At 37.6% G+C, this 63,398-nt stretch overlaps 3 protein-coding genes across 4 annotated transcripts; 1 reads left to right on the top strand and 2 right to left on the bottom strand.

The window, feature by feature from the left end:
* Positions 1-3,183: 3,183 nt before the first annotated feature.
* Positions 3,184-23,049, top strand: LOC127977232 (lon protease homolog 2, peroxisomal). The gene is made up of 15 exons (XM_052581968.1): positions 3,184-3,529; positions 4,515-4,749; positions 5,843-5,974; positions 6,049-6,171; positions 6,259-6,422; positions 6,682-6,776; positions 9,481-9,739; positions 11,943-12,084; positions 14,381-14,531; positions 14,731-14,857; positions 15,520-15,647; positions 20,211-20,329; positions 20,741-20,948; positions 21,119-21,303; positions 21,391-23,049. The coding sequence occupies exons 1-15, from the start codon at positions 3,297-3,299 to the stop codon at positions 21,610-21,612; spliced, it is 2,523 nt and encodes an 840-aa protein (XP_052437928.1). The 5' UTR covers positions 3,184-3,296; the 3' UTR covers positions 21,613-23,049.
* LOC127977233 (E3 ubiquitin-protein ligase Siah1-like) lies at positions 22,904-37,743 on the bottom strand. Of its 2 annotated transcripts, none has more exons than XM_052581970.1 (3): positions 37,567-37,743; positions 30,029-30,085; positions 22,904-25,015 (listed from the first exon to the last, which is right to left on the bottom strand). In XM_052581970.1, exons 2-3 carry the CDS (start codon positions 30,036-30,038, stop codon positions 24,165-24,167), a joined length of 861 nt encoding a protein of 286 aa, XP_052437930.1. In that variant the 5' UTR covers positions 30,039-30,085; positions 37,567-37,743; the 3' UTR covers positions 22,904-24,164. The 2 variants fall into 2 exon arrangements, with proteins under 2 accessions (XP_052437930.1, XP_052437929.1); XM_052581969.1 differs by lacking the exon at positions 37,567-37,743 and adding an exon at positions 31,185-32,062.
* Positions 37,744-42,230: 4,487 nt separating this feature from the next.
* On the bottom strand, positions 42,231-52,873 carry LOC127977617 (NEDD4-binding protein 1-like). Its single transcript, XM_052582592.1, has 7 exons — positions 52,346-52,873; positions 48,732-50,254; positions 45,257-45,387; positions 45,085-45,181; positions 44,462-44,569; positions 43,724-43,825; positions 42,231-43,596 (listed from the first exon to the last, which is right to left on the bottom strand). The coding sequence occupies exons 1-7, from the start codon at positions 52,652-52,654 to the stop codon at positions 43,290-43,292; spliced, it is 2,577 nt and encodes an 858-aa protein (XP_052438552.1). The 5' UTR covers positions 52,655-52,873; the 3' UTR covers positions 42,231-43,289.
* Between the last annotated feature and the right edge of the window lie 10,525 nt (positions 52,874-63,398).

Below are 63,398 nucleotides of genomic sequence, written 5' to 3'. Positions count from 1 at the left end.
TTTCCTAATTAAAATGTATACTTTTACTTCGATACATTTCCCCTAAGTATATCCGTTACTTACTACAAAATAGTCAGAAGAACACAGACTTAAGGAAAGCAGGTTTGACGAATCAGTGGTCTGGCGTTTGCAAGTTAGACTGACTCATAAAAACATCTTTACTTCTCAGGAGCAAACAAATGCGCGCTGCGCACAACCGCGAATGATTTCATTTCACACTCAAGCCGAGTCAGGGCCAGGGCCCAGGGGTGTGCGTTTCAGCATCGTCTGTGATATTATGGTAAGTGTTGTTGTAATGATGTGCCACCAACTATCACCAGCCACACAGAGTGCATGCACATTGATTTATTTGTCTATTAAAACTCAAAATTCTAGGAATTCTAAATTGTAGACTGCAAAAATCCTTCTGTATGCTTTTTACATTTATATAATTTCACGTAGGCTTAGTTAACTTGATCTATATCACACAAAGAGTACCGTTTTACTGCAGATGCATGAACACATTAAATAATAATTTTATGGAAGTTCAGTAAAGCAATAAATGACTTACATTTTATGCATACTATTGCTTGTTTTTGCTCAATTTTGCCAATGAAGATGGTTCCAAACAGATTACAGGACTGTTTTGCGTCTCTTAGCAATTAATGGAGTTTACTTATTGAATGAATCAGATTTTGAACGAATCGGTTGAATAAATGATTCACTCATTAACACATGGTGTTTCTCAATGTCAAGGAAGGATCCTCGGAAGCCAGTACTTCGAGGATGCTACATCATCGACATCCGTCGAAGGACTGTTCCAATGTCGACGATCCTCGGAATTTCAACCAAGGACTGAGTCCTTCGTTCGAAGAATATCCCAAACACAGGAAAGAATGCATATGTGTATCCTTCGCGCTCTTCGCGCTCTCAAATCACCCACAATCCTATGCGCGCAGCTTTGCTATCTAACGTTGGTTCAAAAATTAAAAAATGTCGAACGTTAACGTAGTCGGAGCATTAACGGTTTTTATTTACGTTACAAAACATTTGTTATAACTGTAGTAAATATAAGTAAAGTTTGACGTTTAAATGCCAGTACAAATTACTACTGTATTGATATTGTAAATTATACAAATACAAATGGTTAACTGAACCGGACCTGTCATTTAACAATTGGTTGCGTCATCGGCATTTCTTTTCTAAATAACTAGTTAAGTTGTCCAAAGTAATTTAATGATACCATTCACAGCGTTATTCACAACGGACCTTTACACTGATGTAATGATGCAATTACGTGCACTTGCTAGCCTGTTCCATTTACGTGTTCTCCGTATGCTAAAGAGGAGTCTCATCTAGCCTCTGAAGGAAGTGACTTGGAAGGATCAGTATCCTACCAAGGAAGTATCCTTGACATTGAGAAACGCCTACAGTCAAATTCTTTGTTTCTGAATGAATCAGCCATTTGAATGAATCAGTTGAATCTCAACGACTCTCTCATTAACATTCACTGTCACCTACTGGCGGTTTTAATTTCACATTTCGACCTTTTTTTTCATGTTTTAAATTATTTAAAATATAAATTTTCAAGGTTTTATGTTAATAACAAAACATGAGGCATATTTATAGATCTGTATCTGCAGTTTAAATGAATCCATGTGCCGTTTTTTGATACATAAACTTTGTAAATACATGCTATTTCAGATGCAGATTACATAAAAAAAAATTGTATACTGGAATGAAAGAAATTAAGTAATGGAAGAAGTTACCCAATAAAATTTGAAATGGAAGAAAAAATTAAAACTGAACACAATCTTATTTTGCTACTCAAGCTGTGTATGAACGCTCGCGGTGTGTGTGTGTGTGTATATATATGCTTCTTTTCCATTTTGCATTTACTTGTACTTTGAATACTTAAGTACATTTGAGACTTAAAAAATACTTTTTGTACTTAAATACAATAAATATCACATACTTTAAGTCTTTTACTCAATATATTAATAGTAATATTCCAAACAATGACTTCAACTTCCACCAAGGTCATTTTCTGGTAAGATATCTGTAATTTTACTTGAGTATGATTTTCTCGTACTTTATACACCAGTGAGTATGTTGCTATGTTTCAAAAACTATCAAAAGAAAAAACTAGTTAATTGAAATAAAGCTAAAATCAAATCTAATTAATAGGTGAAAAACTTTACAAATTTAAACCAAGGATAAGAGTGGCCTTGGCAATTAACTAAAATAAAGGACTAAATCAGACTAAATCAGAAATTAAAAGTTAAATAAAAATATTCTAAATAATAATAATAATACAGTGGAATTAACTAAATACAAAAGCACATACTAAATACAAAAGTAAAATTAAAATGAAAAGTGAAAATCTACCATATTATAATAGTATATAAATAATACTAAATTAACACTGGTCCTGGGCCCTGTGATAAGCAGGACCATTAAGGTCCTCTAAGGCAGTGGTTCTCAACATTTTTGAAGCCAAGAAGGTGACATCCCTATATTGTTCAAGTCTCAATATATCCCTTGGAGTTTAAGTGATTTCCTCTGGTACGAAAGTAGAACAAAAAAGCAGGACTGTCAATAGAATAGAATAGAATAGAAAAGTAGCTCTGTGAGTTTATAATTTTTTACTAATCAATTAAAAAAAAGATTTGTGTGGACAAATTCAAATATGAAATATTTTTACTTATTGTACATTTTGATTTATAGCGTTTTCAGGCACTTCTCTTAGATTGTTTTAGTATATTTAAATAATTTGAAGTTTACATTTACATTTTACATTTATCCAAAGCGACTTACAAATGAGGACAATGGAAGCAATCAAAATCAACAAAAGAGCAATGATATACAGAAATAGAATATAGCAAGCTACTGTTAGAGGTCTTTTTTGCTTTTGTTAATTGCATAATAATTCAAAAGAAAAACAAAAGATTAAATATTTTGTAGAATACAAAAAGGTTCAAAAGCTAGTTTAATAGCAATATCAATAAAGATTCTGTCCCGACCGCCTCAAATTTTACCCGTTCTTTCCAGATTTTGCAAATGCGTCTCCAAAGCATATTTAAGTAAACACTCTACAAAGAAAGATAACGCAGTGTAGATTTGACTGCACTCTGCGTGGTTACACAAAAACTAGGCGTTTCCGTTTGCACACCAAGATTGTCCTACTGCACCTTTCGTAGTTCCAGCTTCCTGTTTTCATTTGTCCTAGTTTGTCATACGATGAAGGCGTTCCATGCGCCTTAGTTCACTGCGATTAGTAGTTTTAAACTATAAAGGTCTAACAAAAACCCTGCAAAATGTCATCCAACAGTGGTATTCAAATCCCCAGCCGGCTGCCTTTGCTGTGCACTCACGATGGAGTGCTGTTACCGGGCTCGACCATGAGAATCAGCGTCGACACGGCGAGAAACATGCAGTTAGTCAAGAGCAGACTGCTGAAGGGCACCTCGCTAAAAAGCACCATCATCGGGGTTATTCCTAACACCAGAGACCCCGAGCATGACAGCGAAGAGCTCCCGTCTTTACACAGGTCAGAGACGCTGCACAACTGTCATTGAGTTTGCTTATGAAACCGTTTGAAGGAGGTCCCATAACGTTAGTCATTTGTTATGATTTTATGATACCAACAATGGGTAAAATTTAGTTTATAATGTGTCACTTTTGCATATTCACAGATTTCACTTTTTTCACTTTTTTTCCCCCATGGTAACGTTAACGTTTGTGATGACTGACATATATGGCAGATACAATGTTATGTTCACTGAACTTTGCCCTGAGAACCTGTAGTTGAATAATATTCAAAAGTAAACATTAAACTACATTTTTATTTATTTATTTCCTTGTTACATGTTACATACTACTAGCAGCAGTGTTTGTTTACTAGAATATTCGTTTGAGCAGAAGTTGGACTTTAACCTTGCTAGTCTCTGCTCTTTCAGCAATCAATGGCTGCCTCAAAGTAAAAAAGAAAAAAGAGAGAGAGAGAAAATTTAAGAATATAAAAAGCCAGAGCTTGTAAATGTAATGTAATTATATAAATATAAAATGTTAACAGTCATAGAAATGTTACAGTAAATGTGAACTTATCTGGCTATGCTCTACATGCTGGTTTAGAAAGCTATTTATCCTCCATACAAAATGGAGATCCTCCCCAGCAATCAAAAAATCTTAAAATGCTTATCCAATAATCATGAAAGCATTTCCAAGCAAGATTGTGATGCTGTCTATGTTGGCAACTCACTTGGTTTTAACTCACGACCAGCATTTCCAATATACAGTACTTAATATATGTACATTAACTCAGTCACATTTTAGCTTTTGTAATACACAATTTCAATGTCTAGAAGAATTGTAAACAGAAACATTGTTTTTATTTATAATCGTTATTCAGTATGTTCTGTGCTTCTGTTAGATGGCAGGGTTGGCATAAAACAAACCTTGGATTTCATAAATTAGATTTGAAAGGAAACAAACCCCAGGGCTCATTACTTTAATCTGTACTTCTGTCTTCTCAGTATTGGCACGGCAGGACTGGCAGTTCAGGTTGTGGGCAGCAACTGGCCAAAACCGCACTACACTTTGCTCATTACGGGGTTGTGTCGCTTTCGTGTGACCCAGCTGCTGAGAGAGAGACCCTTCCCCGTGGCCGAGGTGGAACAGCTTGACAAACTGGAGCAGTACACAGAGGGAGATCAGGCTGATGGAGAGCTGGGGGAGCTGTCACAGAGGTTCTACCAGGCAGCTGTACAGGTCAGGAGTAAAGGAACCTGCGTTTTTGTTTGTGTTATGATTCTGTTAATAGTTTAGAAAAATACCAGGCTATTGCCACAGCGTCCTGAAATCACAGATATTATTGTAATATATAATATAATATGTTCAAACTTTTTTTATATTTTTTAAGGATGTCTTATACGGTCACCGGTGATATATTCCTGTGATGGCTAAGCTAAATTTCTAAGCTACATTTCTATTTATATTTCGAATTACATTCTTCATTCTCACATGATCCTTCAGAAATCATTCTAATATGCTATTACATTTTTTTTCAGAGTTCTTTGATAAATAGAAAGTTCAAAAGTAACTGAAGTCTCTTGTAACATAAATGTCTAAATAAATAATAAATTAGTGCTGTCAAATGATTAATCGCGATTAATCACATCCAAAATAAGTTTATTTATGTTTACTGTGTGTGTGTGTGTGTATATATATATATATATATATATATATATATATATATATATATATATATATATATATAAATATATATATATATATATAAACACCCACATGCATGTGTATATTTCAGAAGAAAAATTTTATATATTAAATATACTTATTTATCATATAAATTATATTTAATATAAGTATAGACATGTAAATACATGTAAATATTTTTATAATATATACTATATGAGTGTGTATTTATATATACAAAATAAATATACACAGAACACACACACATATATTATGGATGTGATTAATCAAGATTAATCTTTTGACAGCACTAAATTAAATACATGCATAAATAATAAATCAGTCAATAATCTTGTCTCTTTCTCAAGACAAGACTTAAATGGCATCCAAAGTTTAAAAAAAGATATTGATAAGAGATATGAACAATAGTAATAATCAAGGCCATAATTTTGTCATGACTGAAGAAAAGATGAATGTGATTGTGAGTTTTTTTTCCCATTTGGCACCAGTCATCTATATAGTGAGTCATCATTTAAACACTGAATGAATATAAAGGCTTCATTCTTTGCCAAATGCTACAGCATGATTCATTGCATGTAGGCTTTTGATTCAGTGTATTGACAGTGTTATCTGTTCTCTCTTTGTCAAGCTGGTTGGGATGTTGGACATGTCAGTGCCTGTGGTGGCTAAACTCAGGCGGCTGTTGGAAAGTCTGCCCAGAGAAACCCTACCAGATGTCCTGGCCGCCATGATCCGCACTTCCAACAAAGAGAAACTGCAGGTGCAAATGATTTGCCTAGTGTGATCATACAACTAAATATGCCAGCATTTTGATGTATTTTTGTTTGTTGGCAGGTGCTGGATGCAGTAGACTTGGAAGAACGGTTTAAGAAGGCTCTTCCGCTGCTCACCAGACAAATTGAGGGGCTCAAGTTGCTGCAAAAGACCCGCAAACTCAGACCTGACGATGACAAGAGAGTAGGCCAACATCTGTTTCTCCTCTGCCTCATAAACACCCTCCTCCACACGTCCTGTTCTATCCTGTTCTGTCCTCCTTTCCCCTAGGTGTTGGCCATCCGTAAAGGTGGTGTGTTTCCAGGCCGTCAGTTCTCGCTGGATGAGGAGGAAGAGGATGAAGATGGGGATGACATGGCTATGCTGGAGAAGAAGGTGAAGGCAGCAGCTATGCCGGAAGCAGCACTGCGTGTGTGTGTCAAGGAGCTAAAACGGTACGTTCTGCTATTTTTTTTTTTAAGAGGAAACCACATGGTTATCTACGTGCTAGATGGCAAGGGACTTTTTCCTGACCAGTGACCCGCATCTGTTCTGTTTTTCTTAAATGTACTACAAAGAAGTCATTATCTTTACAGTTTAATTAATAAAACATTAGTGGCTCCCCCTGACAAAATGGTTCTTTCCAGGATTTCTTCCTCATCTACCTTCCGCATCTATCTCAGGGAATGTTTCTTCTTCTTCTTTTTTACACAGATTAAAAAAGATGCCACAGTCCATGCCAGAGTATGCTCTCACCCGCAACTATCTGGAGATGATGGTAGAGCTTCCCTGGAGCAAGAGCACTACAGGTTAGAAAGGAAAATCAAATAAAATACAATTAAAAACTAAACTAAAACAAAATATTTTTTTCCCATTTACATCCATCGTTGTTTTTTGAATGAAGTTTACTAATAGAATTGCTCACTTATGATTAATTATTAAACATATTTATGTCTAACCTTTAAGTAGTATATTATACTACATTTTATAGTTAATATAATGCTAAATATAATTAAATACATAGTATTTAATATGGCAATAAGGAATTTAGTTATTCCATCCATGCGTAATCCATCTTAAGATATTTAAACTAGTAAAAGTTTGGGTATTTAAAAAGTGTATATATATATGATATTATTTTATTATTATTATTTTTTTCTTGTAGATATTTTTTTACATCATGCATTAAATTGGTCAAAAGAGCAATAAAGACTTTTACACTGTTACAGTGTTCTGTTTCAAATAAATGTTGTTCTATTGCTCAGATAATCCTGGAAAAACTTATTGCTTAAAAAAATATTAGGCAGCACAACTGATTTAGCTTGTTTCTTGTTGCAGTCCACTCTTTGTAAATTTCCCCCACATTTTTGAATGTGTTTTGTTTCACAAACCTCTGCAGGATGCAGTTATCCCTATTGCTTGTACACTTTTTTCTACCACATCTTTTCCTTCCCTCCGCCTCTTTATTAATGTGCTTGGACACAGAGCTCTGTGAACAGCCAGCCTCTTTTGCAATGACCTTTTGTGTCTTGCCCTCCTTGTCCAAAGTATCAATGGCAGTCTTTTGGACAACGATCAAGTCAGCAGTCTTCCCCATGATTGTGTGGCCTACAGAACTAGACTGAGAGACCATTTAAAGGCCTTTGCAGGTGTTTTGAGTTAATCAGTTGATTAGAATGTGGCACCAGGTGTCTTCAATATTGAACCTTTTCACAATATTCTAATTTTCTGAGATACTGAATTTGGGATTTTCCTTAGTTCTTAGTTATAATCATCAAAATTAAAAGAAATAAACATTTGAAAAATATCAGTCTGTGTGTAATGAATGAATATAATAGACAAGTTTCACTTTTTGAACGGAATTAGTGAAATCAACTTTTTGATCATATTCTAATTATATGACCAGCACCTGTGTGTGTGTGTGTAAATATATATATATTTCTAAATGGCCTGTGTAATTGTTACCATAATATGTATAATAAACAAGTTGAATGTTTAAAAAAAGGTTTAATAGAATGTTAAATGGTGTATTTAAATAATTTGCTTTGAGTTGATTTAACTAAATATTTAAATAAAATAACAAATTTAATCTAACAGTTTGAAGGAGCCACCAGTAGAGGGAGACTTTTACCGCATTTTGTGAAACGAGTAGCTCTCAGAAAAAGATGTGGAGAGAGATTTGAACTGTTAACATGTGTGGCCACATGGAGGACGCTGAGAACTCAAGTAAAGCTAGAATGTTGGCCATATGTTGAGAAGCATTAAACATACATTTATATTCTTTAATGTTTTTTGTTTTGTAATTGTTCCATGTGCTGGATTGCAGCTAATTTTTAACTACTTACTTGCAAACTCATGTACAAAAATGTATGCATTACTTACTATACTAAGGTCATAGCAAGCCTTGAAATAAGATCTCTGACTATCCATGAGGGGCTCAAACAAACATGCACATGTGATTAAATGTGCACACACACACACACACACACTTCTGAATTTCCCTTGCTAGATGTGTAACTGGCCTTGGGGCTGGAATTCTGTTGGGAAAGTCTCATGTACATGAAGTCCATTTCACAGTGTTTTAAGCTCAGTGCTCGAGGGTGGGACTGCATTAGAAGAAAACTGATTTAGTGGTTTAGATCGGCGCTTGAAAGCTGGGAATAGAGAGGTCTGGCCTTACAGGAATGTTCTGCTGTAAATGCAGAATAGACAATCCATGATTTGTGAGAACCATAAAAAAATTCTGTGCCCAGTTTAGGTTTACTTTGAGACAGCCCCATGTATGTCTGTATCTTATTACATAAGGCAGTGGCAATGTATATGTCTTTGATAAAATACTCACATTCCTTTCAAAATGTTTACAGCATGCGTGCAATCAAGGGTGAAGCAATTGTGCATAGATATATATAGTAATTTACTATAAATTAATGACAAGAAAAGTAAATAAAGAAATTGTTTATGTATTTCAAGTTGTTGCGATTTCAAGCAATAATATGCATTATTTTGTTATTATTATTATTATTATTATAAATTACAGTTCAAATAGGGTCTGTAAAATTTTTTTTTATGTTTTTGGTCACCAAAAAAATAAAAAAAAATAAAAAAACAATATTCCTTTAACTGTTTTCTATTTGAATATATTTTAAAATATAATTTATTCCTGTGATGGCAAAGCTGAATTTTCAGCAGCCAACACTCCAGTCTTCTGTGACACATGATTCTTTAGAAATCTTTATAATATGCTGATTAGAGCTCAAGAACATTTATTATTATTATTAAAGCAAAAAAGTCAATATATTTGGTTCATTGATTAATATAAACAGAACAGCATTTATTTTAAATCGAAATAACTGTGTAACATTAAAAAATGTTTTTAGTTCTAAATTTAATGCATCCATGCTAAACAAAAGTATAAATATCTTTAAAAAGAAATCTTACTGAGCCCAAGCTATTGAACGGTTGTGTATATCTGCATTATTTGAACTCTCATCTCTGTTATTGTTGTCTAAACAGATTGCCTGGACATCCGTGCGGCACGGGTGCTCTTGGATAATGATCACTATGCCATGGAGAAGCTGAAGAGAAGGGTGCTGGAGTATCTGGCAGTGCGGCAGCTCAAGAGCACTCTTAAGGGTCCGATACTGTGTTTTGTAGGACCACCTGGTGTGGGAAAGACCAGCGTCGGGCGTTCCATTGCTCGCACTTTGGGTCGAGAGTTCCATCGCATTGCCTTAGGAGGAGTCTGTGATCAGTCTGACATCCGTGGCCACAGGTGAGAGGTCGTTATAAAGGTGTCACACTCTGATCTTCAAACACGTATGCTATATGATACATATAGTCTCAGTGTCAGACTGCTTAGAAGAAGAAACATTTTATATGCAAGTCAGACAGATAATTCTATTTTATGTAGGCTTTTCTTGGACAGCATAAAGTGTGTGGGAAGACTTCAGACTGATAATCAAAAGTCTGACTGCACATAAATATACACTATGGTTAAAAATTTGGGGTTTGGTAAGATTTTTAAAAAGTGTTTTTAAAAAGAAGAATCTTATGCATACCAAGGCTGCATTTGTTTGATCAAAACGTTATTTTGTGAAATATTTGTACAATTTAAAACAACAGTTTTCTTTTTTAATATATTTTAAAATGTCATTTATTCCTGTGATGGCAAATTTTCAGCAGCCTTTTCTACAGAGTTAGTGTCACATGATCGAGTCATTAAAATACGCTGATTTGGTGCTCAAGAATTTTTTTTATTATGATCATTTTTAAAACATGCTTAATATTCTTGTGTAAACTGATAGATTTTTCAGGATTCTTTAATGAATAAAAGAACAATATTTCTTAATATTTTTGTACTGATGTAAAATACTTTTCTCTCACTTTTGATCATATTATTGCTTCCTTGCATAATACAAGTATTGATTTCTTTCCAAAACAACAATACTAACCCCAAACCTTTGATAGTGTGTTAGTTTTGGACAATATGTTTAACCGTCAAACCGTCAAATCTTTAGCCTCCAAGATCACCGATAGTTTCATTGCTAGAAAGTGAACCAACTCCAGTGAATGGCTAAAAGCAACCTAATGTTTTAAATATGACTGAATTTGTTTTTAACATGATAACAATTTAATAGAAACATTGTAAGTTATTAATTATAATATAAAATTCCCTCAGTTATTCAAACAGTAGTTACAGAAAACGAGTAAAGAACATGAATCACCATCACCAATTTAAATCCTGCTCGAGTTTCTGCACTTTTAAAAAAACACTTCCGTTATAATCAGTGACGATGTCTAAACTGTATCATGAATAAATCTCTTATATTTACATCACACATACATCTGCACTTTGCTTTTTATGATTAGAGAATATGCAGGATCGATACATGATACTATCATCTATTGGCACAATCCTATAGTGTGTACTATATAAAAATTAACCATCTGTTAAGATTACTTCTAAAAAAGGCCATATTTCCAGTGCATTGCTAAATCTTGGGACCCAACCCTGATGTTACTGTGATTAACCCTGGTGTTACATTACTAATCCGAGATCCTTTAGACACTGAAACTCAATATAGCTATTCAGGCGTTGTTTTGCCATTAAATGGTGAGTCACCACCAACATGTGAAGCATGCGGCGATGCAAATGTGTGCAGATGCGTCAGATTGAGGTAACAGACTGTGATGAACCCAACAAAGAGACGTTACGTAGTGCCTCTTCTATAACGAGAGAAACCTTAAACCATGCCCTGCACTAATGATTTCTTTGATGTTCCCTCTGATCTCTTGACACTTTAGAACCTAGAAGGTGATAACAATCATGACACCCTGCAGGCCAGGACGAGCCTTTGTGTTCTCTGATTGGTTAACGTCAGACCTCACACTCACATACGGAAAATGTGTCCTTAGGACAAACCGCTCTTATGAGACTTTTCTCACACACTCTGCATTAGTTTACTACAGTATAGTGCATAAAGTTTAATGACAGTCTTGCAGCACCTAATGACTGTAATTAGGGCACAATTCCATCCTGTCTGTCTTTGCATCCTGTCTTTTGTCAGTTCAGTAGGATGAAATACTAGTTTTAGTGTTTTCAACCACATCAGATGCATCCGTGCCTCATCCAGTAACATTATCAAGAAGTTATTCATTATATTTATTCATTTTAAAATTGCATTTGTGATTCATGCTGTAACCTGTTACGCAGCACATCAATTATGTTCCATCAGCAGTGACCCCTACAGACAGCCAACAGCGACCTGAATGGGACTGCGTCAAAACAGTTGCACTTCAGGTCGCTATGTAGGATGATTGTGATCTTTTCTTTTGTTTGCCCACCGGAGCACTGATACAGATCTTTTTTTTCTTTCTGTTTTTTCACTCCTTTCATTTTCTACTTCATCGTTTATCTCTTTATCTTGATACTTTCTTCCCACTCCCACTTTATCTCCATGTGTCTCGGTCCTCAGGCGGACATATGTAGGTAGCATGCCTGGTCGCATTATAAATGGACTGAAGACTGTTGGGGTAAACAATCCTGTCTTTTTATTGGACGAGGTGGACAAACTGGGGAAGAGCCTGCAGGGAGATCCTGCTGCCGCCCTGCTGGAGGTGAGAGGCGCTACATCTATGTTACAACTGCTACTTGCCTTGACCAGTCTCAGACTACAATGCTATTTTGTTTACAAGCTGTTTTAGTGACGTCTTTCCATGGTTGAAACACAGATTGGGCGATTATGGTGCATGAGGTGTTCATTCATGTTTATTTCAACTTAAAACTAGAGGTAAAGGGATAGTCACAGAGTACTGAGGTGTTTATATCGCGATCTGCTGCGCCACAGCAAAGAGCATCAAAATAGCAGTAATTGTTTGAATTTCCGGGAAAAGGGCATAATTTGACAGGTGAGACTTTGTTTCTTATCAAAAGTAACAATATATTTTAAAAGTAACAATATATAAACTGGACGTTTCCAGTGAATTGAATGAATTCATTTTCAGTATGGTAAAATTGACCTTATAAAAGTGGATGGAATGTGATATGCTGGAGATGGAATAGTGCAAAACTGACCAGTGTGATATTACCCCAGACACGATATTACTGCATGACATTATATGCCACAACAGTTTTTTTGCAATTGTTTGTGTGTGGTCTAAAAGATCAGTTTGCATGCAAGGTAAGTGCATGCATACTACAGGAGGCAGGTAATAGGTTTAAAAAATATTTAAGACAAAAACTTCGACACATAAGCCAGTCTGTTTTTACTGAGATAAATATTCAAATATCTCCTGTGATGCAGCTGTTCCTAAACATCTTTATAGCTGTGATTGTAATCCTCTTATCTCCTGGCATGATGCGTTTTTACTACAATCCAGCAGAGGAAGAGAAATGCATCTTACACTTTTACCAGAGATGAGCAGTCTGTATCCTGTAATCAGAAGATCGCCACTCAAAAACCATCTGGGGAGTGACGCTCATCTCGTACTGTAAAACATGTGACCCTTTTCATCGTACTCCAGATGAAGAGAGATATAGGGAAGTTCAGCACAGGGCGGACGTGACCTGGCAAGCTCAGAAGAAAACCCTGTGTTTGTTTTGTCAGAAGCTAAGAGCAAGCATGCTTTATTTAGAGGAAGCATTTCAAAACAAATTGTTTGGAGGTGGTTGTTGCTAGCTATAGTGGTGGTGTTTTAAACCTTTAACCCAGAGTATTAAATTTTAGCATGTAACTCATCTTGCACTGTTTGTGCTACAGATGTGCGTAACACCTCAGATGGTCATCTTGTGAGCTTGGTGTAATTTAGTTACTTTCACATTTTCAAATTAGCACAGTTCAGAAGTTAAAGCGACAGATTCTCTTCCAGCTTAACCCAGTCACGAGTCATTTGAACAAGAATCCATTTTATTGGGAATTTCACTTTTTCGCAAATCTATATTGACGAATCTTTTGACCATCAAGTGAAATTCCCAATAAAATGGATTCTTGGTAAAATGACTGTTATGACTCCAAACATTTGCCAAACAATGGTAAATGTGACTGCACCTTTATGGTATTTTCTTCATGCAACAACAAAAACCTTGATGTCTGATTGACAAACATGAGTATTACAAACTGGTTCTTTTCAATGAGTCATTCATAAAGATTCGTGGAACTGTCTCAAACTTGCTCAAGAGCTTTATGGGTAAAAAGTGACAGTAACACTTTAGTATAGGGACCAATTATCACTATTAAGTAGTTGCATAATTAGCATGCATCATATTAACATGTTGGCTGTTTCTAAGTACTTATAAAGCACATTCTAATATTCTTCATAACTGTATTCTACATACCTAATCTTACCTAATACCTTAATTTAACATTTACCTAAAACTAACTACTACTAAAAGAAGCAAATCAGAAGTTTATTGAGGCAAAAGTCGTAGTTAATTGTTTGAGAATTGGAATAAAAATAAAGTGACCAAAGTGACAGTGCTGTTTTACCCAAATTTAACCATTTTTCAACAACCCAAGCACAGAGCTCGGCACCTATTTTTGAAAATACAAAGTGCTCCAATTACAAACAATAGCAAAAAATAGTCTGGCTTTTGTGAGCCTTATTATTATATAATTATATAGTATACTTCAGATTCATGAGGCCACAGTTAATTTACTGATTGTTTGATATGGCAACATGTCTTAAGTTAATTAATATTGTACAAAAATATTATTGGGATTGATACATATATGTATCTAGGAACTGTATGATGATATATGAATCCTTAATAAAATAATAAATGTTGACAGTGTTAGTTTTGGTAATGTACTATCTAGTGCTGAGTCTGACAGAAGTGTATTTTAAAGAAGTCCCCCATAAACTGTACCTTATAGACCCACTGAATTATGTGCAATTAAACTGTGACCTTTATTAGGTTCTGGACCCGGAGCAGAACCACAGCTTCACCGACCATTACCTCAACGTGCCGTTTGACCTCTCACAAGTCCTCTTCATCGCCACAGCAAACAGCACGGCCACCATCCCCCCTGCCTTACTGGACAGAATGGAGGTCCTCCAGGTGCCAGGTCAGAGTTCAGTTTCGGACAAAAAAAAAAAAAAAAAAGACAGCAGGATGTGGAATTGACGATGTGACATTCTATGTGATTAATTCCTGCCTATTTGAACTCGAACACAATTAACTCTATCCTACAACCGAGCAGATGGTTCTGTAGTTAAATACTTGATTAGTTTATTGTAATTTGTGTTCTGAATGTGTCTCATTAGGATACACCCAGGAGGAGAAGGTAGAAATCGCCCATCGGCACCTGATCCCTCATCAGCTGGAGCAGCACGGACTGACCCCACAACAGCTCCAGATCCCCCAGGACACCACAAAGGAAATCATCAGCAAGTATGCACATAAACACACACACACTCAGGGTTTGTATTTTAAAGAGGTTCAGGCTGATAACGGCACTTGATAACTCGCATGGAGGACAGAAGGCCCAGATTGAAGTGTCCAAACAGGAGCAGTCATTGTCAAATAATATATAAATATATATGTATGTAAGTATGTATATAGCAAATATATACATCTATATAATATAGAAAACATATATATATATATATATTTATAACTGTGTAAATAAAAATACTGACATTAAAAAAAAAAAAATTATATTTATGTATATATATATTTATGTATACCATATGTGTATATTTACATTGTGTGTATATATATATATATATTGTGTAGAAAATAATTTTTATATATAGATATGTATGTGTCTATATATATATATATATATATATATATATATATATATATATATATATATATATATATATATTTATGAAAGATGTATTTATGAAATTTGATTCACAGAACTTCTCTTCTAAATGTCTGTAGTCCATTAGGGATTGTCAATTGGAGATGTTTGCAGAACAAACTAATTAATTACCTCAGAGGTTGCTAATTTTGGGATAATTATCTGCTAAAAAGGTATTAATACATGGCCCTGGATCAGCAGTGGCGGCAGTAATGACAGTGATTTGGTGTGAACGTGTTTGTAGGTACACACGGGAGGCAGGCGTGCGCTCTTTGGAGAGGAAGATCGGGGCCATCTGTCGAGCGGTGGCTGTGAAGGTCGCTGAAGGTCATAGGGTCTCTAGAGCAGAGTCCCCCACTGAACAACATGCAGGTAAAACTGGGACTTTTTCATCTCACACATCATTGTTGTTTACAGCTGGAATCACACCAGGTCCCCCGGCTCTGCTTCAGTCGTAGACTCAGGATTGATGCTCATAGCCTTTGGGCAAAGATAAAACAGTCTGTTCCAGTGTGCTCTGGTCTTTGTTGCGTCCAGATGGCAATCACTGCCCACACTGAAATATCATTGGATGGAAAACGTTTACACAAAGCTATATATTAAATCTAAAGTAGGTTCTGATTGGTTGGGATGATACTGTGTGCAGTATTCTGCTTTCATTGAGAATAGGAAAATGTATATGTTGCTGAAAACACATTGCACAACTTGGACACACTGTAATTATGAGGCAGAATTCTCTTTCAATGCCAAGCCTGATTCAGCTACTTGAATAAAAACTCTATTCAAAAACATTATTTCAATTAAATTTAATTATAATAAGTTAATATAATACATTAAATATATAATATTATAAATGCAATAATTGTTATTGTATCATAAAAAATTTATTTAATGAAATGAAAAATGAAATTATAATAAATTGAATTAGAATATTTTTCATATAAAAAAGTTAAATCAAATGGTTATCATTTGTTATAATTAAATTCTTATATAATATATTGAATATATAACATACAAATATTAAAATAAATAGTTATTTTATTGTCAGTGCAAAATTATTTATAAAAAATCCCCAATTAAATTATAATAAATTAAATTAACTATAATATAAAATACTAAATATATAAAAATGTTAAAATAAATAAATTTTCTTTTCTTTTCTTTTCTTTTCTTTTTTTTTTTATTTTAAAAAGGAAAGAATTTCATTTTATTTCATAAAATAACAATTGCATTAAATTATATATAATTATATAATTTTATTTTATTAAAACTATTTTTTAAACAATAGTTAATTATGTCTAAAATATGAAATATATAATTTGTTTTAAATAAATGACATATTTTACTATCACTGGAGTTTTATTCATTTATTTATTTATTTTTATTCACCCTCTCTTTAAATAATGGCTTCAGTCTTGTCCTTAAAGATCCCCATAATCATGGACCACTAGTCTTGCATCTGGTAGGATGTGATCTGGTTGAGGAATGCTTCTGTATGTCTATCGGGTGTGCAGTATGTCTACAGCAGTGGCTCAGAAAGGGTTTAGCATTCCATGCTGACTTCAGCACAATCCATAACATATACTTACCCTCGCTGTGCCACACAGATGGAACAAGTACACACTTACTCTAGAAGTGTAGGAAACCCACGCTGAGAAATTATGAAACGTACAGTCAGAAAAACTAGTCTCACACATTATGAAAACCTTAGCACACACATGCACATATTGGTCATCAATCTCTCTAAGCATGGGCCCCCTGAGGGGTGGAGGAGGGTAAAGCGTGCTAACAGACGGCCTTAGAACCCCCCTTCGCGTCTCGCCACAGCTGCTCCTCTGTAACAGAAGTAATCGGGCAGCCAGTTAACACTCTGTTCAGACTCTGATTTAGCCCAACTCTGCTTCTCAGTCCTCTCCTGCATGGCCCACGTGTGCAATCAGATTTAGAGAGATGAGGGTCAGGGGTTTTTCTTTTGCTCTCTATGTTGCCTGACAGCCAGAATAAAGCTTTGAAACGGGTGTATGACTGCTTTTATTTAGTTTCATTCTCTCTGTAGCAGGTGTTGCTCTTAGCGTGAACATCATGACAGCTGTCGAATGTGCTTCCTGCTGTTAACTCTTTCAGTACATTCAGTACATCTCAATCTTCTTACAGTTCAGTGTCTGCATTAACCTCTTAAGTTACAGGGAAATAAATGAGCTGGCTGTTCAAGTATCCATCCAACTCCTTATAAAGGAGCAAAACTCTGATGCTCTTTAAAGGTGAACTTTTTATATGTTGCACAGGCTGAAACTGAATATACTGTTAATGTAATTTTCTAAGGTTTTCAGCTACTTATGGCATCTGACCGTAGGATTGTAAAATCCTGAACAATTTGGCCAGTCATGTGACCAACATACCCCCCACTCCCAGCTCCATCCCACTTTTATTACTAAGGCATAATTTTGTAAAAAATTTCAAAAGCACTTTTTTTATATTTTTCTGTCTAAATAAAATAAAATAATTAAAATCAGTTAAATGAAATCAAATTAATTCTAAAATATTTCCTTGTTTTCTTATATGAAAATAAAAAAATAAAAAAATATATTAAATGCATAATTTTTATATTTTAAATGCATAAACATTCAAATAAATTAATGGATTTTTTTAATATATATTTGTAATGAATAAAAACTATTGAGTGCAGTTTTAAAGTTGGCATCTGCAGTTTATATATATATATATATATATATATATATATATATATATATATATATATATATATATATATATATATACAGGTGCTGGTCATATAATTATACTTTTGAATATCATCAAAAGTTTATTTCACTAATTCCATTCAAAAAGTGAAACTTGTATATTATATTAATTCATTACACACAGACTGATATATTTCAAATGTTTTTCTTTTCATTTTGATGTTTATAACTGACAACTAAGGAAAATCCCAAATTCAGTATCTCAGAAAATTAGAATATTGTGAAAAGGTTCAATATTGAAGACACCTGGTGCCACACCCTAATCAGTTAATCAACTCAAAACACCTGCAAAGTGTTTAAATGGTCTCTCAGTCTAGTTCTGTTGGCTACACAATCATGGGGAAGACTGCTGACTTGACAATTGTCCAAAAGACAACCATTGACACCTTGCACAAGGAGGGCAAGACACAAAAGGTCATTGCAAAAGAGGCTGGCTGTTCACAGAGCTCTGTGTCCAAGCACATTAATAGAGAGGTGAAGGGAAGGAAAAGATGTGGTAGAAAAAAAAGTGTACAAGCAATTAGGGATAACCGCACCCTGGAGAGGATTGTAAAACAAAACCCATTCAAAAATCTGGGGGAGGTTCACAAAGAGTGGACTGCAGCTGGAGTCAGTGCTTCAAGAAACACTACACACAGACGTATGCAAGACATGGGTTTCAGCTGTCGCATTCCTTGTGTCAATCCACTATTGAACAACAGACAGCATTAGAGAAGCGTCTTGCTTCAAAAAGGAGTGCACTGCTGCTGAGTGGTCCAAAGTTATGTTCTCTGATTAATGCATTGCTACAGTAATTCAGGCAAAAGGAGCCCCAACTAAGTACTGAGTGCTGTACATGCTCATACTTTTCATTTTCATACTTTTTAGTTGGCAAAGATTTCAAAAAATCCTTTCTTTGTATTGGTCTTAAGCTATATTCTAATTTTCTGAGATACCGAATTTGGGATTTTCCTTAGTTGCCAGTTATAAACATAAAAATTAAAAGAAATAAACATTTGAAATATATCAGTCTGTGTGTAATGAATGAATATAGTATACAAGTTACACTTTTTGAATGTAATTAGTGAAATCAACTTTTTGATGATATTCTAATTATATGACCAGCACCTGTATATGCAGTGACAAATTATTTACATAAGACAATTCATAGAAATGCAACAATAAAATAACTTTGGCTAATTTTGCTTTCATGGCAACATAAAACCGAATTCACAACGCATTTAGATTTTTGTTTTGTAAATCTACTAAATCTTAAAAATGAGCTATTTAGTTGATATTTAATGTTCGTGACAACAACATGAATTAACAATACATGGTTTAGGTATTTCAACATTTCAGTTATCCTTTAAAACAATATAATATAGTTTATATTATTTGTCTTGGTCTGCTTTGGCTTGTTAGCAAAAAATAAGGTGGAGAAAGGTACAACATTTGAATGAATTATTATGAAAGCAAGTTTTTGTGTTTTTTTTTTTCTAGAAAATGCGTGCCGCATAATACAACAAAATCTTATAAAACATTATTAAAAGTCTTTTCTCAGAATGGCATATGCACTTTTCTTTGTTCTTCAGAACATAATGCTACTCATTTGCATATCATTGACAGTCTAGTCACATGACTTGTGGGCAGCAAGGGGCATGTATATAATTGTGTCTTACCAAGGGTAAATGAAAAAGAAATAATAGACACATGGACGTATGCTGAAATTAAATACACCCTGAAGCTGCTTTCTTTATGATGTATGATATTAAAACCTATAATACCTTATTGTTTCCTCCCAAAATGAAGATAGCACCTGCTCTCCCCTTAGCTGGACCCCTGTGGCATTTTTTTTCTACAGCCTATAATTCTCCATTATTTCAGACAGCTCTCTTTCTCGCTTTTCTTCTCACTTTTCTCCCCTCCGGCCTCAATGTCTGTCACCTTCCTTAATGAAAAGCCTCAAATAGACATGATAATGCAAGTGCCAGCGTGATACAATTTTATAGCTTTTTTTTCTGTCTTGTAATTCACTTTTCTGAATATTGTTTTATCTCTGCTTAAATGGAGATGACTTTTAGTTCATGAAACGCCAATCACCTATCTCTTTTATATTGACAGACCCGAGTTTTAAATGGACTGAAAACTCTGTCAATGTTTTCACTGGTTTCCCATGAAAGATCTTTGTATCTTTCAGACCAGAATGCAGAGAACAAGGAGGAGGATTCTGGGATAGCGTCACCTCCAGAGATGCCAATTGTTATTGACCACATTGCCCTCAAGGATATTCTTGGGCCTCCAGTCTTTGAAATGGAGGTTAGTTTCAAATAAAGGGTTAGGCTTTTTATTTTATTATGTCAATTAATATAATTATAATTATATATATTTATTATATAAATGTTAAGTTTAATATTGGTTAGGATTAGGGATGTAAAATATTTTCACATGTGCTTTATACGTACTAATAAACAGGCAATATGTGAATAATAGACATGCTAATAAGGAACTAAGTTATAGCAAGGATCAGTCCCCATACTGAAGTGTTACCGAAACGTTTATAAAATCAGGCTTTCTTACTTTTAATTGGGCAAGTTCAAGATGTATTGGGAATAAACCATAGGATTGCTGTGTTTTTAAACATTTAAAGTTTATGAAGATATATATTCATATTTTGACATGTAAAGATAAGTATGTTAAGTACGTAACCAGAGCTGTCTATGTTTGTAGGTCTCGGAGCGACTGACCCTGCCAGGTGTGGCGATAGGGCTGGCCTGGACTCCGATGGGTGGAGAGATCATGTTTGTGGAGGCCAGTCGCATGGAAGGAGACGGTCAGTTGACTCTGACGGGACAGCTGGGTGATGTCATGAAGGAATCGGCCCATTTAGCCATCAGCTGGCTCCGCAGCAATGCCAAAACCTATCTCTCTACTAATGGTAAGTTACAGACATATATTACATTAAGTCATGTGAGTATTATTACAATTAACAAAATAACTTTTTTTTTATTTTAATATATTTATAAATGCCATTTTTGTCTTATGATGCCAAAGAATTTTCAACTAATGTCGACTGACTAATGTGTTTGAATGTTGTTGTTGTTGTAGGCAGCGCTGACCCTCTGGAGGGTACCGATATCCACTTGCACTTCCCAGCAGGTGCCGTTACCAAAGACGGCCCCTCCGCTGGTGTTACAATAGTAACGTGCCTGGCTTCGCTGTTGAGCGGGCGGCTGGTGCGCTCTGACGTGGCCATGACTGGAGAGATCACTCTGAGAGGACTGGTGCTGCCGGTGAGGAACCCAAAGCACATCCTTCACAGAGCCATTCATCATCGGAAGTTTCTGATATCTCACAAGATGCACTTTGTATCTCTACAGGTGGGAGGTATAAAGGATAAAGTCTTGGCAGCTCATCGAGCCAATCTGAAAAGAGTTATCATCCCCAAGCGCAATGAGAAAGATCTGGAGGAGATACCTGCCCATGTGCGAGCTGACCTGGATTTTGTTTTCGCCAGCACTCTGGATGAAGTCCTGAATGCGGCCTTTGATGGCGGTTTTCCCGCAGCTGTCAGTCATCCACAAGTTGTCAGTAAACTCTGAGATTGTAGATGTTAGACAAACTCATGAGCCCAAGACTTTGTTTTTCCTCATAGGAAGCTTAACGCTAAGCACTTACTCTCACCTGAAGCATTGAATACAAGCAAACCAGCTTTTTACAAGCCGACATTAATTTTTGTTTATGATTTAATTACAGAAAATTGATGTTGACACATTATAGGAGTATAGTTTGGTTCCTGTAGAACTGATAGCTAAGGTTTATCTAACAATTTTTCAAGATGTTGATACTGTAGATCATTTTTGAGAATTGTGATTTAACCAATAGTGTTCTTCATTAAATGAATTAGACTAATGAAAGTTCTTAAAAATACAACTGGAAAATTTAAATATGTTGACAAATATGTGCAATTTAAAGGAATACATTTGGATGTGTCAAACGAATGGAGGTTAGCATTAAATAACTGCCAGAAAAGTCATTGTGTCACTACAGGAAATGTTTCTAGAATCGGTAGCACCCACAAGCCTCATTCTTCAAAGCTGACGTTTGACCTGCTTTAATGCGATTTGTTGACTGTAATACCTGCATGACAGCTCTGGCCTGAAAATGCAAGGCGTGTTTGGAAATGTTGTAAGATGTAGATTAACCACTTTCACTTCAGTCTGTCAGTTCCATATGAAGAGCTAATTTCCACAAACTTTGGTCCTGGAAAACAGCATATTTAAAGCTTAAGTTTTTAGGTTATATATAGGTTGAGCTCTAAGAAAAGTATGGCGCTACTCTAAGCTGGCGTTACTTTTTGAGCATCCTAACCGACAACACTGAGATTGACTACATCTGTAGTCACTGATTTAACTACATCTGTCCAACCAGTGGAAGATAGAGAAAATCATTTTGTAGTTCCATTAGGCAGTATTAGTGACACATTTTAGCTTAAATGTTCAGTGAAGATCCTTCCAGGATGTTGGTCATGAGGAAAATGCATATCATTAATTCTGATGTTAGCAGTCCATAAGAGCAAACGGCAAAACAGTAACCACTTTGCTTGCAGCCTGGGTTCGAAACATTTCCTATTCATTCATTTTCTTCAATATGACAACATTACTAAAAATTCATGAAATTAAAAACATGCTTGAAATGTTAAGAAATAAATGTTGCGCACAATGAAATTTAACATCAGTTGTAAAATAATATTATAGTTTTAAGGTTTACATGTTAAAAAGCAAGTTCCACATTATCAGACAAACTAACAAGGACAATGCAAAGTAAGAAGTTGGTAGCCAGCATGACCAACCATCAGCTACAATTCAGAATGAGCAAAAAAATCACAGAGGGTATGAAAAAGATAGATTTATTTACTGGCAAAATAGAACAAAAACAAATAAAATTAGAGATCAGGACTAGCAACAGTACAATGTATCCATAGAGATGTTTGGCTTTGCTTCACCCTATCCTTGCAAAAAAAAAAAAAAAAACAGAAATGCAGACATACAAGAACAACAGCAACAAAAATATTGACTTACAAAAAGAGCAAAGAAGACACTGATGTCTTCTGAAGAACAACACTATCTACAAACACTGAAGATTAGCCACAAGGTTACAACAGCCTTTTTCATTCCATTTTCTTATAAGTCATTACAAAATGATAATTATGACAATAATCTCATTATAATAACTGTATTAATTGCCCCGGTTCCTAGCCTGATATTCAATGCAGTGTTGACTCCAGCGTTTGTAATCGAGGGCTTCCAGGTTAGGAAACAAATTTATGATCTCACACATACTGTACAACTTTTATCTATCTTTTAAGAGTATTTGATATAAAAAAAACGAAGAAGTGTGGCTTCTATAGCTTGGCTTGATGTGCGTGTGCCAAGCCATCCCTTCAAAAACAAACAGGAGGAACACTGCAGCGACAGGCAGAAACAAACAAGACTTCTAAAATGAAATCTGGACTTGTTATAACTTATCCAGTGGTCATGCACCAATTGCCAGAACCTTTCTGTATCATACTCAAGGTAGGAAAAATTTAAGGGAACAAAAAAGGGGCGAGGGGGAGATTAGAATAAAACAAAACCTAATATTTGAACATAAAAGTTAGTGTTTTATCTGAACTGAAATGCAAAACGTCTTGGGAAACAACAACAGAACGAACAAAAACTTGCTCTAAGGGTTGCACATTTTGAGCAAACCCACTCCAGAATTGATCAATATTCCCAACCGTCATCCAGCTCACCGCTCCAAATGCCACAAATGTCCATCCCACAATCGTGGCTTTCCGACACCTTCAAGGGCAATGACTGTTGCTCTCAAAAATGTAGAATACATTAATTATTTAACTTATATAATATTGTAGCATAAAACTGAGAACCCAAGAGTTCTGGTTGGACTTTCCAAGCTCCAACCAATAACATTTTTTTTTTTTTTTTTTTTTTTTTTTTATGACTACTCGGAACAAACAACAGCAAAATGTTCCCCAGGTTAGCTACTCCCCCAGCCCCCAAGCACAACTCAAGGTATCCTGCGGTGTATTGAAATGTCTGGTTTCATGTTTGTATGTGTGTGAATGCATTCAAGTATGCACGGCTGTTAGTCCTCAGCACATGGATATGGTGACGTTGATGCCCAGGTTGCCGTTCTCTGCAAACAGCTGGGCAATGGAGGTGTCAAACACAAGGCAGTCACTGTTCATGATGGCGGTGGCGATGCCCTCGTGGATTGAACGTGGCGTCGCTTCCCAGGTGAGTCGCCGCCGGTGGCCATTCAACTCCAGCCGGTATGCGAAGTTTTCTGCCTGTTTCCGTGTGCCAATCAGCTGCACGATGGCAAAGAACTGCTGGTGGCCATCATATTTCTCCTGCTTCTCCAGCACTAGCATAAAATGGAAGCCGAAGCATGACTGCATCATGACCCAGTCCACCGCCCCAGGCAAGTTGATGTCTGTGGCCAGGAAGACAATATCCTCGCCTTGTAGCGTGGTTATGGACTTGTGCTGGTGCAGCAAGTGGGGCATGACGGCGTCGAGAGATCCCTGCCACTTGCAGGAGGCGCCAGGACAGGGGCAAGAGTATGGCCGAAATTCACAAAGCTCCTCGTGTTCAGCTTTGTCTGTGTGCGGTAGGGTGACTTCGCAGCCCGATGAGGCATACTTGCATGGGAAAAGCACTGAGTTGGCCACTTTCTCCATGGCCAGATTGCGGATTGAACCGAGAGGGCCTCTGCAGGTGGGGCAGCAGGTGAGTTTGGGCCGGCAGTTGCTACAAACCAAATGCCCGCTCTGGCACTGCAGGATGGGTGGCAGCACATAGTCAAAACAGACCGGACACTCGAACAGGCTGGCGAGGTCACTGTTGGACGCAGTGGTGCCCGACAAGGTAGGGACGCGCTGAGAAGGGGGACACTTAGAGGTTCCTGTGGGCAGCGCTGTGGCAGTCTGGCGACTCATTTCTGAAGAACAGGAGACAGAGAAGAAAGTTAGCATGGAGAAAGGAATTTAAGGTACATGCATTTACACCAAATACAACCGCAGCTGAACTCCATTATGCATGACAACAGAGATCAGCTGGCATCTAATGCACTGACCTGTGCACATCTGCATCCTTGACATAAATCAGCAGACATTTTAAAATGTAGAGTCGGGGTAAAAGGTACACGTTTCTGCTGATTCAACCAGTATGAGCCCCAAATAATGCTATAAAAGAGTCTCAACCGCGCTGAGGTCTGTTCTTCCTGAGTGGCTCATAGATATAGCCGTCTAGTGCCACCGATAAGTCAGACATGGGCCTCTGGGGAAGGCTTGGGGCAGCTATTTCAGGCACGACTAAGATGTGCAGATCTCCATGCTTCAATTTTTTATTTATTTTTATTTTTAAAGCCAGACATGGAGAGTGGACTCAGAAGACCAGAGCGCATGTCTGCTAAAGGACTGTTCCTATGGCAACAAACTGCATTGAGAAAGTGTATGTGTATGGGACGACCTGGGATGCATTCTTTCCTAATGCACGACAGGAGGAGGGTGTAACACCCTTACTGCTATTATAACCTACATCTACACATCAGTCAGTAGGAAGCACAAGAGTACCTAAATTAGCACTGGGGAGCAAACAAATCAATTAAGAGACTACAGAACAAAGGAGCAGAAGGGCAGGATCAGAGCACAGTATATAGTATACAGACGAGCTCCGTGTGTATGTAGGTGGCTTAGAATCTACTAGTAAACATCTGTTCTAATAAAGCTCTCCTAAAGTGAGGAGGCTAAAGTATTTTTAGCCTCCTCACTGAGCTGCTCTCGGAGTATAACAACTGTGGCCAAAATTAGCCAAAGCACAAGAGCTAACACTACGTCCTCAATGCCTTTCTAGGCTTGTAGTCAAAGACCAGAGGAAGGGGCAACAAATATATATGAATGCTAAACATTACTGGGTCATCATCCTTTGATCCATGAACATTTCTATCAACCAGTCAGAAAGAAAAGGGTTAGAATTAGGTCCTAGAACAACATAGAATAATGCAGGAACATGTTTTACATCACTCCAAAGCAACAGTGAATTCAAGATATATTTGTACATCAATAAGTATCGAACCCATAATCTTGTTATTGCTAGAACAATCTGGTACTGTTACTCCTTTGTGCAAGTCGTGTTGTGCATGCATGAATGAATGCATGATTCTTGCTTGAGTGGATGACATGTGTGGTCAAATCCCGGACAAGCCCCCAAACTCTGTTCGAACTGTAAAGAAACATTTTACAGGATATCACCTGGGTGCTTATGTCAGGGGTGTCCTGGAGGGCCAACGATCTGCAGAGTTTAACTCCAACTCAATTAAACACACCTGAACCAGCTAATCTAGGTCTTATAGAAACTTCCAAACTGGTTAATAATGCTGAACTCGGCAGGATGTTGGCCCTCCATGTGCACTTACATTCAGAGCAGTTGTCACTGATACAATACAAGCAAAGACAGTCTTGTCTGCTTGACGTTGAGCCAAAGAGACAGCAGGCCAACCTCCCACCACGAAACAGTCTGAGTGGCTGATGGCTGTTGTACACTACTTTTATGACACTGTTGCTCCATTAAGCTGAGGTTTTAATGACAGCTGAAGTGATGCATGTGTCTCACTAAGAGGAAAGAAGTGTAAATGAATTGGAAGGGAAGGGAAATCAAGCATATATGTCCTGACAAGTTTAGAGTTGGGAGTCTGAGATAGTGCTTGAACTGTGAGAAAGAATTATTTATGGACGCTGACTTTTATAAGTTGTGCTTGGCAGGCAAAATACGCTACTTCTGCCAAAGCTAAAAATCAATCCATCAGAAATGTGTTTCTTGAGGGGGGGCAGAGAAGCATTCCAGAGCAGAATGTTCATGCTCATCCAACTAGTCTCATCTTATATTAACCTTCAATGTAATGACCAAAAATAAGTGTTAATTAATTTATGAAATGTTTAAAAAAAAAATTAAAAAAAATCATATAATGTTGGTTATTCTTTTGGAAAGCTATAATGTATGGTGGGACCGTTTGCCATTTGTTTTCCTACTTCGTTGACTGAGCCAAAAGTAAGTCTAGAAAACACACTGGAGAAATTATATGGCAAATAAATAGTAGACTTGGGTTTTAAAAAAAGTTGACTTCTTCTAAGAACTGGTTTAAAACTCTGGAAGAAAGTAAGAGTGGCAGAAGCCCTTGTGGCACTGCTGATTTTTCTTTGTAAGTTCTTCGTCTGGGAATCAAAAGAACTGTGGTGTGTCTCTTTTCTCCAGCAGTGCTGAGCTGCATTGTCAGTGGAAAGTTTGCAGTCCATCACATATAACAGGAAATCCTGTAACCCCAGAGGAAGTGGTTTGATGTCATTGTCAGGTCTGATAATGGCGTTAGGAAGACAGAACAAAAGGCAAATGGCAATGCAACTGGCCTACACTGCACAAGCCAAAGCTGCAATACCCAAGACTGTTATTTGTGTGTCTCAGGTAGACAGTTAGGCCAGGTAACTTTCGTACATCAAATCAATGGAGTCTCAGCAAAAACATCAGCATTAGTGCTGAGCTGAGTCAAAAAAAATAAAAATAACATATGACAAGTCATAGTCAAGTCTTAAATAGAAGACACAAAAAAACTCTTAATGTGAACAAAATACTTTTAGCTATGCAAGGTCAACACATGTTTACCTGCAGACATGTTTACAGCTAGTTAATAAATAAAAACAGATCTGTTCTGTACTGACAACTGATATCAACATTAACACTATAGTAATGTAATGTAATGCAAGAACCTATAGCACGTATAACTGCACAACTAGCTTTCAATGCTTTGCACCTGCATTTGTATACTTTTGTCCAGTATGTTTCTGGGGTTACAGAATTCTGCAAATCAATGCTTACAGACTTCATTCCAACCCAACACTACAACCTGAGTGAACAAAGCTTTTGGTTTCCATTAAGTAGGGTTGTAATGATAGATTGGTATCATGTTTTATCGCGGTTTGAATGTGCACGGTTATCATACCGTAAACATTTGCATATATACGGTTAAAAAATAATGAATGAAAAGAAACTCAACCACGCATATGCTGTTTATTTCTGTTATGGCGCTTCACACTGCATTTACTTGGCTGCTTACACACACGTACAGCGGAGAAAATGACAGAGATTATATCTAATCTCCAAATTATATCTAATTATATCTAATATATCTAAAAAATTACAAATCTGCAGTATGGGAATAATTTGAATTATATATATATTAAACCAAACACGTGGTTGTCCTTGAGGACGGATCCATTTAGCAAAAAATGTGAACGCAAAGTGGCTGCAAAGGTAGGCAATACATCAAGTTTGATTCAACTTGAATTTATGACAAATATATTAGCATTGTTCAATGTACTTCAAAGTTATAATAACAACAAGAAGAATATACTTTATAATAATGAATATATTTAAACATTATTTTTAAGGAATATCATGTTTGTCGATGTTTTAACTTCTTATAGTCTACCTCTGTTGTGCAGAACTTTGGCAAAAAAATTGTTAAATTTTTATTTGATAACATTCATTTAAATTTTAAAGTGTGATACACTTGTTTTTTTATTGTTTATTTTTTTCAGAAGGGAGACTTTTATACTTTCTTTAAAATGATTTCAAGTTTGTTATAATAAAGGATTTGTCCACTCAAATAACATGTTCTTATTCTTTTAAGAGTCATTTTTAGAATTATAAGAATTATTGTTTAATATATACCATGAAATAATGATATTTTCTGAGACGATTATTACAGTGAAAATCTCATACCGTTACAACCCTACCATTGAAAGGAGAAACACAATATACCATGTACCACCCCCTGCAGCAATAGCACAAAAAGCGAAATCTCTCCATGTCAGGACACAGATAATTGCGATGTTGTCACATCTCAAATATTCTAATGTTCGCTGATGAATTTAAATATCAAAGCTGCAACCTCAGTTCATCATGCAGGGAGCACGAGCTGGGACTCCACATGTCTGGTAAAAAAAAAATGGCCTGGTTTGTGACGAGACATGACATTTAATCAGGTACAGTAATAATGTGGTCTGCTGCCAGACTCCATGGAGATGTTTGTGGTCAAGCGCTTTGTTCACTCAGTAGGTGTTACCATTGGATTTAAGCTTGCTGCAGCCTCTGTAACATGGTTAGCATTCTGCAACATTCTGTAATGGGAATTAGTTTTATTCTTGAGATCTGAAAGCAGTTCTCAAAACAGATAATAAATAATAGTAGATTTACGATTGGAGTTTGACTAGCTCTTTTAATGCCTCCATGAGGCTTATATGTGCAATGGAAGCAAGCTTGTACAGTGCACATGTATGACTGCAGAAGGGGTTTGTGGGATACATTCTGGGACATGTTCCATTAAATGAATAGATTTTGGTCTCATTTAATTTGTAAACAGCATTTTTGAACACAGTTCTCTGGAAGAAGTCCTTATAAAATTGATGGAAGACATAGACAAGAAGTTCAGTATGCAGGGCTCTGGTGGATGAAGAGATAAAGGCCAAAGAGATGGTGGAACCCACCAAAGTTAGTTTCTTAAGAGATGGGCCGCTTTGCAATGTCTAATAGTTGCCTGTGTTAACACAGACTCAGAGGGTCTGGAAGTCTAATGGTACAGATGTGTCCTGCTTTCTGGATGGGCACCGAGAGTTAATATAAGCACAAGCCCTTATCATCTATCTTTCCTCAGATATTTCTCCATTCACGAAGAAGCCTTGCACATCCCCACGAACTGAAGCTGAACTAAACATCAGCTGAACATGAAATGGAGCATCACATCCAAGAAAAACCCAACCCCTTTGCAAGTTTCAATGATCCAACATTTCCAAAGGCCTGCACATTGGCAGTAGTCTCTGTTTGGATAACCTAAACATTACATGTGCTAAAAATACAATAACAGAACTCACACAGCTAGAACAGGAAACTGAATACTTACCTTCGTCCATATGATTTCCAAGTACGTCTATCTTCTTTCTTTGAAATGTGTGGACCTCTGGAATGATAGAGAAAGCAAAGAGAGACAGAGAAGGTTTGTTAGTCTTGTAAAATACATAAAGACACACTAGATCTATCTATGTTTGTTTTCCAATGGTTGAGCTGCTTTTCTGGTTTATTTCATGAGTGTTTGGTTTTTCCACAAAGAATAAAGAGAGGTGAAAATCAGGTCTCACAGCTAGTCAGTTTGTTAATTGCGTAACCGAAAAAGAAAAAGAAAAAGTGTTTCCATGCTGTTTAAGTGTCACTAAGCTCCCACACTAACTAACAAGAACTTACTTAACTACTTAAGTGTTGCAAATCCTTCTTAAATTATTCTTCGACAAAAATGACTTTCTAAGCAAAATAAGACAACTTTTGTTGTTTTCCTATAGCAACTGTATAATAAATTACGATAACAGTCAATGAAACTGGGAACAATACAGGTACAAAACAAGTAGAACAGATATTTCTTCATACCATGATGTTGAGAAATAGACACACCCCTCCAACCGACCTCCTTTCAGTGGCCCTATGAATACAGCTTTATACAATTTTTAGCCTTTCTAACATGAAGCCTGTTAAAGCTGATACGCATGGTGGGCAGGACTAATGCACAGCACAACAGCGTCTGGGCTTCACATTGATTTCTCCGCATTAGACCACACTTCAATATTTCATCAGAAGCCATTCAAAATGGAAGGTCGATCAATGTGCATTAAAGTATCTGGTGAAATTATGCAGCAGTTTAAGAGATGTAGAAGTCTAAATCGGGCAGATGGTCAATATCATGGATCAGAAGGACCAAAAGCAAACAGGGACTTAAAAGCTGATAACTCAATTTTGTTTTGATATCAACAATCGTAATTGACTCTGCTGCTAGGTTGAGAACCTCATGATTAAGTTATGAATCCATTCATGAGTCATACAGTGACCTGTCTCGATGTACCAAATCTCAGGATCAATTCTATGACATACAAAAAAAAAGGAATTCAGAATGACATGAAGGTTGGTAAATAAGAACAGAGCTTTCATTTTAGGGCAATGTGAATGAAAGACCAATAAAATGTCGTTCCTCTCAGTGGTGGTAGTAAACAAAACAAGCATGGTTCTGTTACCTTTAGGTTTACTAGCAGTTCTGGCCGCTATGCAAGAGAAGAGCTTGAGGACCCCCTTCCATGAGTACACGGGCTGTAGTCTAATAGTAGCCGACATGGGGAGCAGATTGACTCTTCATCATGCTCTTTCCATAAAAAACAAAAGGGCCCGTAAAAGAGGGTCCCTCCTTTTCTGGTTCACGCTCGTTTCCTACAGTCTTCTAAGATAGTCTTCTGCTTAAGATAGAAACACAGCTCCCAACAGGTCGTCTAGGGCCACGGTGTGGTATCCCCACCCCTAACTCCCCAAAGGAGGAAGGGATGAGTCCCAAAACACCTACACTTGCACAAGCTGAGAAATTTCCAGCAAGTGTTCCTCAAAGTGGAGAGCAGTAGATATGCGTTTTAAAAGACTTTCTCTTCAGTAAAGAACAGCCCAGAACAAGCAAAAGAAAAAGTTGGTAGAGCAGAAAGTGTTAACACACAAAAAAAAGAGGTTTTGCTGTAGTCAGGAATGTTACACAAGTAGATCCAGATTCCAGTGCCTGGAACGAGAGTTCAGCAGCAATCTCCACAAAGAGGCAAAAGGACTAAAAAAAGGTTAAGGACAAGTTGCCAGGCTTTTCCCCCTTTATAAGCACATTCCGAAACTTCTGGACCACTCCCATGACTTTCAGAGCACCCCGTCAGCTCTTTAACTGAAGAAAACGGAGAGGGAAGAAGCACACTGTTTCACAGAGGAGCAAACTCTGAGCGATCGCAGAAGGAAGGAGAGGGTCCCGCCTGCAAAGTCACAACTGTTGCCTGTGGATCGAGGAGTCAAATGTCAGTCTGAAGTCAGCATGCTCACGCTCTCTGGTTCTCGGTCTCTCTCTCTCTCTCCGTCTCTCTGAGGAGTAGGAGGAGTTGGACCGGTTCATGGGCCCAGCCGTGTCAGATTACACAGCTCCTCCTTTTGCCGCTGTCTCTATTCATGTCTCCCAGACAAAGAGATTTTACAGCATGGCACCCATATGACAGCCGGCAACTTAAACAAAACACTCAACGATCACACACACTGCTCATAAAGAGGCACTAACAAAACCACAAATACTGAGCAGTGCAGCTTTACAGGCACTTTAATGCCTTTGTAAGTAGAGAGAGAATGTGGTACATTACAACAAATTCAATACCGCCAATCTTAACTGCTATAAAGAAGCTCAGAGCCACATACACCACTAAGTATCGCCTCTCACCACTACCCAAAATACCCCAGTGCACGCCCAACATGACTAGAATAAGGCTGATAAAAACAATCTGACCTTTCTACTCTTGAAACTGACATTAAAGGCCTGGACAGCAACCCCCATCTGCGTTTCAGTCTGACACTACAGGGCTCTGACTGTCCCGTGTGACCTTTGGTCCCTCGTCTCAGTCAAAACATGCCCTGTAGATGTAGCTAGTGATAACATGGCAACCAAAACATTCAATTCCACAAAACTGTGCTCATGAGACGTCATATTAAAATCCTGGCCATTACAGTCACAACAAATGGAGTTCATCTTTAGGTTCTTCAGACAGCCTTTTCCTATTTATATAAAAGCATCTGTTAATCATGGAGCTGTTAAATATAATGATGGGCCTACAAAAGAAATGAAAGGCTTTGAAAATTATCAAAGACCATTTGCGAAGTCTTTTGTTCCAGTTTTGCAACATTATCATTTAAAAGGGCAGGTGTGAGGGTTCACGCATGGAAAATGGCCTTTGCTCAGCCCTGCCTCAAATACAGTGCAACTGAAACACCTGCAGGCATCCTGTTCTGTGTTAACTAAAAAAAAAGACTCTACTATAATATTTGTATTATATAACAATAAAAAAATTAAGAAATTAAAATTCCAGACAGCTATATAAAAGGACTCATATGCTCCCTTGATAGGTCAATTATAGTCAAGCTCTAGAAACCAATGCACCATGTGCTCCACACTGCCCCCATGGGCCCAGATCATATGCTAACAGCAGAATGATTTGTTAATGGTAAAAATCTCCAATCAACTCAGGACAAGCAATTGTAAACAAAAGGGCTGAGGGTAGGGCAGTGATTCTGCACAGCATTTCCATCTAAATGAGGGCTCAGGCATGATATTTACATGCAGGTCATAGTGCTCCAGGTACAATAAACAGCAGAGCTCTACTCCTCTATAGTCGGGATGCAAAACAAGTGGAATTTTCCAGTGGAAAGAAAATTTAAGAGAGAAAATAAAATGTATTCACATATGACTCATGCTGAATCTACGATCATCAGTGCAGTTGTTTTACGCGAGATAAAGATCATTTTGTCCTAAGCCGGTCTTAATATAAGACTTCTTTATACTGCAAAAGCATTTTAAATGCATGCACAAAAGGACATCAGGACATCCACATAGCATATAATTTGGTGTGAATAGAAACACAATAAACAATCAAACAGCATACAATGAGCAGGACTGAATTTATCTCAGGCATACAAGTCTAAAAGACAGAAGTTTATCCTCCGCAATAAAACATTCATATGTTAATTCTTCCTACCCACATTAGACTTTAGCATTAAACCCGGTTATAATTATGAGGGGTTTTCTCCTTGGAAAACCCTGTCCCCTGTAAGGTGTCCCTGGCTCCAAAAAGTTTGAAAACCCCTGATCTAAAAGACTACATCTGCATGACCATCTTCAACATGCTCATATCATCTACAATTGGGCCACTCACTTTAAAAGTGAAGCAGAAGCTTTTCCATCTGAAGATAAACGGGGAAATGAAGCATGTAGAGCTGCAACTAACGATTATTTTTTCTGTTGACTAATCTAACGATTATTTTTTCGATTAGTCGACTAATCTAACGATTATTTTTATTACAATAAATAATTAATCTAATGTTCTTTTTTTATTAGCTAATGAATCCTTTGGATTACTTTACAAAAAATATATAAGTACAACTTCTAATATAATATTTCAACCTTTATTCATTTTCAACCAATGTGGTTGAAGTTTTTACAGTATAAAATAATAAAGAGGCAAAGAAAATTATTTTACTATGGTAAATATGAGCTTATGATAGCGTTTATAATTAAACCACTGTAGCCATAAATTTACAGTTGTCTGAGACGTCATGAAATGTTCTTTAGCATCACAAACCATAAAATGCAGTCAGGGTTCTGCTATGGTTTAGCATGGTTTCCAGAGATCTGGAGATGATTCGGGGTAGCTCGTGGTTTGTGACTGTTGTCTCGCGGCGCGCTGTCTTTTAAGGGGCAGTTCACATACTGTATCACGTCTTTTGCAGGCTCAAGTTCGTTATTTCCAATGTAGGCACGCGATAAGCTCGCTCATAATGGAAGCGTCGTGGTCGCGACGCGCTCGTTTTTTGCAACGAGTTAAAAACATCTAAACTTTTCAGAAATAAAATATCAGACCTGAACCAGGAAGTTGGTCACCAGATCACACGGTAACCAGTTAAACCGTAACACCGGAGAGCGCCAAGATGTTTTCCTCTGAGGTGCTTGCGCATCGCAGTTGTGCTGCCGTGGTACACCATGTCGGTTCATTAGTGCTCTATCCGTTAACACTATATAAAGCTAGAGCTCTGGGCAAGGGGCTGTTTAGGTAACATGCAGCTATAACCATTCAATTGCTGCGGGCACCCAAAACAAACAATGAGGCATTTAGTGCATTTGTGTTGTCATTTACATTTACGAAAAAGGGTTTGAGTCTCTGCTCAGTGTCAAAATTCAAAAGCTGTTATTCTCAATCATCTTCACAGGCCACAAATGAAAGATTCTTGCCGATTAGTGTGTCTACTCCACAAGCTGAAAAGCATACTTTGAACGGTCTTAGACACTGCACATCAGATGAATAAATGACAAACTAAAGAGCATGTTCTCTGCTATTTTGCAAAGTAGAATCTCAGAGCCAATCAAATCTCAAGTAGGCTAATAACAATAACACTATTTAAATGAACAAAAGCACAATTATTAGAAGTAACTGCAACAAATGAATCCAAAACATGCTAAGATAGAAATGTGCAAACTGATTGTTGTCAAGGAGAAAGAATACTGAGACTCAGTGGGAAGACTGAATCCACCCACCTCTTTGCATGTACACAACACAAACAATCAGGCTTCTTGTCTGCTTCACTCAGACAGATCGTCGACCAGAATTATGATCCTGTAGCGATTATGCAGAAGACATATTGGTGGCACAAGGGGGCAAAGAGAACGGTGTTGTGTGTACGCAAGTATAAGAGGTGGAAGAGAGATGCAATGGACCAGAGAGTGTGAAATGGTCTGTCCCTGCTCTATACTCCTGTTTTATCTTTTCTGAACAGGCTCAGGTTACCTTACCATTATCCTGAAGCTGTAGAGTCTAACTCTAAAAGTCAGAGGCCATTTCTGTGGGGGGCAACCAAGTCCGGCTGACCAAGTGTGTGCAGCTGCTCCACAAAAACAGGTTGAAAACATAAGAGTCACAATAAAATGACTCCAGACATTGATTGAAATCATCCAAATGTCCCGACAACCACATGGTTTTTTAGGCAAATACTTAGTTGCACAACACAGCAGCACTAAGTAGAGTTAGACGGATAAGTGGTTTAAACTTTTTATCTAAAATAAATAGAATAACACCCAACAATGCCATTTAAAAGTAATTGATGTCTTGTAAGTCAAAATATGTTAAAGGTAGGAATTAGAAATACCAATAAATAAAGTATTAAATAGACTCATTTAGAATGCAAAAATAAATGGATAAGACAATTACTTACTAAGTATATTTTCTCACATAATAACAACAATCATTGGTATAATTACTGCCATTACCTGTTGGTGAAAAAAGATATTGGTTAATCTCTGTGTGAAAGGGTGCATGAACATGGCCTTGTGAACATCTTACTAAAGAACTTGAATATCTCTAGAGCTGGTGTACCAGCAAAAGCAGAGATAAACAATCAATGACTTTGTGAAGAATGCTCCATAACATGATCTCTAGTTCACGGTTGAGGTGTGTGGGGAGAATGAGAGAGGAGGATTGCATTTCCAAGTACCAGGACACACAGAGACACAAATCTAATTTGTTCCAAAGCCAAAGCAGAAGGTTTTATGATTTGTTTTAACTTTATGCCTTCCCATGCATTTTCATCAAACCAATAGAAATGTCTATGGGCAAATAAAACATACCAGATAGATGCAGGGGTAGCTGTTTAAAATAAAACGCCTGAAGGTTTTCTTAAAACCTCCATTTATTCTATATAGGAAAGTATCAAGTTTATTTACAACAACCTTACTTTACCTTGATAGTAGAATGAGGTTAGTTACAGAAGGGATTTGACCCTATCCTTTCTATCTATTGCTTGAACCAGCTGCAACTTAACCTTAATTACGGTAATCGATAGGGGAGGTGCTTAAATGGATCTTTAAGGATAAAGAACAACAAAAACAGTACAGCTCAATTCACAACAAAGATGCAACATCTCCATGGCAAATAGTAGCTGCTTTGTAAACAATACGGAGTGATGTGATGATCTAGCAGCCAAGTTCAATGTGTCTGAGAGCTCGCAAGCTTAGAATAAATACAGTGTGCAGCAGACATTGGCATTCATGACATTAAGTTCTTTAGGTCTCAAAGCAATAACATGCACACGATTTTACTATAATATCTTGAGTCTGAGAGAATCATGTAGACTAGAAGCTACAAAACAAAGGTCGGCTGACGGCTAGCTTTGGGCAGATTTTTTTTATGACTGATTTTTAAATCATCATCATTACAGATTTTACTGACAATCACAGCGATAAGAATATAACTAAATCACATGCTGACCCAGCTAACGCTGTCTCTGTGCATATAACACGTGTTTATTTATGCCAGGCTGCTTTTGCACTGCACTTTTCATTTTGAGATTAAAAGCATCAATCTGTCAGTCAAGTCACCTCACTACGGTGAAACACTCCAATACGACTCAATGTCAGTTAACGAGGCCTCAAGCTTGGAACTAAAAGAATAAATACAAATGGTGTGTCTGCATCTATGCATCCTACTACTCAAATAGAAAGCACTGCAATATTTATATTTCATTTAATTTCATCACATAAACAGTGTGTCTCGTTTAGCATAAGCATAGATAAGCTAGCAAAGCCGGGCTAATGGTTAAGTTACACTGACCAAATCTCAGCGCTTTGTAGAATTAAAAAAAAAAATTGTGACAGGTTACGAACCACACCAGGACTCGTAACGTGTTAGAAAAAAAAAGGTTCACATAAAATGTATTTTGATGAGGAACACAGTAAAAGGGTTGATAGCATTGTCGGCTAGCCGCTTTTGAGCTAGCTAGCACGCTAAGCCTAGTAAAACAACAGCAGAACCATTATCCTCGAATGAGGGATTTAAACACTGCACTTACCCCCCAGAAAAAATATCCTTCTGCTGCCAAACGGAATAATTAAAAAAGAATCCACTACACGTAGATCCGCGTTTGGCTGTACGGCAGTTAATCGTCGGGATGTTTGTGTTTCCACATTCGCTAAAAGGAGACGCTGCTGTCGCCCGGCAGTCTCGGTGTCGCGCACTGACTGAAGCTGTGCAAATATATTTTTTTCACGGGAGCGCAGCTACAAGACTGCGTGAACGCGCTTTAGTCACATGAACGCGGTAAGGAGAACAACGTTGGGTCAACAACAGACAAGTGATGAGAATACCGTCTCGTTTCCACGAATCGGTTCTTTTGAACAGTCAAGAACCGGTTCAGAAAACTGTTTTAGCTCTTTTTAAAGCAGCGTGATCCCTGACATCCCACGTGTAGTGTAAAATGTTCCAATGAAATCAGATCTATACATAGGCTTACTGTAGCTTTTTATTATGTTTTTATTAATATGTGATAGTTCCGTTGCGACCATTCAGATCACGTTCACGATAACGACATATAAAAATTTCATGTGAATTAAATTTCATTAAAATTGACTTTCTCTGATAAAGAGTTAGATTGTTTATATAGAATACCATTTATTAAAACCAACTCTGTTTCACATGTTAAGAAAACAATCACCATAATACAGCAAGTCTTATTTGTAACATTTCTGTTATTCTGCTTTTGAAGAAACCTTGCCCCATCAGTCCTTGATGATTTAAAAAAAATACTATATTAGTTTACTGATTTATTCATCATATGATTCCATATACTTTAATCAAGTTAGACCCCCTATGTGTCAGTGATTTAAATAGTCTGTGACGTGCTGTAATTAAACAAAAAGTTATTTTTCCTGTGTCAGTTTATTTTTTACTGTCTACTTAAAAGTTGTTAAATTATTTATTGCTGGAGGACTCCTGAGAGTTCCCCATCTAGAATTAACTGAGATACCTTTACCTGTCACTGGGTACTACTGCTAGGTGTCCTATTGTATTACTGGTGACCACTATAAACTTTTCTATGCGTCAAGATCCGAGTGGTTTAGTGCATTTAAATCGCAGTCAATCTCAAAGCATGTGCTTTTTTTTTTATGAGACATGGAAAAGTTTGCACACCTTTTATACACAATGTACATTGAATAAATTATGTTACCATGAAGCAAGTTTCTTTAATACAACACAAGAACATTGTGGTGTAACGCTGTGTTATTGACTTTTTATCATTCATACAGTGGGTAAATTCAGTTAAATAAAATAATTACAGTATGTTTTCAGTATTTTATAACTCTTCAGGGTCACATGATCCTTCAGAAACTGTATGATACACTACCATTCAAAAGTTTGGGGAAAGATTAATAATAATAATTATAATAATAATATTTTATTTATTAATTATTATTATTATTTTATTCAACAACAAAAAAATCATTTAAAATGACCAAAAATGACATTAAAGACATTTATAATATTAGAAGGATCCTGTGACAATGAAGACTCGAGTAATGGCTGCTGGAAATTTAGCTTCATATTCAAAGGAAAAAATAAAACATTTTGAATTGTAAGCCTCATTTTAGCCTTAGTGAGCATAAGAAAAACTTTGGTTCAGATCTTAATTCACCATTCATTACTATAACAATGCTTTACATAAATACCATACACACACACAATAGTGTGTTATTTTAAATGTTTGCTCCATAGTTACAGATGGTAGGAAAACAACACAAATTATTCATGCCTCTGTCAGACATTACCAGAATCACATTAGCAGTCAGTCATAGGCAGCCACTGTATTTACCTAAATTGTGCAAAACAGGTGTTGAAAGAAGGTGAGTATATAATGTGCTGATCATATCATTGCAGTGGAAAAGAACACGCATGTCTGTCAGTAGAGACAAAACTACTACCAATTCAATGTCTATGACTGCAGACTAGAACACCTCTGGAAATGTGTCAATAAAGATGAAACATCACCTAGCCACACCTGTAGTTGTATATTCACAATGTTATGAGTCATTTGTTAGAGATACATGACAGGCATATTTTAACATGCTTCGATTAGCCGCAAGTAACTGACTGTAAAATGGGACAGTGGCTCTCTTACTGTAAATTACCCCATGCACTTTTAAGCTTCTAAAATTGCCAGCTCAGCCCTGAGAGGAAATGACATCATTGTTTACAGCTCTGCAGCAGATGGAGGAATGGGAGTGGCCCCTCCTTTAGCCACGGTAGCAACCAGTGTGCCACACTGATGATTCAAAACAGCATTTAGTCACAGTCTATTTTTCTCTCCCTTTGTCCTATATATATATATTTGTGATATAATGTAGTAAGTGGAGTTACTCTAGAACAGGGGCCTTGAAACATTCTGGTCCCTCAGATATTATAATAACATAGCAAGGGCCTATATTAATAAAATACGGGTCATTTATACTGACCATTTAAAATTAGAGAATAAAATATATTATAAAGACATAAATTACAAATTTTAATTTAAAATGACAATTTATTAGCACGTTTTCTAAATGATACCTTTTTAAATTATATAATATTTAAATATTTAATATTTCTTACATTTTATAAACTGTTTTTTTTTTCTTAATGAAAACATAATTTTCTGTCTTTTGGCATACTTTATTCTAGAAGATGCAGATGTTGAAATATTTTGGCACCTATTAAGTAAAATAAAAGTATGTACAGACTACTGAAGATAACACTGGCCTCAAAGCTCAGGCAACATTTGATCTTGCGCACTTTCTATTTGCCGATTTTGGATACATTCCATGACCACAAACTATGTTTTCCTCTGGAACTAATATTATCCACATTCTCCAGCTCACTGCAGCCTCTCTGCTAATGATAATCTGTGCTAACAATGCCTCTATTCAGTGAAGTTTATCAGAACCAAAAGTTTCCATGCATACTTGCGCGACTTATGAATGACTTGCTGATCTCTTCTGATCCTCTGTTCAGTCAATCTTGCTTCCTTTATGAGTAGTTAAGATCCTAATGTTGGCATGTTTACGGTTGAAGATTAAAGGCTACATGGCTTCCTCACTGATAATCCCAGCAGATATTAGTACTCCCATCGTTGCTGGTAGGCCTTAAACCAGTGGGTACAGGACAGTGGGGGAGGGCTGGTAGGGATTACTTTGACATGTTATGTAAGCATGCCATCCAACTAAATGGTGAGAAAAAGAAGGAGATGGAGATTAAAGGAGATGGTAGAAATTTCAGAAGGTTTAGGGAAGCAAGCAACTGGGAAGGAGAAATCCTGTTCCTGAGAATGCTGAGCTTTTCTGGAATGTTGATGGCATTTGAACCGCCCGCCCATGACCGAACAAAGAACGTTTTTTTCTTGCTGTGCTCGACAGAAAAAGGGACAGAGTGGGAACAGATGGAAAACAGAACTGTTTAGATTTGGGAAGCGCGCTACCAAGGCTTCCCCAGTCGAGCCCTTATTTCCTTCGAAACACTTTTTCACTCGTGACATGACTAAACAGTGGCTAATATTTGTATGCTCAAACTTGATTACAAACGTATGCTGAAAGTAAGCACCATTTAAATAGATACAGATGAAAAAAGACTGAAATGAACAAAGGGAACACACACACACACACACACATATATATATATATATATATATATATATATATATATATATATATATATATATATATATATATATATATATATATATATATATATAAACTATTAAACAGTGAGAGCTCATATAATGTCTTAAACATTCCTCTATATGCTTTCACAAAAGTCGAGACTTTTTTTCCCCGAAACATTGTAACAGCTTTCTGTTGAAGAGTCAAATTCCGCAAAGGCGTGCTGCAGGATTTGCATAATGGGCTAGGTTTTAGTTTGCTCATCTTACACAACTTTTGAGAACCTGAGCCATGTGAGGTCACAAAGGAAGTACAGTCAGGGACACCCCGGCTGTGACAAGACTAGTTTGGTAAGAATCTTTGCTGTCAAATGGGGTAAGGATAAAGGATAATCTGGTATATATTCAAAGATGTTGTTTCAAGAGAGAGGGGGAAAAAGTAATGAAAGCACGGTTTAGAAAAGACTAGTGCATTAGTGTGGGCTCAGACTTAAAAAACTGCGATGTCGCCCCCTACTGTCAGTTCAATTATATACAGTTCAAATAGATTTTCACGTTTCAAAGCAACGTCATAAAAAAAAAGCATGCTTCAATTGTACAGTCAGGAAGTAAGGTGTTAACGGACAAAAAAAAAAAAAAAAAAAGTGTGTCAAAGTAATGTCCATATGGTAATAGAATACAGCTGTAAGATACACTTGGTTAGGTAAAATCAGAACAACTATCTGCCACCGGTCTGAAAAAAAAAAAAGAATAATTATAAATACATAAAGAAATAAATGTATTCTGAAATAAATGTATCTTGATTTATGGATGTTTAGAAAATAACAGAGGAAGATATTTACTTTTAGCAATGTTTTAATGCAACATTTAATGCCATGACTTTATAATTGTAAGACTTTCTGCTCTGATTTAAGACCTTTTTAGGTCTTAATTTGTGAAAAGGCAAATTAAGACCTTTTTATGACCTGCAAAAATCCTGCTTCATTCGAACTTTATTTGATGTGTCAAAATGAGACTAAAAAAACAAGCACAGACCACAGGAGTCCTGATAAACACATAATTGGCCTTTATTAAGACTGCCTTCCAGAAAAAGCAAAAGGTTTTCAGCAGCCATACTGTGAGATACCCACAGTGCCTGCCGAGTCTGTGAAGCTTTTGCCTATGCATTTTCATTCCCAAAATTGAATACCAATTCACAATGTCCAACGCTACACATATTTCAGAGACAGGGAAAGGCTGATGCAGTGACAGTAACAGTGAGAATTCACTTCAGTGCCAATAGGATGCTCTAACTGAAAACATAATGAATGTCAACTATGCATTGCATTTTGTTCATGTCCTCCATTACATAATGAGGCTGGTATGGGCTAGGAATCCCACAGCACCCTCTGATGGTTGTTACTGGGACAAAGATTTACATCAATGACTGCTCTCATTTCCTGTTTGCTATTAAAAGAAGATGACTTGCACAACAGTTTTGGGTGATACTGGGGTCTCCAGGGATTCCTAGAAACAGCATACCATTTTGTCACCATCATCAAAGTTAACGGGAACTAAAATTAGTGAACAGGAAATGAGCAGTTTTATCCTGCAAGCAGATGATGGGGCACTTCAGTAGGGCACTTCGAGTGACTGGAAACTAGTACTCATTCGGCTCAAAAATCTGAATATTTACAAAAACAGAAGAAAGCACAATCATATCAAAAGCTGCAAATCAAAACTGTCCTTCAGCAGTAATTAAAACCAAGCCAGTTCAGAACAACTGTGTAGCTGGAACACCTTTAAGAATAAAGATTTCTGAATGGATAACTTAGAGGAATGGAAGATTATCCTTCACAAATATTTACATCAAATATATATGCCATCTGGACTGTACATTCTCCTATATTCAAAGCGGTTAAACAATTTATAACTTAGGTTTTTGTGCTTGCAGTTTATCGGAGGGCCCTGGATATCATAATGTAAATTAGCTGACCGACCAAATAAATGCTTGAACAAAGTCCCTTGAACAAACAAAAGCTCGTAGCAGTACGTTTTGATCATGGTATTCTTTAATAATACAAAAAAGCCCTGTGACCTGAAACTGCAGTTTTGGGTGTAAAAGTGTGTCAGCCCAGCAAAAGGCCAGACAGAGCATTCAGGTCCCTCATATATGGGTTGTCGCTGAGGATACGATCGATACGCTGCTTTTGGTCAGGAAAGATGTCGTATAACTTCCTTTTGAGTTCTGTGGTTTCTAATGGTGACCGCTGTGGAGGTGGAGAAGGGGACGGTCGAGGATGATGCCAGTCTGAAGGTCCGGAGGGTTGCCAGTGGGAAGGGGACGAGGGACGTGCTGTGGGCTGCGCTGTCGAGGCGTATACTGATGGGGTCGCCCGAATGTCTGTCTTCGGTGGGGCCATTATGGGACTGGCTCTGTGAGAGAACAGAAAAGTCATGAGGGGATAGCTTTCTTCTGCTTGGAGTAACAGATGAGACTAGGAATGTGTGATACCTACTGCTGGGTATTCTTTTAAGCAAAAAAATGTAATTTTGAACTCACCGACAGTCTTTATATAGGAACTCGTCTAGGTGAGGTCCATTCTTTCCAAGTGGGTCATCTGGGATCATGAAGTGATCTTCTACAAAGGTGAACTGTAAGAGTCTGAAAAATCCATACAAAGAGCTCTAAATCGGAACAAATGTTATCGGAGCACAAAATCTACCACCAAAACACACTACACACACTAAATATTTGGTGTCAGTAAGATTCCAAAGCACTCCAAAGGCTGCATTTACATGATCAATAAATAACCTAATATTAGTGAATTATTATTACAGTTAAAAGGAACAGTTTATATATATTTTAATACATTTTAAAATGTAAGTTATATCTGTGAATTTTCAACATCATTACTCTAGTGTTGAATGCCACGATCCTTTAGATATCATTCAATTATTAGAAACTTGAGATTCTAAGAACATTCAAAAGAACAGCCAGGATTTATCCAGGTCTCTTTGATGAATAGAGAACAGCATTTATCTGAAATAGACATCTTCTGTAACAATATAAATGTCTTTATCATCATAAATAAAAGTATTAATTTCTAGAATTTCTTTCAATTTATAATTTTGACTGGTAGTGTAGTATATTTACTTTTGTAAATGTTTTTTTTTTATGTCTTCACTGTCAGTTTAGATCAGTTTTATATGTCCCTGCTACATTACTGACCCCAGACTGTGGAATGGTAGTGTGTTATCATCATCAGAAAAAATCTTGTTCTCATCTTGTTCTTCTTACCTCTCTTGAATAATCCTTCTCCACGCTTCTGACTGGTTCACAAAGTCCCTCAGGTTGTCATTGGTGACAATGACCCCTCCTGTCTTCTCAGCCAGATGAAGCAGGAACCTGTGAAGAAGGTTATAGATCAAGCAGGGCACAGACAAATACCTAGGGCATGTATAAAACATAGTGCAAATTTCATCCTCAACGTTCTCAGATTTTCCAATTCTACCCACTTGCTCTTGAAATAACCATAAACACAACAACTGTTTTTATTATGCATGACCTCAGCATATAATTTACATATTCATATTGGCATTCCGGTAAGGAAAACAGATGACACACACTGTAAATATATGTCAGTTCCGATACAAAGGACAATATGGAGTGCGGATATTTTTACATCAAACTTACTTTTTTGTAAACGGATGTGTGCATGGGAAATGGCACTTTTCAATGTCCCATCTCAATTTTTTATCTTTTGTACACAGTTAACATTCATTTGTGTGATTTCCAGAAACATTCTTGAAAATCAATACCCAAATGAATCTAAGCCACAAGCGAAAATACAATTTTGTCTAGTACCGTGTTGAGGAACAGAAAAAAATCTAGATGACTATTTCAGCAGCTGGATCTTGTACCTGTCATCATGTGAGGAAATTCTCTGGCCACACACTTCTCTAGACGGGGTGAAAGATAGGAGTCGCAGGTTTTCCAGCTGATTCAGAAAGTGTTGTTCTGTAACAACAGATCACATTTTTGACTCCAGATCTACATTGCTGATCTAACGACAGAAGGAAACCGAGCTCCTACCAGTGATGTTGGGGTCCCTTTTCTGTCTCCACTGAGGAACGAAGACGGTGATTTCTCTGTGCCCCCTGCGCCAGAAGGCCTCTACAGCAATGGCGATCCCACGACAAGAAAAGATTCGATGGAGTCCATGCCTAGTGACAGCAAATAGGGAGGTCAAAGGTCATAACCAGTTTAGAATAGCATACTATCAAACCACTAATACAGTTTTAGCAGTATCTAGAGATTGATTGTGCACTGTATGACCATTTTCTGTGCACAAGAAAGGTTTGGAGGACGTACCGGTATTTTATTTGTCAAGTGTAGTGCACTGAGTGGGATACTGTAGCCCACAATGCAACACAATGCTTCCACTTGACTTTCCACTTATGGATGTGCAGCCATAAATACACCACTAGTTGTTTTTAATCTCATTCTAGACTAATTTTTACAGAACTGGAATAAGAATTCTACATTACTAAGAAGATAAATGGATGCCAGTTTAAAATTAAATGTAGTGAGGTAATTGGCTGTTTTTTAAACATTCATCAATGCATTGTTTTCACAATCTTTAAATATTAGGCAGTATACAATACATTCCTTTATGCAGTAAAAGGTATAAGAGGTGTAATACATTTACATTCAAACACACTAAATTCACCTAGAGGGCTGATTAAATAACTAAAGACAAAAGTTCCCTACTGAATATCAATTTGCACGATCAGGAAACAGCTCTGCATTCAATTTCACAATGCATCGGATACCACTGATAGAGAGATAAGTACATATGTAAATGCATTTGAGAACAGTGGTTAGCAATTTACTTCCTTTTACCTCCCGATTAGACGCAACTGACGCAAAAGGGTGCAAAAATAGACGCACATCTCCATCCATTCAGAACGTTTAGACCAATTGACACACGCATACAGATGTGCAGCTGTCAACACGCACCCAAACTGAACCATAGAGGGGTCACGGGGAAGTTCCCTCTAAGAGAGAAAGTTAGTTTAAACAGGAAGCGTTACTAAATCAACGACCGCTGACGTAAAAAGGCTGATAACTTTCCCAGTCTGGAAATGTAAATTGCTAAATATGCAAAAAAAACCTTTCATTTCTCCCTTTGTTTCTGACAAAAAAAAACACCAAATAAAAACCCTTGTGGTTCACCTCTTAACTCATCCATATGAAGATCTTATCCAATGACTGTAGACTGAAGATTTGATTATCTTGCACTGACAGGACAGGTAAGAGGCTTCGAGAATTGAGCTGTAAATGTAGTCCTATGTCCCATGACCATGACCATGTGACTACACTGGCGACAATCATAATTGCGCTGTACGCAACATTGGATGTGCCGATGTAAATGATCAAATCACATTTATCCTATTGTCAGAAGTTGCACATGTGCATGGAGTAAATCAGTGTGAGGGACCTTTCTTTTCAAAACAATACTACTTGAGAAAAGTGAAATGAGAAATGAAACTGTAACAACATCCTGGATACGTGCCAGGCCGAAGCAACATCATTACAGCGGGGTCAGGTTGCACCAGTTTCAGTCCATGACCTCTGACCTCTCCTTCACATTGACTTTCATCTTCAACTGGAAGATTCTGACATCCTTCCTATCTGCTGTGGCAGCGCTTCTTGGAAACGTCACAAGAATTTACCTGAGTATTCAGATCTCAAATATCATGCAAGCATACAAATCAGCCATGAGAAACCCTGTGTGAGCTGTTGCCTTCAAGACTGGCTGAACATGTGATAGACTGACTGTTCGGTGCTCTGCATGGTATAATTAGTTGAGGTGTGAGCGTTCTGCAACAGTCCTTAACTCTCCAAATGACTTTTTCTTGAGTATCAAAGAACAACCTTCACATCACACATACCCCTTTAGTTTCTTGCCATTATTTGAGTGGGAGCTTTCTTAAAAACTCAAGAATACTGTATGTTTCAGATCTCTCTAGTATATGCCCACGTTGAGGTACAGTTCTTATGATCCCATCTGACACCTTATCCCACGATATACCTTTTTCTCCTCAATTAGACTTCACTAGCAGGGTCTAAAAAGATTATTTCTCTTCAACCCCGTATAACACCTCAGTTTCCATACTAGTGCTTCTAAGAAGTGCAGTCACCTCCGGTAAGCCATTTAAAGGGCAAAATAGGGGGCTGACAAGGGGAGAGACCCACAAAAGAGGCTGCCTTTTACGTGGGAGGGAGAGCGGAAGGGGGGTGTGGGTGAGAAAGACAGATACTGTTATGAAGTAAGGAAAAAGGGGGTTGCACCTGGTTTTAGGTTTTCAAACACAAACACTTACATACTTGAGTTCATATACACACACAGAGCTTACTGGAAGTGACTTCCTTTAACCTTTATGGGCACTTACACACTCGACACCACCAACTTTTTCACACTCCCTCAAACTGTCTCCAAAAAAAGCATCAATCACACCTGTCCTTTACAGTGGTTTCACAATACAAGCATTATTCAAATGCTGAACTCCAAATACTGAATGCACAGATCATTTGCTGATCATCGTGATTTTGTTTTTCATTATCCCAAGCAACATAAAGAGAAATCTTGAATTAAGTTCAAAATGTTCAAACAAGGAAGGCGGCAGTGACAAGGACACGTCAAGCCACCTTTAGGTCTTCAACCTATGTGATAGACTGTGCGAGGAATGAGCCGAAAATAAGTTGATACTGACAGGAAGTTCAGTCTGTTCTTCACACAAAACTTTGGTGCTTTCAAATGATGTTCAATAGGCTACATTTAGAGTGCTTTTTGGTAACTTTGGGAGTTTCACACTAATTTATGCTGTCAACCAACTAAACTAAAACGTTTCAATGGCTGGAATCTAGAATACTGGGTGGCTGATGCCCATTATAAATGCCATTATATGTAATAAAATGTGATAATTGTAAATGAGTTTTATTTTACACAACAAAAGACCTAAACCTAGCTACCATTAGAATTTGGAACTGACAGAGTGGGGAGACTTGAAACTAGTTTTTTGTGTAATCTCAAGTAAACAAAATCACCAAAAATAAAGAGGATGGGTAAAGGATTGAATACACTACACAACTAAAATCTGAATACATTTTAAAACACCAGGCATCATACACTTGCTGACTTTGGATTTGGATATGTTTATCAAGAAAAACTGTGGCATCGTGAACTAAAAGGTTGAGGACCCTCAAATGTTTCTGAACACAGTAAACTAAAATATAAAATATCTGGTATTCGCAAACTGGATGGAATCATAGTCTAAAGCTAAAAACTATGTAATTTTCTGTGAAATCTGTCAAATTTGACTGCTCAAAATCTGTAGACTACCTAAGACTAAGCGACTAACATGAACTCATCTAGGCTGCAAATTGGAACAAAAATCTGGCCAAAAGTTCCACTATTCCAGCTTGTACATGCACACCGCAAAAGTTATTTGATATTCATGAGCTGTCACTGCCCCCAAAATTATACAATCTGATGGAGACTTACGACATTGCCACATTGCTCCCATCGATGATGATGTGGCACAGGTCCGGGCAGCCCGGTTCATTTTGTAGGACTAATCGGTAGGGGGTTTTCAGGGACTGCTGGAAACGAGAAATGCCGGTGAGGAGTGCTGGTTTAGCGGTGCTATGTGCCTCAGAGCGAGGTAAAGGTGCCCTTCCAGGGAGTGTCTGGTAAGAACATCCAGGTCGTGTGTCGGTGCTCCGGAGAGGAGGGCCTTGAGAGGAGCTGCGGAGATTGGTCACACTCTCCATCCGCACTGGGACCATTGTTTGAGAGCTTCCACGGGACAAGTAGTCAAACCGGGATTCTGACTTCAGATCAAGTGCAGCCATTCGGGGCTTCCTCTCGATCTCCGTGAAGTCGTTATCATCGTCATCAATGATGATCACTTCACACATGTCATTCTGTGCACCATTGCTTCTTTTAAGACTGGTAGAAGCTAGTGGCACACTGCTTGTCTGGTTCTTCTGACCTATGCCGTTAGTGCTAGGCGGTCTAATGTTTTCTTTGCACTTGATCTCTGTGAGTGCTCTCATCTGTGCCCGTTCCTTCTCTTTTAGCCTGACGCAGGTAGAGGTGGACGAGGCGTTTGCACAGGGGGACGGATCGGGCGTGCGAGAAGTGCGCTGTGCTCCCTGGCTCTTCTGAGTCTCTTCCACAATTCGTTCCAGAAGTAAAAACGTGTCCTCTGTCTGCCCCGTCTCACGCACCACCCGCTCCACCACCTCCTGCTGGTAGCCCATGGTTCGGAAGAAGTTAACAAGACAGCGCAAGTTAGTCTCAGGACTCACTGCCTCATTGTCATTTGTCGATTCACTAGCTGCTAGCATCCCTTTCGCAGACGTAACTGTCCAAGTTTGGCTTGGCTCTCGTTGCCGCTCTTCCAACTGCTCCTCTTCTCTCCTCTCTAATGAGTATTGCCTCTTAGTGTCCCTCTGCTCGCTTTCAGAGGACCGACGCTTGTTGCAAGGCCGACCGTTTAGACCGGGCATAACATCAGGAGTGGCTGCAGGACCTGTGGTTTTATCCTCAAAAGTGGTGTCCAGGATACGTTTGGAGAGGTCTGTTACGGGTGTGCTAGTCTGAGAGCGGTCCTGCTCAAGGTCTATGACAGCTATGGGCTGTGTGGGGCTTTGGGCCAAGCCCAAAAGTTCCTCTTTGAGGGCACTGGGGAGCAAAAGCAGCTCCATGGCATATTTATCAGCCCGGTCCTCCACAAAATTCTTAAAGGTCCGCTTAACCAAGGGTTCTCTGTCAGCCGGCAAGCTTCGCTTCTCCTGAAAGAGGGCGACAAACTGTTGTACCCGACTTTGAGCCATGACGACGGCCTCCGTGCACCCGCTCAACCTCAGACGACCTGGCTCCAGCACTTGAACCTCGGCACTTGTGTCTCTGAGCAGCCGGTCTAAAAAGAGTCCACGGGCACCAGCAAAAATACAGTGCATGTCCACCGGGTACCGTTCTTCCTTCTGAAGTTCTGGGTCACACAGGCCTTTCACATACTCCTGCAAAACAATAACAGCAGGACTGGATTACAACACATGCATTGCGAAAGATAGAAAATTTCACTTCTAAAAGGAGCAGGGAAACATGACAACACAAGCATACCACTGAATGAATAACTATTCTCGGAATAATTATTCTCGGTTTCATTATTTTAAAGCAGAATGCACATATGATTTGCCTTGACTTGAGGGACCAAATGACCAAGAGCTACATCATCTTTCTGTGGAGATTCCACATGCCCATTATCATATCGATGAAAGTGTGAATACATACCTAAGTAAGCAAGCATGACGCTGCACCCAAATGTAGACACACAGAGCTGCTATGTTTTACATTGCACAATGTTCCAAAACTGAGTATAAGAGACCGTTTTATATCGATATTATATAATATATAAGTATTATATTCTTAAGTATTATCATTAAAAGCATACTGATAAGTAAGATATATACAGTATATAGCACATTTTATATATATATATATATATATATATATATATATATATATATATATATATATATATATATATAATTGTTAATATTAAAACTATTTTAAGCAGAATAACCTTCTTTTGCCAAATTGTCTGGGCCTAAAAGTACTGTATTAAGAAAAAAAAATATATGGTCATTTTTTTTTTTTTATGTTTCTTTAAATTAAAAGACATGATATTGTCATTATTGAGTGGCTCTGAGTGAGTGGGCAAACCTACAAGTTCGAAAGAAACAACAACACAGGAACCCCTTGGGGAGGACCATTCTGAGACATTTTTGCTGAACTTTTTATTTCTTTGATCAGAGCGAGCAAGTTACGGTAAAAAGAAATACTCATATTCAGTACCAGTAATGACACCAGGTTAAAAGCCACTACTCGGAGTAGTAACTAAAACCGAAAGTGAAATACACTGGGGGCCTCCCGTCTTCTCCTGACTAAGCAATCAGATCTCTGTCAAAGACTCATGAGAAAATTCATGACACAGTTTGGATAAGAAGCAGATAGCAGCTCCTATCTGTTATTTTAATTCAAACGGCAAAAGATATTCAAAAGTCACTGAGTTGCGGAAATTTCGCCTGTCAATGTGAATTCACAGAAAATTCCTTGACACTTTAGTTTTGTGGTTATAATATTTGTGCCTGTTAAAAAGTATTAGAAATATTCAAAATATTTTAACAAAGAGGAAGTGCACGTGGTGGCGAAATACATCCACTGAGTGGTTTCCGTTTTATGGCTTAACAATAAGGATATTCCAGGTTTACTGGCACTGATGGTTATAATTTCCTTATTGGATCAGGGTAGAATTGCATACAACAATGTCAGAACTAGGCGATGACGCAACAAGTGTTCAGTGAAAAACCACGTCGTTTGTTGCTGTCTTGGTAACTCATTTTTTCGCCACCACTGTAACGGGAAACAGCTATGTCAAAATGCACAGTATTGGATCATCTATAAATGTGTGTGAAAGCTTACTAATGTGTTTCTGCTGAGACATTATGAAATCCACTGAAACACAATCATTTTACATTGGCTATAATGGATCTATTTGGTTTGGTGACAGTTATTCCCAAATGACATAATAAAACAGAAATGTGATAGGTTATTCAAGCAACATCACTTACAATTGTGCTGTTGTACTGAGTATCAGCACAAATGGGATTTGGCCAATGTGATTCACAAGTATGATTCACAGCCATTCTGATGCTCAATCCTACATTATGATTGTGAGTGTGATATTACGTTTCTACTATATACAAGGAAATAATATCAATTACCTTGTGTATCAGACAAAAAACTGGCCAAATTGTAGCTGTTTATTTTCTCCACCCAAAGCATCATATTTTGTGTATGACTAAAGAAAGGTAAAGACTTAAATCTGGTCTGGATCAGCGAGACACAAACGTGTCTCCAGCTTACCACAGACCTTTGTTTAAATGTCAAATGAAGACAAACATGTTGCTGTTCATTCTGACATCAGCTTCCTCCAGCTATTGCGCTGCAACTTAAGTTACGTTAAATTCGTCAATTTCGCTTCTGAAAGTCAAAAAACAAGCAGCAACATTGTTTAAATTTTTTTTTTACAATTTACTTTCATTTACCTTCGCTTTAGACACATCCTCTCTTTTTCCCTTCAGCTGGAGCCAGATCTGTCTGGAAGCCTTACTTCCGTGGGCTCCTGTGGGATCCAGAAGCCCAATAATGGTGAATGTGACTTGGAAAACCTGTTCGACCTTCGGTTTGCTGCATCTGAGCTCTGCCTGCTTGTCCTCGTGTACCGTGAACTCGTCTACGGTGAGCGGCTCGGACTGCGTTCTGCTGGCTGTCGGGGACTGCCTGCCTCCCGGCGGCTCTGTGCAGGTTGCCTCGGTGATTCGCTTCATCCCGAGGAGGGGCCGCGTTGTTGACATTTTAAGTTAAATCAATGTATGGAGATAACGGCGACTTCACTTTCAGAAACAGCCCTTGTAAAATGAATCGTTTACCCCCTTCATGTTCGCTTCCCACCCTCTGACTCTTGACGTTAGTCAACAGCGCTGAAGTACCTGTGTTTTGACGTTACTCTCGGTTAGCCTGCTAGCCTACTTCTCAAGCCGTCGCACCCGGAAAACCCCGCGTACGTCATCAACAAACGACGACGTTTGCTGCGATGTCATAGCTTAGATTACAGATAAGAGTCCGTTGGCAACCATTGTTTACGCCAGTGTACCCTCACTACAGTGAAAATAAAAACAGTATTGTGAAATCATGCTGGTTAGCATCGTTAGATGCTTCAAATACTAGGAAATAGTAAAAATTATTAATTCAGATTTACACTCTACCGGGTAGACGTTTGGAATGCTTTTCCCCCTTCTTTTTTTAAAGGTTTTGACTGTTTGATGTTCATAAAGTCTTAATTTAATAAAAAAACCTGTAATATTATAAAATATTGTTATTTAGTTATTTAAACTATTATTTTACTTTTTATTTTTTATTTCAGTATTTTATCATGTAATTCATTCCTGTGATGGCAAAGCTTTTTCGTCAGCCATATTCTGATTATTTATATAATCAATTATTATATCTACTCAGTGATACATATATTATTATTATCAATTATTATTTACATCACTTCACAAATAGGTAATATATATAATATCTATATATAAAATACAAAAACTCAATGCAACGGTTACTAACAACAAAGCAGAGGATTTAATTAATCAAATTTCAAAGGCAAATTCTTATTTTTAATTTAATTTGTAAATAATATTCTAAAGAAATTATAAAATAGTAATTCATTAATTATTTTAGATTTAAAGAGGACAACTGACACAATTGTACCCTTAAATATTCTTTATCATTATCAGTCTTACTTTTATACACAATCATGGGACTAAAATGGATTTTCTTTACTGTAGTAGCCTACTGTATATAAAATGATCCTTTATCATTCGTTCCTTCTGTGCTTCATTAGCTACTTTCTGCCTCCCATCTTTTCCTTGCTTCTCATAAACAAGTTTTGCAGCTGCGTTATTTTCATCTCTCAAAAGACCTGATGGCCTTGTGGCCTTGAGAAGAGGAAGGAGTGTTCTGGGCCCCATTCTAATCTCTCTTCATTGCCTGGAAATTCCCTGCAAATGTTTATGGTTGTCTAGTCAAAATGTCCAATAATAAAAACACATGATCCAGAAGGTCTAACTGGATGTTAGAAAGGAGGAGATCCTTTGATTTACCACTCACATCTGTTTCAAAAGTACAATAATACTAAACGTACTAATTATTAAATGGATAATTCACCCATCCTCATATGAAATCTCATTTCCACCACGTGCTCTGGTAAATCATATGACATAAACTTCGTAATTAATAAAGGTGTTGAAATTATGACATTGACACAAATTATGACATTGTCAATGAGCATAGATACAAAGTCAGTCAAGTCAGATAAGACAAACTAATTAACTCGGAAAATGTCAGTTTCAAATGTTTATCTCATTATTGACTCAACCTTTTATGTCACATTTAGTATGTCAGTTTTGTATTTTTTATTTTTTAAATTATTACTTAATATTGGAACACAAAAAATATATTTTGAAAAATGTTACTGTTTTTTGTCCATACAATGAACGTTTGAGATGTTGCTTGTTAGCGTTTGTAAGTTGCCCGTGACTTATTTCAAATTGCATTGTTTTATTTCGAAATAATACATTTTTACTAACATCTAGAAAGTTACAGTGTGATCTCACCCACATTTACATAATCTCTGCATTTACATAAGTGACAGCACACTCATTCACGAAATTGGCATAAAACTTGAACACCTGAGTTTCAGGGTACAATTAAATCTTGTTCATCAAAAGAAGCTCTTTTTTTCTTTCAAGCTCTCAGGGACAGAGAGTGTGTGGGCACTGCATCTGTGCAGGGAAGGGATGGGCTGAAGAGGAACTAGAACAAAAGCAGGCTGCTGTGAGAGTACAAGGCCATGAGGTAGTTTGCTACACAAGCAGAGGCAGTGGCTATACAGCCCATTCACGACAACAGTCTGTTACCCACTAAGGGCCATGCCAGAGCACTCTCTCTGGAGAGGAGAGATGAGAAAAATTCAGACAGCACAAAAGAGTGCTCGCATTCAGACGCAGAAACACACGCGCAGTTATGTGAGCTCACGTGAGTACACCCACACATGCCACCCTCCTCCTTATCCTGTCTTTCACTTCTCTGTCCATATTTTCAATAATATTTAGCAAAGTAAAATTCTGCATAATTCTTGAAGGCAAATCAAAATCAAATCAGACCAAGACCAGAACCTCAGTATTTTTTTATTTTATTAAGCAAAAAAGCTACCCACAACAAAAACAAAATGGTTTATGGCCAGGCACTGCAATAGAAGTAAATGGAAGCAAAAGTCTGAAACTTATAATAATGCATTTACATTCATTTTTCTTTTAGATACTGTGTGTGTTTGAGCTGTTAAGCTGGAAAAAATAATTAACTTAAAAATGTTTTCATCAGTTTATGGCAGTGGTCCTCAACCAGGCGACCCACTAGGGGGCCACAGCAAACTTCACAGACTAAAATACTGAGTTTTTCCTCCAAGCTGTCTATTATCTATCGTGAGTGTTTGTTTTATAACCACTAGATGGTGCACTCTCTCTCTGTCTGTCTCACCGCTTGCATTTTGACCATGACTGCCTTTCTTTATTCCCTTCCAGTTGTAGTGTGACTATTGAGCGAGATGCATTTCGCAGATCGATATGTTTCATTATTTGGAGTCCAGACGTAGAGATCAGGGGAATACAGTTTTTATTAAAGTTCACCGAGAAGAGATGTAGTGCTGAACAGTACAGGAAAAGAAAGTATGTCCATCCAATGGGAGACAGGAGTGACTGTAATATCAACAACCATGATGTCTGTCCTCCACATACACATAAGCGGCTGAAATATTGGAAAACTTGCTATAGGAGATGAAGATGGCATGGATCAGTTTGCGTGCAAAATATTAGGCTACTTTAGGACTGCTGTTATGTTTTTGACACCCTGCCAGTCGATTGGTTCCTGAACACACAAACATACTACGTAACTCCTCCTAAGCACATTTTGAATCACATTAGTGGATATACACAATAACAAAACAAGACAAATACATTTGATAAATCTTCTTTCCAAAATCCTCCAAACAGAACACATAATTTATGAAAAAAGCAAAAGATTTGTTCAGCAAGATTCTAAAATCAATATTGTAAGCTAGGCGTTACTTGCTAAGGCATCTATTATGGACACAGAGCAGGCTCTTTCTCTGGCTGGTTCTCCAGCTGAAGGCAGCTGGTGGCCTCTCGGCTGCTGGGCCCGGTCTGTCTTGACCCTGAACACACGGTCCACTTAAGCTCTGATTGGCTGGGCTCAGGCCACAGCTGTGCACAGTGCAGGTCAACGGCTGAATCAGCTGTTAATCATAGAAATCAAGCTCAGGCAAATGTGTACACAATAAGTGTGTCAGTAACTCCAAGAATAAAGGTGAGTATGAAAAATGAGCGGTTTTCAATTAACAGTTTCAGATGCCGATCTTTAATTCTGATCTTCCACTTGATTTCTCAGTAATGTGTCCTGACGTGAGTGAGAAAAGGAGGCGGCGGATGGTGACTTCACAGTCTCTCTTATAGGAATACATAGCAAAGTCACCTGCTGCTTTTTGTTGGATATAAAGGGAAAGCTGGCGGTTAAGTGATGCCATGTGGTGGAATTAATCTTGTCACATGTCCTACCGGAGTGGAGTGAATCCTCAAAACATTTTGGGCCCGGCCTCCGGAGAGAGCTCTTGACGACATGAAACAGCAGAGGACAGATTCAATTATTTTAGGAGCCAGCCAAACACACACGCTCATTTTATGGCAGAAAAATCTAATTTGCTTCTTCGACATGCTGTGGTGGACAGAAAACTTGCATGCAAGAGCCAGAGCAAAAGATATCCAAATGTGCTGTCCCTGTAGGTGTGTGTCTGTGACAGCCCAGATGTGTGTGTGACAGGTGTGATGGACAGCCCACTAAACCCAGCTCAACGTGCCCGTCCGGTGGAGAGGAAAATAAATATAACACCACATAAAAGGCAGATCATGAATAATAAAACAGCCATAAATTCCATAATCTGGCCAAATGATTTATGAATTTACAGTGTGAGATGGCCCCGGCCACACTGTAAATATTCATGTGACAAGCGTTAAGCTCTATTTAATTGTGATTAATGGTAATGCATGGAAGCAGGCCTCATAACTGCCAGCCTTTATTACAGGCAGCTGGCTGAATGCAAATGTTATTTCGTGTAAGATTAGGGAGACAAATAGGGTCTTTCAGGCGGTCCTCAGCATCCCGTACAAGGAACAGGACTTATAAGATTCCAGAGGAAATGACGCTTGTTGATAAAAAGTAAATTGCACTATGCCTAGTAAACACTTAGTGGGGGGAAATATATGTACCAACTGCATTGGAGCCTGCCCTCAGATGATGATTTATTTTGACATTTGCAATTCATATAACACTCATGGTTCAGCTTCAACTGCATTTGCTTCAATTGGTCTTGGTTCAAACTCAGATTTTACAATGGACATCAAGTGGCGACCCAACACAGAACCAAAATGACATACATTATGCCCAACAATATGCACATTTGTTAAAATGACAGGCTGAATAGGACAACTTACAATTTTTAAATGCATTAACAGCCTTATACAATAAACACTAGGCCAAATATTACATTAGTATTATCCATATTACCAAATGGCAAATTAATCTGAGCTAAAATATCACAAGATATTGCAAATATTATGCTCTCATTTTTAAAGGCTCATTTTGGTTTCCTAAACAACTATGCATGATTATATGGTTAGCTGGATGTTATTATTAGTATTTAGTTTAGATTATTTATTAGACAGCTATTTTTAACTTCAAAAATCTCTCATCTTTTGCTTTAAAAATTGAAATTAGACCAAGCTTTGTGGAATCATCTTTGTTTACTTGTTTAAATTTAAGTTGCAGACATTTCTTCCTCAGTGCCTTTGATGTTGTTGAGATGAGATGTACAGGGATTTTATATGTATGTTGTACAATGTTTTAATTGTCTGTTATTTGTCTATTTTCCTTGTAAAATGCCATTAGTCATTTTATGGGTTTTGAGGAAAAATGCTTCATATCCATCTAGATGATATGTGTTCTATTCATTTTCTTTCAACTCCTTTTTTGAACTTTCTTCATTATTTTTCAAGATATGCCATATCTTCCTAAAAGCGTGGCTCTGACAAACTTGCAGGGTAATTTATATTAGGTGAAGAATGAATTGCAGCACGCTAGCACAGAACGCAGAAAGAGAGATTGCACTACAGTGACACTCTGGGTAAATATTTTTACATCCTGATTTCACCTAATGAGGTGTGCATCTATATAAGCCCCTAAACGCAGTATCTTTACACTTTTCTAACATGGGATCAAAGCAAATACAGCAGCAAACCTCAACCAAAAACTGTTGAGGATGGGGCTGCATGGAGCAATGAAACCAAAAATTGAGAACCCAGCATCCACAACATGATTATCTTGATCCGATCGATACTTAACGTTAATATTTGCGAAGCAGCAAACAGCCTGAGGTGGGTGTCACAGTGACGTGGGAAGGTAAGGCTTGTGAACGGCATCCTCACTCTTGAGGGAGTCAGACATCCACCGGTGGAGGCAAAATCCGCATCCCGTGCTCAGGGAGAAAAAGCTCTGCAGGGGCTGAATCAGCAGACATGCCTCTTCTCCTCAGCCACAGATTTAGACCTGGCAGCTGGGCTGGATGGTAATTGGTAGCATTGCTGGGTATGGCACAGTGCTTGCAGGTGAGGGAGGGGAGGGGAGGATGGTGTGTGCCTGCTCGCTGCTCACGCCAATTGCAGTGGTTAGAGGAAGCTGGCCACGGACGGCAGGGGAGACGGCGATGGTGCACACTTGTCAATGAGCGCTCAGGGGAGTCGCCGGAATGAGAAGTAAAAGTCCTCATGTTACCCACTGCAACACTCCCTCCCTCCCCTCTCCCCTTTTTTATTTTTCACTCCATCCCTCTTCTCTAAACTCCCACTCGCTTATTGTCGCTCACATTCATCCACTTGCTTTCGGCCATCTGACATGTTAACCACACCCTGCAGCTTTGCATATTGTGGACGGCGTTTGATAAAGCTGACACTGCACCGAGTACCCCTCTGTGAACTGCAGGTGGATGGAATAAATGAAAATGAATAACAAAAAGGAACTACAGCGTGTTCATTTATGGATATCATACCACTTCACATGACAGGTTTCGAGTTAAGCCGTACTGTAGAGAGAAATTGCTTACTAAAAAAACAGTGTTGGGGATTAACTACTATATAAATGTAGTGAGACTCTACAGCTTTAGCAGGTTTCAAAACGGACATTTTTTAATTGATTTAGTTTTTTATTAAAGAAGTACCAATGATACACCCCTGTTTCTAATTTTAGAGAATCATCAAATCATCTTCAAAGATCCTGTTTCTCATAGCTGGAAAGTCATTCTAGTGAATCACTTCATCTTAAACGGTTCCCTCTCTCATTTATGGCACTGGAAAGTCCTATTCCTTCTAGTAAATTTGCACATTCTAAGCGGTCAGCTCATGCAGCATTAGAATGTTTGATTCATTCTAGTGTATCGATTTGTTTCGTTTGGACGGTTCAAATAAATCAGGTGTGTCCAAACCTGTTCCTGGAGGGCCACTGTCCGCAGAGCTTAGCTGAACACATCTGAACCAAAGTAATCAATTCTTCAGACTCCCTCGAAGAGTCGACTCTCATGCAGAGTGCAGAAGTATGATTCATTCAAGTTAATCAGTTTGTATGGTTCATGTAAATGAACATAAAAAACGATTCACTGATTCAACTCTATGTAAGTTATGGTGTTTTATTGTATTTAGTATAAATTGACTTGTTCAACTTTGATGCTGACCCACTCCAACTGACCCTTTGCAAAGACGCACCTCCCTTCATTACTGTTGCTATGTCTGACAGGCCATGGTGCACTCATGTCATGTTCTCTCATGTTGAAAAATACATTGCGGAGTAAAAAGGAAACTGACTGAGCACATCATTTTGGCTTTCAGATTTTTTCCTCTTTTAAAAGAAATTCAAGTGAAACAATATATACAGTTTTGTAGCTCTTTAATGTGTCATGACACATTGCTGTGGCGCCTCAGTTTAAGGGACACTTGTACCAATCATCCCTTCCTCTTTACTAGTTATAGCATGAAATAAACATGAATGAATGTCAGAAGGTATATCAAAGATAAAGATATCAATACACACCATATTTCAAGTTTAAGACCACTAACGTTAATATACTCTACTGTCTGGTTTGTTTTTGGACAAAAATGGCAGAATTTACATTATGATTGGTCAGGTTGACTGTCAATCACACTCGCAGCGTCAATTAAGAATTCACTTAAATTATCAATCTTTTTTAGACTTCATTTAAATCACTGCTTTGGTGCCAGTAAAATGGTTCTGATAAAATTACAGATTAAACTGACTGTTTTTTGGGCCCTTAGTATGCCTTGGATTTACACTTACACTTGGCTACATCAACTGACTTTTCTGGATAACCGATCGGATCTGTCTTTCCCGTACAATATTTAAGTCTGCAAAGAATTGGCATTTTACCAATCAAATGAGTTTAATTAACGCTCCACAATGGTGTTTTCCGTCTTTTTTACTGACAGTTTGCGTGATGGGGAGTGGCGTTTTGCGTGAAGTCGACCTGCGAATGAAGACACGATGGCTGGATTGCGTTTACATTACACTGAGATCCGATGATCACAATGCGTCCTCGACTACCTCTGAACCAGGACACGCTGATTGGATGACATTCCGATCAGAAGTGTGTTTACACTTGTCTTTTTAATGTGCATGTGGACAACATCTGGATACAGGTTGCATGTTAAAGCCAAGTGCTTAAAATGATTTAAACCAGCGGTTCTTAACCCTGGTACTTGCGACCTCTTGCTCTGCATATTTTGCATGTCTCTCTTGTTTAACACAACTGATTCAGATAACCAGCTCATTGGAAGAGAGCTCCATCAATGATCTGTGTTCCGATTGACATTTTCCCTACATAGTGTTCACTGTTCTCTACTCCCTGCATACAGGAAATCAGCTTAAGTTTATTTGCACTACACCACAGTCTGCAGAGTCTCCACACACAGACAAAACGTATTACAGAAGTGTAAAGGGTTATTTAACCATAATCGTGGGGTTTGCATAGAAGTCACAAAACATGTTGGCCTTCATGTATCTTCATATTGTAAATCCCATACTAACATACTGAAAATTCAAAGTAGTTGATTTTTGTTTTGTAGGTTGCTAAATACCTCCAACAACTCCCAAATAAGTGCCACGGTTTGTGCTCATGTATTTGTGTCACTCATACCAGGAGCAGTTGTTTCAGACCACTCAACCTGACCGGCCCTCTTGTCTCAAACCCCCTACCTAAACAGACACTCCCACCCATTATTCCTTCTCCCGCTCTTTTCTCCTCTTCTCAGGGTCCAGCTTGGCATGGGAGAGCAGCCACTGAAGCCAATTAGCAGAAGCCCTTTTACTCAAGGGTTGATGGGCTCATTAAGCATTAAGAATTCATGACATTTAACTCCTCGACATGGCGGGCAGATAACGTGGATGGCTTTGATTGGATGGACAATGCACTTTTTTCCCCTTGCAATCAACAAAAATAGACCTCTCGCTCAGCTTTGAGCGCTCAGGGATAAACAGGGGCGCACAGATCATTCTTACCTGTGTGAACAATGTCTGTGTGTGTGTGTGAGAGAGATCTTTATGGCACACCTGGGTGCAATTCTGTACTGGTGAAAATTAATAATCTATGAAAACAAATATGCTTGCACGTCCATGGGCAGTTAACTTAACTGACTGATTATTGACTGGCTATTAACAATTAATGGAAGCTTGCAATAAGATGAGGCTATAGAAGTTATATTGTGCCCTGGGGAATTGAACACGGAGAAACTGCACTAGCTACTAGTGATTACATATGGTGGAAGAGCTGTCACCCAAGGCTTTTAGATGTCAGCCAAACATACAGATATGTTAAAAAATCAAAAAAATTATGCACAATTAAAAAATTCTTATTCCTTTTATGTAATATATTTACTTTGCTGTAAATAGTTCAAAACTGAATAAAAACTCTAGATTTAGTGGTCTTACTGTATACTGAAGGTACATTGAACTGTCGATCTAAATAGGAGTGTCTTCTGAAAATATTGTATGAGAAAAAAGTACGAGAAAATATTGTATGAGAAAAGCTACAGCAGTCATCGTCTCTCTCTCGCCTCCTCTGAGCCCATTGAGTTTTAACAGACCCCCGTGTGCAGTGTGCAGTAAGTTTAGTGGGAGGTAATTGAGAATGAATGGAGGAACGTCACGTGAGAGGACGTTCAAGCCTCCATCTTGAAATGATTGGATATTTTCAGCTGTGATTAGTTCATGTGATAAATCCCACCTCACTGTGCACATTCTGCATTCGAGATTCAGTCTGCATAAACAATAAAACGCATTAATGGGAAGACTAATTAAAAAAGGAAACAACTCACACACTTAGATATAACCACTTTGTTATGTCAAAATAAGATCTATTTACACTGCATTTATCTATAAAATACGTTAGCTGCAAATCACAAATATAACTTTTTTTTTTTCAATAATAATTTATTTTATTCCTCTTAATTTTAGTTAAAATGTGCTTAATTTTATTGTGTTTTGGTCATTTTTAGTAGTTTGTATTTTTAGTATTTTTTAAAAATAGTTTTAGTTTCCTTTTTTTGCTTTATAATAAATAACCCCTCCTCCTGGTTCTATGTGATCTGTATTTTTTTCTTTTTCTTGTGAATAAGCAAAATCAAACCAATAATACCTTTTCATAACCTATCATAAGTCCTTAGCACTATTTGTTTGAGGGTTAAACTTGTATATTCGGCATTTAAGCATGTGTGTGCTGCTTTTGAGGAGGTGGCAGACTATGTGGGGGGTAAAGCAATAATCTGACAGAGATTAACCACTTCATTTATCTGTTCCATCAGCTCCTCCCTTAATGAAGTTACCCACAACCAGGCACCTGGGGGGCTTCAGTGGAAGACAGCACTGCTATTATAATATGCATATTCTCATGCCCCCAAGAGATCGATATATCAAAGATGTCTTAAGTTTGCATTATTCGGGTTGCAGTATTAATGTATGTGCACCTCCACACTAATACCAGTGTTTAAACAGTAAACACACATATGACAAGGCTTTCTTCAGAAATTAACCAGAGAGAAATATGATAAAGCCACTTGCACCTGCTTCGCGTGGAGTGAGGCAGTCTTTTCAAATTAAGGTTTCATTGTGCTTGTACACAGAGAAAAAAGTTCACTGTTCAATGATTCTCACTTTATGCTTCCCTCAGATGTCTTGAATGATACTTACAGCCCTGAAATATTAAACATATATTATTGAAACAACACATGCCAGCAAACAGGATCAAACTCTCTCAAAAATGTCCAACTGTTCTCTTTGTTAGCCCTCAGAGCGGCTCTTTTCATCTCATCATTTAATTTCATTTTTCCATGTCTCTCTTTTGATCCCCTCCCC

Source organism: Carassius gibelio, chromosome B18 (genome assembly GCF_023724105.1).
Source record: "Carassius gibelio isolate Cgi1373 ecotype wild population from Czech Republic chromosome B18, carGib1.2-hapl.c, whole genome shotgun sequence".
Lineage (NCBI taxonomy): Eukaryota > Metazoa > Chordata > Actinopteri > Cypriniformes > Cyprinidae > Carassius > Carassius gibelio.
Note: the sequence above shows the minus strand (reverse complement) of the source record. Positions and strands in the feature narration are given on the sequence as shown.

Coding starts and splice junctions, on each gene's coding strand:
- LOC127977232 (XM_052581968.1), top strand. CDS start 3,297: ATGTCATCCAACAGTGGTATTCAAATCCCCAGCCGGCTGCCTTTGCTG. Junction 4,750..5,842: donor TCTACCAGGCAGCTGTACAG/GTCAGGAGTAAA, acceptor CTCTTTGTCAAG/CTGGTTGGGATGTTGGACAT. Junction 20,330..20,740: donor CTCCAGTCTTTGAAATGGAG/GTTAGTTTCAAA, acceptor CTATGTTTGTAG/GTCTCGGAGCGACTGACCCT.
- LOC127977233 (XM_052581969.1), bottom strand. CDS start 31,281: ATGTCGGCTACTATTAGACTACAGCCCGTGTACTCATGGAAGGGGGTC. Junction 30,086..31,184: donor AACTGCTAGTAAACCTAAAG/GTAACAGAACCA, acceptor CTATCATTCCAG/AGGTCCACACATTTCAAAGA. Junction 25,016..30,028: donor TGGAAATCATATGGACGAAG/GTAAGTATTCAG, acceptor CCTGTTCTTCAG/AAATGAGTCGCCAGACTGCC.
- LOC127977617 (XM_052582592.1), bottom strand. CDS start 52,654: ATGTCAACAACGCGGCCCCTCCTCGGGATGAAGCGAATCACCGAGGCA. Junction 50,255..52,345: donor AGGATGTGTCTAAAGCGAAG/GTAAATGAAAGT, acceptor ATTGTTTTGCAG/GAGTATGTGAAAGGCCTGTG. Junction 43,597..43,723: donor TTCCTATATAAAGACTGTCG/GTGAGTTCAAAA, acceptor GTTCTCTCACAG/AGCCAGTCCCATAATGGCCC.